We start from the raw sequence: 72089 nt of genomic DNA, 5'->3' as shown, positions 1-72089 counted from the left end.
CATCGTACCACGGGAGCGTCAGTTTAGCCAGAGCAATACGCGGCCTCCCGTCCCAGAACAGGCGCCGCTGAAGGCCCTCCACCTCACGAAAGTAGCGTGCCGGGACCATGTCCATAGTGTTCTGGAGGGCGTAGAGGAAGCGCGGCAAGGACATCATTTTAAACAAGGCCGCTCGACCGAGCGGCGAGAGCGGGAGACGCCGCCAGCGCACCACATCCTCCTTCAAACGCTGGAGAGGGGGCAGCAGATTCCGCTCATAGCGGGCCTCCGGGTCAAGAGTGATATATATACCCAAGTACCGGAAACCCTGGGAGGCAATCTGGATCGGGCAGTCCCGCGGCAGGACCGGAGCCTCCCCGGAAAGCACGTAGACACAGGATTTCGCCCAGTTAATGACTAGGCCTGAGTTGCGACCGAAGGAGCGCAAAACATCCACTAGGACGATCAGGGACTTGCGCGGGGAGGCGAGGTACAAAAGGATATCGTCCGCGTAGAGGGACACACGGTCCTCGTGCTCGGGGGTCCAGCGGAGACCACGGATGGAAGGGTGCCACCGCAGCCACTCCGCCAGGGGCTCCAGGGCCAGGGCGAACAGAAGAGGCGACAGGGGACAACCCTGTCGCGTGCCCCGCCCCAGCGCGAACGGGGTCGACACACGCCCGTTCACCACCACCTGCGCCATCGGGTCCGAATATAGTAATTTGACCCAGCTGATGAAACCCGGGCCGAACCCAAACTTCGCGAGCATCGCCCAGAGATATGGCCATTCGAGCGTATCAAACGCCATGGTGGCGTCCAAGGACGCCAAGATGGCTGGCTCCCGCACAAATGGGACACGCGCAAGCACGCCGTGCAAGCGCCGTAGATTAAGCGCCGTGTTGCGGTGTGGGATAAAGCCCGATTGGTCTTGGTGGACCAAATCGCCCACCACGCCAACCAACCGGTTAGCCAACACCTTGGCGAGGATTTTGGGCTCCGCGTTCAAAAGCGAAATCGGCCGATAGGATGTGACCCGTTCACGGGGCTTCCCCTCCTTGTGGATTACCACAATTGTGGCCAGACGCTGGTCCGGCGGGAGGGAGCCCCGCGAGTGGGCCGCGAGGAACATCGCACGCAGGTGGGGTGCCAGCACATCCGGGCGTAGCTTATATAGCTCAATGGGAATGCCATTGGGGCCCATGGCCTTGCCGGATGAAATCGAGCGAATAGCCGAGGCAATTTCGTCCGAGGTGGGAGGGACGTCCAGCGAATCCCTGTCTTCCGCCGTAAGGGAGGGGAGTGCAATATCCCGAAGCAGGGCACGGGAGTCCGTCTCCGAACTGGGAGAAACAGGGGAATAGACTCCGCGGAAATAATCCGCGAAACAGGAGACAATGGCTTCCGGCTCCGTGGCACACGCACCATCCACACTCTCAATCAAAGGCACCACTCGGCTCGCTCTCTCCCTCTTATCCAACCACGCAATCAATTTACCGGCCTTATCACCCACATCATACAAGCGCCCCTGCTGCTCTCTACCAAGGCCCCTGGCCGCCTCCGTGACGAGGGCCCGGTAGGCCGCCTGCTTTAACTGCAGCACATGTAACGTGGCGTCTGTTACCCCGTTCCCCAGGTCACCCTCCAATTCCGCAATCTCGGCCTCCACCCGGGTCACCTCCTCCCGCTCGCGCCGCCGGGCATTGGCAATAAAGGAGAGGGCCTCCCCTCTAAGAACCACTTTGAAAGCCTCCCATAGGGAGATGGCAGATGGGACCGACCCCACATTCTCCTCAAAATAGCGCTGCAAGGATGTGATCAAGTCGGCACGAATGGTGGGGTCGCGCAGATACCAGGCGTTAATCGGGGCCACCCTGCCATCCCCCCTCGGGAAGACATCGAAATGCAACAACAATGGGGAGTGGTCTGAAATACCCCGTGCCAGATGGCGCACCTCTCCCACCCTCCCCGCATGGGCCGCTGGGACAAGGATGTAATCAAGCCGCGAAAGACTACCATGGGCCCCCGAGTGGAAGGTGTATTGTTGCAATACGGGATGCTTTAGGCGCCAACAATCCACCAGGCCCAGTGTGTCTAAAAGGCCAGGCAGCCACGCCTGTGCCCGGGGGAGGTCCCTAGGGGGATGGCGATCCATAGATCCAGAAACAACCGCATTAAAGTCCCCTCCAACCACCAATAGGCCACTCGGAAGTTCCAGAAGGAGGCGCCCCAGGTCCGCAAATGTAGTGGCCTGTAGCCCAGGCGGGACGTACACCGACACAAAACTGAACACTCTACCCTCCATACGTCCCGCCAGAGCAGTGTAACGTCCCCTCTCATCGTGGTGCACCTCATCAATCTCCAACGGGAGCGAGTTCCTAACCATAATACCCACCCCCCGCGAGCCCGAGGTGAAGCCAGAGTGGGCCGCCAAACGATATCCCCTCCGATTCATTGCATGAAAGGTGTTACCTATAAGGTGCGTCTCTTGCAGAAAGACAACATCTGGGGAAATACGTTTTAAATACTGCAGGACCACACCACGCTTAATCCTATCCCCCAGGCCGTTAACATTCCATGACAACACAGTCAAGTCCCTACCCCCCATCATACGTCGAAACAATCGGTCGTCCCCCACCGAGCAGTCTAAAGAGAACAAAACAGTTGCAGGATTGCCTTGCGGTACGAACAAACAACACACCCCCCCCACCCCCCGGTCCCAACAAAACTCCCCCCTCCCTGCACCCCTGCATGAGCCCAGACAGCCCCCCCAAAGTGCAGTGTGCCTGTCGCCCCATAGCTAAATACTAACTAGTCCCCCAGAGGAGGAGGGAAGCCCCCAGCAGACCCCACATGACCTCCATGGGAGGGGAACCTACAGAAGCAGTATGTGGTGAAGGAACAATGTCTCGAGCAAGGCAATACAGTCACCCCTCAATTCTGATCCAGCGGGCCCTCCTCGCCAGCCGCGCTCCCCCCACCCCCCCGGCCCCGATCCCCAGGCAAGGTGTCCAACCAGTCCCCAGCCGCCTCGGGCCGGTCGAAGAAGTGCGTGCGACCATCCACCTCCACCCGCAGCTTAGCCGGGAAGAGCATTGAGTACTTAAGGTTTAGGTCCCTTAAACGACGTTTGATGCCAATAAAGCTCTGCCGCTGCTTCTGGACCGCCGGGGTAAAGTCTGGGTAGAAGTTTACGTCCATGTTGTCCAACCTGACCGGTCCCTGTTGCCTGGAGGTCTGGAGGATGGCATCTCGGTCCCGAAAATTAAAGATTCGGGCAATAAGGGGCCGCGGCGGGGCACCGGTCTTAGGGCGGCCCCCGGGGACCCGGTGGGCACGTTCCACCGCAAAAAACTTACTCAGCCCCCGGGGCTGGAGATGGGTCAGGATCAAGTCTTCCACGAAGAGATCCGCCGCCTCCGCCTCACGTCCCTCCGGTACACCAATAATGCGGATATTATTCCTCCGGGCGCGACCCTCGGAATCCTCCAGTCGCCGGTCCATCAGGGCGCCCGCCTGGCCAAGCCGGCGCACCTCCTGCTGGAGGGCCACCACGTCAGTCGTGAGGCTCGTTGTGGTGTGGGTCAGGGAGTCGACTCGGTCGTTCGTTTTTGACAAGTCCGCCCTCACAAGGCCCACATCCACCAGGACCGAGTCAATTTTCTGCGACAAGGTATCAAAACGCTGGTCCACTGAGGCCTTCAGTTCAGCGATGGCGCCCATGACGTCCCGGAGGGTTAGATCCACTGGATGGGCAGGTGCCTCCGTCGGGCCCACCGGGGACGACCGCGTCGTCTCCGGAGAACCCTTTTGGAGCGTGTAGCGGTCCATACTATTGGCCTGGTGCGCCGTGCCACGGCGGGTCGTCTTCACCTTCGCCCGGTCGCCATCTTGTTTGGTGGCCATGCTGGCCCTTCCACCGTCGTGCCAAGATCTCCAAACGGGCCGTCACGCCAGATCACGGGTGTCAAGGGGGCGACCACAGAGCCGCGGGTCGACCCACCGCCGGCGGGTCAGCTGGGCACCTGGACAAGGCCACACCACCGCACCCCGCTCCGCAGCCCGACCTCGCCAGAGAGCAAGGAGGGCGCAAAAGCGAAAGTGAAAGTGCGGGGTACGCGAGTCGCCCAGCCCCGCTCGCCGCTGTTATTCACCTTGTCCCCGGATCGCGCCACTACTCCAATCCGGGGGGCCGGCGAGGAGAAGGCCGCAACCTTCAGTCGATGTTCCCACCGGTGTTCGGGGTCCGATTCGAGCCCAAAAAACGGGTAGTGCCTCAGCTCGGGTTCCCCGACACAGTCCCCTTAACAAGGACAGGATATTTCCAGGATTTATTCAGGAGGTCGCGGAGGTCCTCGGGAGCCTCGCACCTACGCGGCCATCTTGGTTGCGCGCTAGGCTCCTCCTCCTCTCAATTTCGTTTTTATTTGTTACGGAACTCCTACGGAGGTCCACAAAAATACACCAACACAATAAAAAAACATACTTTAAATACATTTTTTTCCCTTTTTTTTCCCCAAATACTACAGTAAATCAAAAACGGAGGAAAGAGCGAAAAACATACCTTGTAAAGGATGCAAAATTCTACATTGTCCACCTAGCAAACATTACAGCACACAAACCAAACTCCCCAAGAATTTCCTAATAAATGGCCAGAAATGTTTTTAAAAATTCAAATATCTCATGGCAAACCATTTCATTTGGTGGGGACAGGACAAAAGATCGAGCCTCCTGAGCAGAGTGAATATTACATTTGATGAATGAAGGTCTTAAAAAATGCGCCTTGCCCTTTGAAGTTCCGGACACGCAAATAGCATGTGATTACGATCCTGAATTTGTAAAACTCACAATTCACAGATTCTCTCCCATTTAGGAATTTTTCCCCAGATGCCAGTCACTTCTCTCAGGGGCAACAGGATGGTTCTCAAAATTAGTATCAATCTTCTAATCGCATGTGGGAGATTCCATGAAAGAGAGGGCTGAGGTCTACTCCCCACGGCACTCACACGGATCCCCTAATTGCGGGCTTTAGATTGACTTAAGGCTGTGTCTCTTACCATACTAATTGTGCTTACGGACTTCTTTAGGAATAACTGCAGTACAGGCTGTGGCATGGGTGAATCACAATTTAAACTAAGTGCAAATGAGTCATTTGTGTAAGCAAATGATCTAAAGAAAGCTGATTTATCTTTTAGTTTAACAAAGATTTCCATTCTCAAAGTGGCCCTAAGGGTGCCCTCATGCCCCCAAAAGAGGGAGTTCCCCCACCTCAGGGCTGCTGCCAAGAATGAAGTATATGAAGGGAATAGATGGAATTCCAAGCGTAGAACATGTGGGACAGCCAAACAGTTTAAATTACAAATTTGGTGGAAAAACCGGCCATCAGCCTTATCAAAAGCGAGCCAATAATTCCTATCCAATACTTCTGCAGCGTATGTTAATGAAGGGGGAATTTTAGCCTTAAATACTGACAGAACATGATTAAAATGGCGTCTCCCACAGGTTTTGTAAAATCTATTTAAAGCTCTAGCCTGGGTGGCAGCCTTACCAACACACCGTTTGATATGCTCTAAGTCTTGCCTGTTTTTTGAGAAAACCTTCCCTAGATACAGATACGAGTCAACCGATTCAAGTTCTTCATGCCCCAACAACCACTTATGCCCTTTATTTATTCTGAGAACTTTCTTGCGGAAGACTAAAGTTTTGCTTTTAGCAATACTGATTTTCAGAAAATGGACCTCCGCATGTTTGGCCAGGGCATCCAGACAATGTTGCAAGCCAATAGGAGTTAAATCGTCAAAATTACAACGTCATCTGCATATAGTAGGGAACCAATGGACATTGAACCAATTCTAGGGGCATCCCCTCTCACTGAGTTTAATTTGCCGCGGAGGTCATATATATAGAGGGAAAACAAAAGAGGGGTCAACAGGCAACCCTGCTTAAGCTCGTTATAAGTCTTAATCCTACAGGATAACCCCTGCGAGCCTCCCATCATCACTTGACACCAAGAGGGTCATTAGGATGGCGGGCGGACAAAGTCCGCCCGCCATCCTGTCGTGGAATGGGACCGCCCGCCATTGGTGCGGGGGTCCCGTAGGTGAAATTAGGATGCGCCTGCCTCACTGGCGGGCGCATCCTGCATTCCTGACATTGCGGCGGGTGGTGCTCTCAGCACCGCCCGCCGCAATGCCAAGAAGGCATGTCGTGCACTTCCATGCACAACATGGCAGGCACCGCGCGGTGCCTGCCATGTTGTGCATGGAACTGCAGGGGTGTACCATAGGTACCCCCATGTGCACCCCCCCACCCCCAGAATACCTGGGGGCCCGCTACGGGCCCCCAATGTCAAAAACCGCCTGCTTTTCCGCCACCACGGAAAGGCAGGTCCCCGCCTGCATTGTAATATGGATGGCGGTGTCTACCAGACACCGCCACCATATAAAATGCTTTTCCGCCCGGTAGGCAATTGGGCGGATTGCCTACCGGCATGGTAATGTGGTGGGGGGAATTTGAAAGCGGGCGGTGATTTTTAGCGGGTGGATCGCAACCGCCATATGGGCGGTGGTGATCCGCCCACTATACTAATGACCCCCCAAGTTTCTGTATGTAATTCTATTATAAGGCCCAGGAGGTGGTGTGGCATACCAAGATGGGAGAGCTTTCTCCACAACATCTGACGATCCACTTTATCAAACGCTGTGGAGAAATCAATGAATGCTGTATAGACTGACATGCTTCGTGAGTAGACATATTTCTCTACGATGGTCTGGACAGCTGCAATGTTATCCAGCATTCCATGGTTCTTTCTGAAACCTGTCTGTTCTGGCGGTAAAATGTTCTGGTCATGTGCCCATTGCTGCAGATGATGAAGTATTGTTTTTGCAAATACTTTGCCCGAAGCGTCCAGCAGCGCTATCTGTCTGAAGCTAGTAGGTAAACTTTTGGGACCTTTTTAAACAATGGAACTATGATACTCCCCTTCCAATAGGAGGGAATACTAATCGTTCGAAAACAGAAACTAAACAGTGGCGCAACTGTAATTGGTATTTGTTGTTTTTCTTGTACAAAACATGCATCTGCTCCATACTTTGTAAATTCTATATGACATTAAGAACATATATGTATCAAAAACATATAGATAATTGCTCTGAATGTGGCCTCCATGGAATTGGCTGATTTAAGCAGGACTTCTTTACCTCTCTTAGCAGTCAAGACCATCTGAATAGTGTTATCACCCTGCCTCCTCCCAGTACCCTTCTTCTCTGTGATTGGATGGCATATTGGGCTTCTTTTGTCTACTTTCTCTTCCCTTGTCCCACTCTCGACCAAGTATGGAATTCCCAAGCACTCAATGAAACGCTGGCAAGAATCTTTCAATGAGGGGATGTGGCCTGAGGCCCATGGAGTTAGCAGCATGAGAGCAGAGTTCCGGTGCCCATGTATCCGGCTGACCCTGAGGGCCCCCAAGACCACAGACAAGAGTAGGCCACCGAATGGTCCAGGCGACTGAGGAAACAGCAGCAGCTGCAGCACCCGCAGCCCCACTTCTATTGAACTGCACAACAGACTCAGATCCGGAACTGTGACAGGTAAGATGGTGGCTGCTGCAAAATCCTCACAGCAATCAGACAGGTGGGGGCCTGGAAAATAGGCACACACTGGTGCGGGGACACAGAACTGGGCACTGCCTGGGACCAGCACCTAGGGCCCTCAGAAACCACCTAAAAAAACAACGACACAATAAAACATCCCCCTCCTCTCACAGACGTGGGGGCAGCCGGACCTGTAGTGCAATGCAGCTGTTGTGGTGGGAACCCATCCAACACCCATCTGCACCTTTGGAAAGAGTAAGTGGGGGAACCAAACCCACCCCATCCCCATTACGATGTAGGACCAAAGACCCAGCAGACTGCAGCCAGTGGAAAAGGGGGAAACGAACCACAATAGTGAGAACCAGAAGACCACGGTGGGCAAGTGAGGGGTGCTTGTGTCCAGGGTACAACAGCGGAGCCCATCTGTCAAGGATGCTGGGTCCACCAGAGTAGCTCCTGGTGCAGACGTACACAGCAACCAGGGGCTGCAACGATTCGCCTGAGGCTCGGCTCAAGACACTCATCGGCCCCCGGGAATGGTTCCAGACCAGATCACCCCATAGACATGGCAAGGTGGACAGCGACCACTAGACACTTGACCATGGGAGGGACCACCACTATAAAAATGCTGTGACCTAAAGTGACCTAACTCCCCCAGTTGATGTAGACACTCCAGCTGCAGAAAGACAAGTGCCCACCGGCAGTGGCACCTGGGATGAAGGTCCTTGAGACCCATACGGCGATCATATTGGAGGCCAAACAGGACACAAAAATGTCCATGAAACACAAAATTGAGACTGTGGTCTAGGACATAGCAGTGTTACGGGAGGACCAACAAAATTTGGTGTAGAGTGTAACTGAAAATGAAAAAGAAAACTAGAGGAGCACTCCTAATTTTGTTATCTAAATCTTGATAGCTATGGTGCGCAGTGGTCAAGTTTTCATAAACTTGCTATATTTTGTGGAATGTAACTGAAACAGAATCCATGCTGACACAGGCGCAGTCAGAACTCCTTGACCATGCCCTGGAAAAAGAGATAAGCATACTGTGGGACAAAATGGATGACATGGACTAAACAACCCGCCCCAACAACATTCAACTGGTGGGTCTGCTGGAGGGGACAGAAGGCCCCAGCATGGAGCTTTTCATGGAAGAATGGCTTGAGTGGGTGTTGCTAAAAGGGAAAACATCCTGTTAGTTCATGGTAGAACATGCCCATAGAATGCTGGGCAGCCTACCATGCCTCAGAGCGCCACCATGCGCCGCTGTGGAGAGACTCCTCAATATTCACGACAGAGATAGATACTACAGAGTTCAAGAGCAAGGGAGGCAAGATGGCTGCTGAGTGAGAGGTCTCTGAACTCACCTCCACCTTTACCCATCGCTTCACCAAGTTCGTCTTGCTCACGGTGTGGTTGCAAATGACGGATGTGGCCTAAGATGCGTCCTGGTTACGAAGACGGAGTAAGAAGCCTGCGTGGTCCAAGGGTGAAACGGGAGAGCGGTTCATCGTTAAGCCGTACCTGCCGTTGGGAAGCACTCGCACGGCTGCTCCTGTCAGCGCTATCGGGCTGGGATTCCGTAGGACGCCAGCTAGGGTTGCCTAGCAACGTAGTGCTCCGAAGAAGAGAGAGCAAAGGAATGGCGGCGGCGCGAGGAGCCCGTACCAAGACGCGCTCCTCAATCCCGGCTAGTGCTTTCGGGGGGCACCCGGCTGTCGAGACAAAACTAGATGGACCTAAGAAACCTGGCACGGGTAAGAGCCTCCATAGTAACAGATCTAAAAGCGGGAAAAGCCTTCTCACAGAAAATAACACTTCGGCCGGCGGACTAGCGAGAAATCAACCGGCAATTAGTAGCATGTTCACAAAGAAATCCGTTAGCAAAGAGGGTGAGCAAAGTAGTATGTTGCCCAAGGATGATACTGATATTATCGTCAGTAGCGCTGAGAGGGTAGAGGGGGCCCTGTTAGATGAAGATTCGTTGAAAGATAAAAGAGCCTCCTGGGATAACAATGAGAATACTTTGTTGGACATGGCTGTGGCCAACTCCCCTATAACGATTCAATCAGAGACAGTAGACTTTGTGGACTGTCCGGGAGATTCTACCCCTCTTGTTAGTACAGAAGTTAAAGCTAATCCTAGTCTGAACAAAAAACCTGTTACACATGATGCACACGACATTACTGAACCAGCTGTGGGGGGGGGCTCGCCTCGCGGAAGGCACAGACTGGGACCCCGCAGATCCCACGGAGAACTTTTTTTCTTTGAATGAGGAATCCGTCAATTCGGACTCTATCGAGTCTCAGAGCAGTAGTGGAGATGATGGTTGTGCGGATACCTCTACGAGTCATTGTAGTTAGCAGGAAAGCCGAAGAACACACAGGAAAACTAAGAGACTCTCTGAAGGCAAGAAAACTGCCCACATTCAAGACGAGATGGACGATGGGAAAGAACTCAAGTGGGACTATTAAGATGCTAATATTCATTCCATTGCACTAATACATGGGGCAACTCATGGGGGTGTGGAGGCTCCCAGAATTCCTGGGTCTGCCACCGAGCCTATTCTAACTACGATCCTTCAAAAACTAAATTCATTTCAAAATGAGGTAAAAACTGAAAACCGCCATGCTCGAATGGCTGGGAAAAAACTGCAGGGGTCAGTTCGCAAAATCGGGAAAACTTGTACCGAAATAGCCGAAAGAATGTCTATGGTGGAAAATCGGACCGAGGTCCTGGAATCTACCGTCGATTTGTTAAAAAAACAGGTAACATCGCAAGAGGAGGTGATAAAAGACATCATGTGGAAACTCGAGGAGGCGGAAAATCGCCAACGACGGAACAATCTTAGGATTTTAGGGATTCCAGAGAATTGCGAGGGAAGCGATATTCGTGCATTTGTTATCAACCTGTTTAAAAATGTGTTTCCGGAGTTAGCACACTGGGCCTGGGAAAAGGAGATTCAGAGGGTGCATAGATTCCCAATGTCTTTACCTAAACGCCCACAGAACAACCAGTCCTTTCCCAGAGTCATTCTAATCTATTTTGGAAATTTCTTGCTTCGTCAAGCAATATATGATCTGGCTAGACCCAATAAAAAACGGACTTGGGAGAATTTTTCGTTCTTTGTCAAGCCTGACTTTGCACATGCAACCGTAGAAAGACGCTGGCGACTCCGACAATTGATTACACCATTTCAAAAAGCTGGTGCCGCTGTTTTCCTTCAAAATCCTGCTAAATTAAAGGTTATTTCGCAAGGTCGGACCTGGTTTTTTACCTCGGAGATTCAAGCTGAACAATTACTTAAGGAGATAGCAACTGGCAAAGCAGGACTCACATAGTCTTTAGAATTTTAAGTTTCATTGAAAATATGTTTTTCCCAAGGTTTTCTCCCTCGAGGGTCATTTAAAATTGTCTCTGGTCTAATGCCCTTTCTAGATTTATAGACCTGTCGATGATTAATTTCTGTATATTTGTCCATCCTTCTATTTTTTTTTCTCTTCTTCTCTCTACTAGTGATATTGTGAGGGATGGGATGATGAGGATGGTGAGCAGGGAGAAAGAAGGGAAGTGGGGCAGCGGTGTAGGGAAGAGGTAAGAGATAGCTGTTGGTACAGATGGTTTGGTGATGGGGGTGTGAAAAGTGGGTGAGGTCTGCTCTGACGCTATCACACAGGCTCAGGATTGAGCCTGGTTGCCTAAATTTTGGGAGGAGGGTGGGGGGGGGGCTCGGGTGGGGTCAACAGTTCGGGGGGGGGGCGGAAAAAGAGGGGGGGTCCCAAACACAATGACTATGTGATGATTAGAGAGTGTAGGAGGCAAGATAAGGACAGACTTAAGATACTCATGGTAGTTTTTGTATTTGGCATGCATGTGGGGAGAGAAATGTTTTTTTTTTTTTGTGTGCAGATCACCTAATCAAATAATCATATGGCTAATTTGAAAATTGCCACTATAAATATTTGTGGCCTTAATGATATCAAGAAAAGGCAGAGAGTATCGATAGGGCTACAGGGGATTGGCGCTAATATTCTATGCCTCCAAGAGACACATGTCGAAGGATCACAACATTATTTGCTTAAAACTTTAGGGTACCAATTGATTGCAGCCTCGTCACAAGGGGCACGAACAAGGGGGGTGGCAATTTTGGCTAAAGGGGGGGGCCTTCAGTTCGTACGTTCATTAGCGGACAAATTTGGTCGGTGGGCTATCACAGAGTGTCATTACGACTCGGGGAGAAGTAAAATGACCCTGTGTACTATCTATGGAAGCGTTAGTGACGACCCTGATGTGTTGTTTCTGATGACCAATGAATTATCTCAGTGGCCCCTTCCCCTAATCGTCTGTGGTGATCTTAATATACATCTACCAGGAGAGTGGCTGTCAGATCCAGATTTTAGATATACTGGACAGAAACCAAAAGTTTACCAGGCATTAAAACATCTTTGTGTTTCACATGGCTTAGTTGATTGTTGGCCGAATGGTCATCCCGGGGAACCGGGATTTACATACTATTCATTTCCACACTCTCGACTTGTTCGGCTAGATTATATACTTATTTCTAGTACCTTGTGGTCTGGTTGTACAATAGTAAAAACACCTAGAATTTTATCTGATCACAATCCTCTTGTTCTAAGTTTGAATAAGGGATATGGACTTTTGAGAGAGCGTTCTTGGGGAATGAGAAATTTTATCAGCACATGACAGAATGGATAGCTGGTTTTCTCGAGGTGAATGTTGGCAGCACATCAATCGATGTGGTCTGGGATGCCCTAAAAGCTGGCATTAGAGGAGAGACAATGCAGTTTTCTTTCCGCTCCAATAAGGAGGCTAAAACAAAAATGGCAATACTTCAGGGAAAGTTGGCTAGAGCGGAAGAGGAGTTGACTAAGGCTATCCAAGATGGAAATCCACCCGAGAATGAATTAAATCAGGTTGTTGCTGCCAAAAATCAGATTATCGATGTCTTGACTGAAAAGGTAGTTGCTAAAGCCTCAGCCCATAAAGAGAAAATTTATGAGTGGAGTGAACAGGTTGGTCATCAGCTGGCGATACGTACTAGGGAAGAATATACTGCTAATCTTGTTAAAGAGATATTAGATCCAGAATCTGGCCGTCAAACTGAATCTTCCGAGATTAGAAAGGTATTCCAAAACTTTTATCAGAATCTATATGAAGCTACAGAGAGTCAAACAAACAGCTCGGAGATATATTTAAACTTAAATGCACCAACAGGTTTGGAAAAAGAGGATCAGAATAGCCTAGATAATATTCCATCTTGGGAGGAAATTCTCTTATCTATGACCAGCCTCACCGCAGGGAAAGCCGCTGGCATGGATGGTATTCCAACAGAATTTTACGTCAAATTCTCATTACAATTAAAAGATATTATGCAGGAACTCTTCATCCATATCTTCGAGGGTGGTAAACCACCAGCTTCATGGTCATCTGCTAAAATCATCGTTTTTCTAAAAAAAAAAAAAAATCCTTTAGAACCCGGGTCCTACCGTCCTATTACATTGATAAACGGCGATTCGAAAATTTATTCTAAACTTTTAGCTAACCGTCTTGCACCCATCATACATAAGATCGTATCGGTACGCCAACATGGGTTCATTCCCGGGAAATCCACAATCGACCACGTCCAAAGGGTAATATCTCTCTTTGACTTTACCCAGGCGACAGGAGACCCTATGGCGCTCATACTACTTGACGCTGAAAAAGCCTTCGATAGGGTCTCCTGGGAATATCTCTGGCGTACAATGTTACATTATGGGATTAGTCAACGATTCATTAAGGCAACACAAATGCTCTATGTTGAACCCATTGCTAGGGTAGCAATAAATGGGTTGTTATCAGACAAAGTTACCATCACACGGGGGACAAGGCAGGGGTGTCCATGCTCTCCCCTCCTTTTCGCGATATATATCGACCCGTTTATTCGGAGGCTAGAGCAAAATTTATTAATCCCCGCAATATGCGTACATGAATTTGAGACTAAAACTCTAGCCTTTGCAGACGACATCGCCATAGTTACTAGCAGTCCAATCAAAGCAATTGCTGAGATAGAGAAAGAGGCCCTATTTTTCGGATCTGTCTCTGGCTATAAATTAAATCAAACCAAAACACAGATTATTCTTAATGACAAGATAACGATGAATGATGTTAGAGTTACTAACAAAGCTATATATCTTGGCGTAAGCATATCGGCAGACATGGACAATATAGTTAAGGATAATGTAGAGCCTCTGATACAACGTACAAAAAAAGATCTGATACGTCTTAATAACCTTCATCTAACGTTAGGAGGAAGATCTAATGTGATCAAAATGTTATATCTCCCCAGATTTTTATATTTTTTCAGGGCCATTTGTCTAGAATTTCCACCACAACTGTTCCGATCTATTGATTCTCTATTCTCTAAATTCCTGTGGGGCTATAAAACCCCACGCCGGGCTTTAAAATATATCACTCTCTCAAAGGATAGAGGGGGGATGGCAATGCCTAATTTTAAATTCTATTATTGGGCTACGGTTTTGAGATATTGCTCTGCACTTATTTCCTTAGAGCCCATTGGCAATAGCATACCTACTCCACGAACACTCATTTTAGGTAGGGGCTCTGAAGGATGCTTGTGGCGTCATATGAATGACAATTACTTCAAGAAAATAAAATTCAAGAGTATCTATGGGATTTATAAAGTATGGGGCTGTTCACTCAAACTGTTAGGCTTAGTTCGATTCTCATATTATACCCCTATCTCCAAAAATAATGATCTTCCCGAAATATTTGATGACAGGTGCATGAATCAGTGGATACAAATAGGGATACAACAGCTTGGCTGTTTTTTTAATAAAGCAGGCTTGAAGACCTTTGAAGATCTACGCAGGGACTATGACCTCTGTCATAGAGATTTTTTCAAATACCTACAGGTTAGAGATTTTTTGTTAACCAAAGGCGGGGCTAGGGAGAAATTTCACCCTACGCAAATCATGGACCGGATTTGCAAAAGATCCTCTCTAACTATCGGGGAGATTTACGGATTTTTGAATTCTTTGGGCTCCGACGATATGGAGAAACAATTCGAGACATGGCAGACAAAACTAACTATATCACCCCAAATCCCTGCTCGATCCTTTGAAATGTCACAATCCAGCTTTATGTCAGCTAAACTACAAGCTCAGTATTATAAGACATTTTTTTCACTGTATTATACTCCTAAGAAAATTGCTAAGTGGGGGACCGGGAAAGGTACTTTTTGTCCTCGTTGTTCACTCTTTGAGGCTGATAGTGTTCATATGTTTGCTTCCTGTAATGTTTTGTCTAACCTAATAAGGGAGATTTCCGAGTTTTTTTCTGAAATATCTGGAACAGATATTTATATATCAACAGAGGAAATATTGTTGGGTATAACAGATTGTGCTCGTCCAAAAAGCATGTACGGTTTGATCTTTGTAGCTATGGCTATCCTTAGGCTTTGTATAGCCTCAGCCTGGCTGGATCCAAATCCTCCGACGTTCCAGCAATGGAGGGCTCGCTTTCTAGCAACATGTAATTTAGAGGTAGCCATATACAAAAAAAAAGGGCGTAATAAGCGCAAAAGAGGTATGTTGATATGGGATCCATTGATACGATGGATGTCCAACTTTATTTAGGTTTACAACAGAAATTTATTTTTCAAATGGAAGGCTCTAATAAAGTAGAGCTATTGATGTTCCTTCTTCTACTCCACTAATTGTGTGTATTAAGACCCTCCACAGATTTATTTGTTTCATGTGTTTTGGGAAACTCAGAATGTTATACTTTGTTCGAATTGGTGGGGAGGGGGGAGGGTGGAGGGGTAATGTTGTTATAAATTAGATATTAATAAAGATGCTTAAAAAAAAAAAAGAGATAGATACTACAGAGGGTGCGGAAACACGGTCCCTGGAGAGTGGAAGGGAACGAGGTACACATCCATCTAGACTACACCACAGCAGTCCAAAAACAGTGCAAAATGTTAATTTTAGTCACACAACACCTGCACAAGGTGGCCATACCATATGCCCTACTATTCCCAGCGAAACTGAGAATAATCATGAATGGCATTGCTCACTTCTTCGAGGCTGCAGCAGAAGTATGGAACTGGCTGAACAACATGGCTACCTTCTCCCTGCAGAGAGGAAGACATGACTGACCAAGCACTGGCAAATGTGCAAGAGACACCGCAGACCCCAGAAACACATCACCGGGGCACACACCAAAGATCAAACCAAAACAGAACGGGATAAAGTAGTGCTGGAGATACAGATGGACTGCTCTTTGGACACTAATAACTGATGGGAAGCCCTACCAGCAGAACAGGAGACCACCAACAAGGAACACACACAACCGGGGGACCAGAAAGATGGGCAAACACCACCTAGGGTCACACCCATGACAGCGAATGAAATACCATGAGTTGAGACTATACATCAGAGGATCAAACAAGCTTAAAACCAGACGGGCGCCTTGGGGACATCCAATGAATGAGGGAATATTAGGACACAGGTGAATGCCCCCAGTGCTCCAGCGAAAACCCACAGAGCATGACCTATCGATGAGGTTTAAATTTTGCAAGTTGGGGCAAAAGACATACCATGAATTGGGAAGGTGGACAGTTCAAAGACCACAACATGGTACGGTAGAGTAGAATGGGAGTTGTTGATCAGTGAACAAGTTCATACACAAGACACACAGCATAGGACTCAAATGGGAAATGCACGACCCGGGGGAGGATTGAGAGATGGAAAGCGCAACAGAGACAAAACATATGAAGCTCTGCATACTTAAACTACTAATATGAAATGTCAATGGCCTGAGCAGAAACATTAAGAGAGTATTGGTGATGAAAATCCTCAGTAGAAAGGCCACAGACATTGTCTTCCTCCGAGAAACAACCATGAAGGGTAACAAGTGTGAAACACTAGACGAAGGGAAGTATGTGCTAGTGAACCATGCAGGCTATACCACAGGTTCTAGAAGGGTAGCAATCCTGATAAGGAGAGTGACTCCATTCCATGTCGACCTAAGCTGCTACACAGCAACACTGGGAGAGTGGGAGGGGGAAAAGATTGCACTGGTAAATGTATCCACCCCTCCGGGACTACAAGTGGACACACTGGTAAAAATAGGCAGCCTGATTACAGAACTGCCCCATGCCATAACGATCCTGGATGGTACTTCAAACTGACATTGGACCCAGACATCGACAGCACCACGGCCAGATGCGCTGCTCCGTCTCTAGCCGGAAAACTACACTCCTTTGCACAGGAACTAGAAATGGGGGGAATCTAGGAGACACTGCAAGGACAGCAGTGGCAGTACTCATACTACTCTGGAGTGCACAACACCCTTTCCAGCATAGAGTATGTCTGCCCACAGGCAACGCATATACATTTACAGGGCGGAATACATGACACAGGTCTCAAACCACTCTCCCCTAAGCCATGCATCTAGACACCCAAAGACTTAAAGGAAAGGAGGAATGGAGAATGGCAGATTAGTGCCTCTTCAACCTGAAAGAGATAGAGCACTGGAGAGAGTCCACCTAACAAATACTTAAAAAAGAATACAAACACAGTGAGGGAGGCAGTCACGCTCTAGGAAGCCTATAAAACTACAATATGTGGAGTGGTAATATCAAGAAAGATGAGGAGAGGTGGAAAATAGTGACAAACTAGACAGAGATGATCTCCTACAGCCCTCAATGGCACGAAAGATCCTCTTAACACTGAAACAGGAGGAACTCCTAGCACCGGCAACAGAGACAGTCAAACACACCTACATAGCACAACAAAAATGCATTTATGAGTTAGGGGACAAGGTAGACAAGATCTTAGCCTGGCTTAGCGCCAGAGAGAGAGAGAAAGGAGCCATATACCATTACTAATAGCCCCAGATGATTTATAAAAGCATTCACCATGAACACTAATCATGCTGCCACCCAACACTATACAGGTGTGTCGTGTTTTAAGGACGCAACATACTCCTCACTGGTGTGTACACATATGTATTTTGACAAGGCATAAGGATGCAGACAATGGCACCTGATGATGGTATGTGAGGACTTATGTTTGTACAACAAGTCTTCATTTATTCAACACTGTATGCTCAGTGCGGTAGACATCCCAGAATGGTAAGCCCGCAAAGGTAGTTGCAAATTTGCGCAAACAGGACCCATGTCCCTTGCCTCATCTCAAGGAGAAGGATACAGACAGAGTGCAGGGTTAAAGGTCAATATTTATGGCCTGATGCAAAGCAATATTATGCAAGGCACAAAAGGCCAGGTTGATTTTACACAGGACTTCTAGATTACTATGGCACCCCCTGTGGGATCTAGATATCTGACATGCCCCTACAGCAGAGCAATAATGGCTTTGTGATGCATCGTATACTTCTGTTCTATTTTACCTGAATTGGAGCATTGTTGCAGGGATGCTGAAATGGATTGAAAACATGCAGATGCACCATCAAACATGCACAGGCACCATCATTCTTGTGCAGGAGAGAAAGCTAGATAAAGATACATCTCTATGAAAATAATGGAGGAGTAAATGACACATACATTTTAGTATTTTAGCCTAAATAGGGTGTATTTGTGAAAGTGCCCCATTCACCATGGTTGATTGCACTAAGTGAACACATTGTGGCACCTGGATTTGCGTGTCCATGGAATGCCAGAACTGATGCTGCTGTCTTCGGAAATGATCCAGTATTCACGAAATACAGTGCCACAAGAATCTTCAACTGGAAGGGTTGGCATGAGAGTGGGCTGTGGGTGACTACCTCTGGGATTGTGTGTAGATTGCTCTTATAGACTTTCTCGGTGTGAGGGTCCCCTGACAGACTCATAAGGGAGTCCTAGACTACAGGATGGATCACTGGGTTCATCTGGAAATCTTGGAGCCCAGCAACAGCCAAGAGCTATAGATAATCAGGGGCAGCCTGGCCTGGCTGGTGTACAGAACAGAGTCACTATTCAGCTACTGGACCTCAGGGGTTAACTCTTATTTTTTGTCAGACAAAGCAAAGACCATTAAAGCACAAGCAAGGTGGTAATACATTGTGGTCTGCCATTTCTTATGTCCATGAATAGTCAGAGGGGTCTCCTGTTGGAGAACAACTGTTGGGTATCCCAGTTGTTCTTGAGTTAGTCAGATAACAAACATGCTCTCCTTCAAACTTTATCGGTGTGACTGAAAATGATGTGTTATTTATTGTCATGTAAAAGAGAATCAGATGTGAGAGTTTTAAGTCTTTTTCCACAGAAGGAGCACTGTACGTCACTTCCATATTAAATAAAAGGACAACAAGAGCACTCATATAGCAGGGATTCCCATTTAAGCTGAAACTGTGTCATGAGAGGGCTCAAGAATATGAGAATAGCAGGTGAGATCCACTTTTAAGGGCAGCAACTCTTTTCTTGATGGTGGTTGGGAGACCAATGCGAGGTAGATAGGTAAGTTAAACATTCAGAAGGCAGGTATCACTGTTATTATCTTTACTGCACATTAAGCTGTGGCTTTCAAAGCCTTTTTGGCATGAAGAATATTGGAGGATATTTAAGAGAGCAACTGAATGGACTAGTCACAAAGGTAAACTTACATGAGAGTTAATCTACAGGTGTAAATTTACTCTTATACGATGTAGTCAATTTTACTGCTTTGGGCTACTCACCATGTACGAGTGAAAGTAGTCACAACTTATGAATGTACATTTACTACAAAGTGTAGACTTACATGTCTCCACCGCCCGAATTCAGGAGGTGGAGTCCAGCCCTTAAAGCATGGACCATGAAAAACATCAGCTAAACTGAGTATCTCGTGCACACAGCCATTGTAAGCCATGAGCAATGTGTACAAAGAAGTTGATAGGACTAGGGAGTGAAGTGGGCATCAGAATGGAGCAGATAGGAAGGAAAGCATGGGAATTAGAATGGGTGGTGAAGAAACAAAACAAGATATAGGGGAGAGAATGTGGCCTTACGTCTAGAGCACTCAACTTCGATAAGAGGGGACTGGGTTCACGTATCATCAGGGACACTCAACATCCTGTGATTCTGGGCAAATTACTTCATTTCCCTGTGCCTAACAAAATGAATATTCCATCTGTAACGCAACTGGTGCTCATGTAAAGAGCTCTGATGCCTTCAGATCGAGTTTGTCCTATATACATCCCCCACCCCCCCCAAAAAAAACAAGATGCAGTGAAAGAACGAGCAGGAAACTGACAAATGAGATGAGTTCATCAAAGAAGAGTGAGAAGAGCTGGGCGTTGAGTCACAGAACTGCATATCCCTCGCCACGGGAAGTCCTCATCCATCGATACTAGCGGGCAGGAAAGAGGCTTTATTTGCCTTGTGCATATGCTTACAAATAAAGCCTGGCTTCTTGTCATCATCTATCACTAATACAGAATCGGCAATATATAGCTGCCATTGAGGAAGCATACTCTGCCCAGAATGAGCTGAGCCTTTTGCTGGTCCGATTATTTTTTTGCAGTTTCGAATAGCGCGAACTCGACCTGGTCCGGTTCTAGCAGGCAGTGCCGGATGGGCCAAGCCCACCCAAACAAGACCTCTGGCCCACCCAGTCACAGCAGAGGAGGCCATGTAGAAGGCACCTGTTAAGTGCGTCCTCCATGTCAAGGTCGGAACATTGTGATGTTTTTTCACTGTTTTTGTGTAATTAATATTTTGAGTATGTACTGATAAGTGGAGAAAATACCTGCTTTTGTTAATTTTAATAATTTTTGTACTAGCTGAGACATTGAAATTCTGGTCATGTTGGTTAAGAAAACAAAGTCCAGGTGGGAATCCTAACTGGTCTCTCTCGGCAAACTGCAACGGGGCGGTGTGTGTTGGGGATAGAGGTGGGCGAGCCAACAAATTAACAGAGAGTGACAATCCAGAGCCCAGCTATGTGCCTGGCTTAGCTGTAGATCAAGGGCCTGGCTTGGATCTTAGAGCCTGTGCACAAGCCGAGCCCTGAAAATGTTTGTTATGTAAATCATACCACAAACATCATGTAAAATATGATGAAATCGCTTCCAAATTCGAAAAAGCGAATTTCCTTTACACATGAAGTTTTGGCATTAATAAATCACATTATAGAGCTACAGTGAAAAGTACTTATTAGAAGTGATAGTTTTTAAACATGAAAATACAGTCATTCCTGCTGAGGTCCTCACACTGGTGACAGTTCTATTTGTGAACCAAGAGGCAAGAGAGTTATCACGTGCCCCTGTTTGTGGCCCAGAATATTATAGAGCAACAATAGTCTATTAAATCACACACAATAGGTTATTATATATTTGATTTTCTGATTCACGTATTTAAATGTGCTTTCATGTGCAAATATGAAGATTAACGAGTGTTGGTGAAATAAAATATTTGCCGAAGGCCACACAATTTAAGTAGGGAATCTGCAATTTATCCAGGTTTAATGGTTTCACCTTGTACAAATCAGCCACTAAACAGTTATCTATTTGTCTCTCCTTTTTATGTCAATGCTTTGTTTTTACCTCTTTTTGCAGTTTTTATATAGTGCAAACTAAACCTGGAGGTATTGAAGTGCTTTACATGAACAGCAGTTACATTACACATATGCATTTATTTTACGCACCGGAGATTTGCCCAGAATCACAGGATGTGGAGCTGCCGCCGAGAACCTGGTTGGTTCACTGCCTAAGTTGAAAGCTCTGGCAGTAATGCCACATACTGGATAAATTAATGGAGGCAGGTAAAAGTTACATGAAAGCTCGGCTCGTTATGGGCTCAAAGTTCCAACAAGACCTGGAGCCAAGCCAGAGCCAGGCTTAAGGCTGAAGCCCGGATCGAGTTTTCAATGGGTCCCACATCTCTACTTGGGATAGTGGAGACAGAGGTCTACCTGTCAATGATGAAGCAGGCACCCTGACATCAGGGATCAGGCCTGTGAACAGCATTCTGCACCTCAATTATGGTCTGTGTTGGGGGTTCTGAGAGTGTTTATGTACTTTAGTTTGTTTAAAATGCACACAGTAATATAGTGTAGGATGAGGCATGCATTATACTCTTCAGATAGAAGCAGCCACGAGGGCGAGGGAATCAAAAATGTCCCCCCATTACCTAAGAATTAATGTGGAATTACAATGCCTAATAGAGTAAATGCATGATTCACAGGTTATCGATGGTGGCATGATATACCTACGGTGGCATTAATGCTAATTATTAAGACTTACCTCAGAACTAAATAACCCACACCAAGAACCTTCAGCTCGTCATCGACTGCAAACTCAACATAACAACACAAGTCAACGGCATCTTTGCCTTATGCTTTCACATACTGAAGATGCTGAGTAAGATGTTCCATTTGAAAATCATCACCCACACTCTTCCCACCAGAAAACTAGACTACAAGATTACCCTCTATGCAGGGATCAACAAGCATCTCATCAGAAGGCTGCAGGATATCCAGAACTCGGCAGCCAGAATCACTCTCAACCTCCCAAGACATTCATACATCTTACCTCACCTCAAGGAGCTACAATGGATACCCATACACAAATGATCACATTTCAAACTCCTCATCCAAACTTTCAAGGTACTCTGGCCTAGCATACATCAACATTAACAATCACATCTGCTTTCACAAACCTTCCGGACACCCCAGCTCAGCAGGACTCCTATTTGTACACATCCCACACATACAGTAAACGAGATCTGGTGGTTGAGTCTTCTCCTACATTACTCCTAAAGCGTAAAATGCGGTGCTGTTACACATTCGAGCCTCCTCCTCACTTTTTGAATTCCAGAAGAAGATGAAGACCTGCCTTTTTGAGTAGTCACATTAGGAACTAGACTTGGCCAAAATCACTCAGCACCAGGATACCCTCCTGAGTGAGAGTGTGCTTTAGAAACCAACATAACATAACATGACATGGCATGACCTGAGAGAAGTAAATACACTTTATGGCACATTTAGTTCAAACTGGTAGAAACCCAACCACGCTTAACCATGGCTGGAGTATTCTGTTAGTCTGGATGATGGCTTTTGTTTCCCATGATGTGTGCCTATTTGCCTCTGTGCCCGCATCCCTAATAGCGGGCAGGCTCAGAGGCATAATTCCCTCATTTTCTTGGGGTCATGCCCCATGCAAATGAGGGAACACCCCCTGAAGATAGCGTTGGCTATACATATGCGCCACTGCTATCAGTATTACAGAAGAGGCTGCACAAGCATCTGCGGCCCCTTCTATATCGGGCCACTCTTTGTAATACGGCCACAAAAGGTTATCTGTTTGACTGCAATTACCGGTTTGACAATTGTTAGGGATGAAAACCGCTCTTAGTTGTTAACAATACTGCTTTCTTTTTTCTAAATGTGCTGCTGTTTTTTTAAACTTTTTTATCAATGAAGTACACAGCAAAAAAATGACATAAAAATAAACATTTTCAAAGTTCACAGTGTGCAAAGAAATTAGTGTTGGGCAAATTGCAGGGAGTAAGTAGCCAGTCTTCCTAGTACGAAATGTTAAGGCTTAGCTTGCAATACTATTACAATCTGCTTGGAATCCTGGTGCTTGTGTTGAAGTCTGGCTTGCTGGAAATTATAAGAGTTGAAGCTGATGAGTATAGACATCAGATCTTACTCTCAAATAACTCTCTACATGCATTGTATGACTGTTTGGAAGAAGATATGATGTAAATCTAGGGCTTGTAGGCTACTCCAGAATTGGAAAAATTGGGCCCACATTGGCCCAACCGAATGTACCTTGGCCCATCCAGATTAGGATTCCTGGAACCGGGCCTGTATTCGACCGGAAGGAATTGGAGCCCTTTACACCAGCACCACTTACATTACACATCTGATTTTTTTTAGACCGATGTTGAGCTGACGCCTAACCTGAACCTGGTTCCACAGTTCCAAAGTCGGCAACTATGATCTCACCCTCTCCCTCTCCAGTTGTTGATAATGTATGCTACAGTCATTGGAAGACACCATATGACACCCCATGACATCCCTAAACCCTGGAGAGACATTTATACTCAGTGGTCAAAAGGGATACAGGAATCCCCGATTTGAGCCCTTTTCCCCAAACTCCTAGGTGGAGAGGCATTATTTAGGCAAAATCATCCAGCACAGGCCTTACAGGGGCTTAAAACATGCCCATGCAGGCCCTGCGGCGCAAGAGGATGGGGGGGGGGGTGGACCACTAGGGTCCCCAGACCTTTATGGGGGCCTCATTCAATCCAAGGCCAGTAAATATATGTGAGGCTACGGGCCCCTCTTCACATTTGACCGGTGCCCCACCATTTTGCGTAATGTCCCTGAGGCCTTATCAACTAGCGAAAACAGGTAACATGCATACCTGTGGTATAATTTGAAAAAATAGCAAATATGAGGGCGCCTGAATACGCTCGGAGTAGTCCATTAAATAAAGTAATTTCCTTGGCTTATTGCTTTACAAAATTACGCTTGCCACTGCAGATGTGTGTGCCAACCAAACTTTGACCAACCAAAGAGCTGCGTGGACCATAATTCTTGAATAATAAAGATATATCAAACGATGCAATCCAAAAGCAAACATAGGAGTCGCATACACAATTGGTTAGCCCAGTAGGTATATTTTTCCAAACTTAAAACCTGCAACAACATGCTCTACAATGAATGAAACAGATCAGGAAAATGTGTGATTTTTTTCCATCTTCCTTTCATAAAACGTCATTGACGAAAATGATTGGTAAGGCCTATAATAAAGGAAGTTTTTCTAATCATCTAAGGCACTCCATGCCCACTTTAGGCCATTACGTCTGCACCATCAACTTGAATCCAATGCATGTATTGCCCTTGACTGCACACGATGAACCAAAAGGCTTAATTTGGGCCTCAGCCCGTGACCTTAGAATAAGCCGATCAGGAACACTTACAAATTCGGCCCTTAAATTTCCCATGCAGCGCAGTTTCAAGCAAAACATGTCCCTTTTTATCTGTGTAGCAGACAACAGAGTGTACACGCATTAAAACACAACAGAAAGACGTGCAGCATACACAGACTTTAATATAGTTAGGGGAGCCCAGTTAAACAAATTACCGTTAAGGGGATACAACTGTCCAAAAAATAAATTCCCACTGACAAACCAACATTAACGAAGTAATGGTAGGTAGCTCTGTTAAATCAATTACTGCAAAGAAAAAAGGGTAGCACGAAAAAGAGCATTTTTGCACAATCTTATAGAAGGAAAATGATTTGACTATTTTAAATAAACCTCAAAATCGGTTACCTACATCCATCGTACCCGCCTATCACGATATAGACCTATAGCAAGTTAAGAAAAATTGTTCAGCGATTATTATTCATTTTGAATTAAATGTAATTTCCTATTCATTACGATTTAATTTTTACAATTTGTTCTTTCACTGATATAGACCACAAAAGAAATATCTGAATGTGCATTAAACCAGCAGAAAATCCTCTGATATAAAAAGTGTTCTAAGCATGAAAAATATTGCCTTACTGGAGTAAGTAATGGACAAACATACGGACGATATTTTTGTAAATTATATTTAGGGAAGGATGTTTATGTCAGACAATATTCCTGTATACAGTATTCTGACATGAAACCACAGCTAATATTTTTGTGCACGATTAAGCAATTTGTGAAAAACCTTGCCAAGGTGTTAAAACTGGAAACCTGGAGTCTGTTTCATAAACATTTTATTCTCAACTCCGTGAAGTTTAGAGAGGCAAACATTTATTTGGGATTCCAAATTCCACATATTTCAAGGATTCAAGAAGATTCCGTTTTGAGATACGCAGTAGAATACCAAACTTACCTTGGCCCTTAGTCTAGTCAAAGGAAATAGTTCCCACATTGATTTGTATTAGAAAGCCGTAAGTAGAGTCACATCCTTCCACGCTCGCGTCACTGCACCTGCTGCACCAATGACGGCTAAGCCCCATGGTTAGGGGCTGGAAAACGCTCTGTTAGGGTGGGAAGTAGTGACCATACAAAATCAGGAACATTCACAGAGTTAGTTGTAAACTTGTAGATACCCACCATCGTTTTACATGACATTCACAGTCTGCAAACCAGTGCTTAATTTGTGCCAGGGCTCTGGTCAGGAAGTCACTGCAGCTTGTACTACACATTGCCCCTGCCATGCTGCCAATGATAGTAACAACACAAGTACTGCCCATCACAATCCTACAAGTGTGACAATCGGGCTTTTTTAAGACATCCAAAGCAGTAAGAATGGCTTGGGTGGCTGGTAGTATTCATTTTTAATGCATATTGAATTAATATTTAACTGTAGTTGTGGTCATGTCTAAATTAGCTAGACAGTGCCACCTTGTGGCAGACTGTCACAAGCCCAGTGCTGACAACTAAGTACCGGTGTCATGCACCGGAAACCACCTGCTCATATTAAGCACTGCTGCAAAAACTAGTAAAGTTGCTCAGAAGAAAGGTTTAGACTAAATGGGGCATATTATCAAGAACGGTGTTAAAATTATCTCCACTTTAGCGGCAGGAAACTGCCGCTAAAGCGGCGATAATGGGCTTGATAATAGGCCCTTGAGAATTCCAATAGAAGCCCAGGTTTGATGTCCTTCCCACCACAACCTGGGCTTCTATTGGAATTCTCTAGGGCATATTATCAAGCCCATTATCGCCGCTTTAGCAGCAGTTTTCTGCCGCTAAAGCAGTGATAATTTTAACGCGGTTCTTCATAATATGCCCCAATGTGTTTTAGGGTGGGAATTGATACAGAACACCCACAACTTAATGAAGGGAAGAGAGCTGAGGAAAGTCAACGGAGAAATCAAATCATTACATGTGCAAATGCACATTTCTGCCTGATAAGCGCAGGCACATATGCTAATAAATAGAAAATCAGCAAGAATAAATATTGTCAAGTAGGATCCAGAAAATGTATGAAAGTCGTAAATTTCCAGAATAACTACAAGGGATCTTTGTTAATACTTTAAAGTTAGAAATCTAATAATCCTGATGAAGAGGCACCTATTTATTCAATTTTATATTTCCAGAAATCGCCAGACCTTCTGCTTCCGCTTGAGAGCAAGTAAGTTGCAAGATATAGTAATGGCAAGTAGAGTATGGCAGGGGTCAGTTCTAGGACCATCACAATTTACTATATTATTAATTAGCTTTGATGCAATTCTTTCTGATAACAATACTAGCCCAGAATGTAAACTTCAGAGAATGACAACTGTTAGATAAATGGTAACTAAAAAGCTAGACTGATATAGAGGAGATGGAAATCAACTCGAGCGCATTTAAATGTATACGTCCACAGCAAGCCACAGGAAATCATGCTGTAACAGGAAAAAAAGGCACAATATGGCTTGACTGTAGTAACTTTAATAGGGATGTGGGATTAACAAAGAACAACCACATAGGCAGTGCTTACACTGTAAAAATAAAAAAAGCACAAGGACCCACAGGTCTAGATTTATAAAAAAAATTCATGCAATGCAGCATAGCAACTAAAGTTGCTGTGCTGCGCTGCGTTGTGTGAAAGGGAGAGAGCAAATAGCGCCATATCTAGACAGATATGTGCTGTTTTCCTCTCTAACTGCTCTGGTGCACTTTAGGCTGCCATACGGCAACGCACAACACCCTGGTGCCATAGTAGAAGGATGAGTGTGTGTTCTGTAACGAATATAGGGGCATATCAGCAAGGCGAGGCGATAGAATTATCGCCGCTTTAGCGTCCGTTTCCGTACGAAAAGCGGCAATAATGTTATCACCCTATCAGCATGGACACGCTAACGTGTGAATCCATGCCTTAGCGCCTGTTTCCGGAACGCTCAGCTTCGCATCTCTAATGAGATGCAAAGTGGGCGTTCCTCCCCAAAATAACTGGAGAAATGTCGCTAATCGACATTTCTCCAATTATCAAGCTTCACGCTAACAAGCAGAGCGATAAGAAAAGTAGCGCTAACCGTGGTCATCGCTACTTTCCTTACGCCTGCTTTTCTTCTGACTTAGCCCTGTAATCCAATGGGAGGTGGATTACAATGCTAAATCCACCTTGCCCTCTCAGCAAGGTATCACCGGTCGCAGTGCGATTATCGCTGGATTTCCAGCGATAATCGCACTGTTTCCTAGCTAACGCATGGCTTTCTCACGCTTTGGAGATAAGCGTTGCTGATAGCACGCTATCTCCGCAATATAATCCAGCGATAGCCTACGATAATTATCCTAGCGCTAAGTGCGCTTAGCGATAATTATCACCTCACCTTGCTGATATGCCCCATAATTTGTACTTGAAGGGAACTCTTCCAGTAAAAACACAATGCTAAAACACTTTTCCTGCTTTAAATCAAATCCTCTGAAATATCAGGGACACAAGGGGGAAATATACCCCCTTGTGTCCCTGATATTTCAGAGGATTTGATTTATTCCAAATATAAGGGTGTTAGTTGTCTAATTCATCAATTTGTATGACAACTTTGTATTTCGGATTGTTTATATAATGATTGTTCTTTGTGACATTTCATTTGGTTGCTTTAATGTTTGATTATTATGAGTTTATTTGTAATTGTATGTCAAAACACATTTTTCACGTTGTTCATTTTCATTGTGTAAGTACTAATGTGGTATTTCGTGTAGTTCATTATGTGTTCTTTTTGTGATCAAAGATATTAATTAAAAAAATAAAATAAAAATAAAAGGCAGAAATTACTGCTTAGGTAAACGTATTAATTTTCGTTTATCTTACTTCATATGAATAAGTGTTGAAGTCACTAGAGGTATAGGTAATTTTTTTCTTATGTAGGATAGTAAATCCCAGCATAACACTTTGCATCAGGTGTGGGTTACATAAGCAACGCAACTCTGGGCGAAAGTGTTTATAAACCCACCACCAGTGCTTCCAACTCCCAGGATGGTCTACTACCAATGATACCTAGTTTTTATTCCACTGTATATCTCTTTCTTTCAGCACCCGACACTTCCTGTCTTTATTTTACTCTTGCAGGTTCTTTTTCACTGCTGCGTTCTCTCATTGTCTCCACTTTCCTATTATCCTCTTTGTCTTTTTTCTCACCTTTCTGCCTTTGCAGTGCTGAGTCAAAGTCAGACGATGAAGAATAAGTCCTGGTCGCCAGAAATGAGTACTGTTGCCTACCACTTGCCACCACCAGCACAAATTAAGCACTGCAAGGTATGAGCAGGAAATGTTTATTAAAAGCAATATAAGATATTTTCCAACAGCTGTAACAGTTAGTATTAACTGAATAATTGTTACAGAGAGCGTATATTGAGCACTATATTAAAGTCTGTTCATAAAAATCTTTAAAAACTGTGACAAAATGGAAAAAATGCAGGCAAGTCCAATAAGCATTGCAAGAGGACTGGAGGAAAATGTACAAAAAGCATGGGGCGGGCTCTCTGGGTAGATGGGGGGCGGTGGAGGAAGACGCCCTCTGTTATGAACAAGTGTGAGGCTTGCGCAAAAGACCCATCTCCCCTAGGAATGACGGCCTCCCCCCATAGTGACCCACTGACAGCTGCTGCATAGAGTTCTATTCTACCCCCCCCACACACAAAGCATCATTCCCTGCACAGCTTCCTCCAGCAGTTTAAATGGTAAAAAATAAGTGCAGGTAATAATTAAAATAGAGGTCTGGCAAGTGGGCGGAGCTAGGGGCGGGGCGGAGGGAAAGATATGATCATACTAATGTCTTCTGTACCAGCTGAAGCACATGTCAAAACACATGAGAAATGCGTTTATGGCAATAAAACAGATTAACCCATTACACGACATGCTCCTCGGAAGCAGAGCGGTATCTGCCCTGCACTGGAGGAGAAACCTAACCTGCGCTTGCCGTCCTCTGGATCAGGGTACCGGTACTCTCCCTGGCTACAGAGAAGTGCCGGTACTGAAGGCAAAAAAAATCGGAAGTGCTGGTACTCAGTACCGGTGAGTACCGGCCCATTTAAAGCACTGGCTTCCTCCTAACTTAGTAGATCCCGCCCATGTTGCCCTCACCTTTCTCCTACCACGGATATTACGTATATAATGAATCCTGCTGTGTCCCCCCTGGAAAAGTCCCCCCCTTCCCACTCCCCCCCTTCCCACTCCCCTCTCTCTCCCCAGTTCTTAGTTCCAACGGTCTAGCAGCGGTATACATGACTATGACAGTACTTACCATACATATGATTATTCACTTTGTATATGCATGCCAGACTTCCATATTATGTACATGTGTCACATCGACCCTGTTTGGAAAAGTGTATATGTGTCATATCATACTGTTGAATGTACCTATTTTTATTGTGTGTCTTTAAAATCAATTAAACAGATTTTTTTTTAAAAGCATGGGGCTGGCTCTCAAATAATGCAAAACTGTGCATCTGTCTGTTGCAATTTTGATGCAAAATGCATTCTGAGCCAAATGTTGAGGCCGGCGCAGTGGCAAAAACATTATGCAAAATGTTGGGTAATGCATGCAAAATAGGCTTTGTGGGGGAGAAAAAGCCCTAATGCCCTTTATAACCATGCATACCACTACCAACTGAAGCTGTGTGAGACTGCATGAACAAACACAAGTGCAAATTGCGTGAATAAATAGTATACAGGGAACCAGGAGCAAAACTGAATAACTTTCCAGCCAGAAGAAGAGAAGCTACCTGGGAAAGAGAATTTGGACAGCGTCATCAGCAGAAAAAGGCAGCAGATCCTGCAACAGTCCAACATGTCTAACACAGGAGAAGATAGAGTAAAGAGACGATCTTTAAAACTAGGGTGATGCTGTTTGGTAAACACCAGGATGATATAAAACAGAAATAACGTTTAAGCAGTCATGAAGAGAGTCGCCAACTGGATGAAGAACTGATTAAGCTCAACAGGGACACAATAGAAGTGCTGATTTTCAGGAACAGCATCTCTTCTTGGAGCGACTCCTGGTGTATCTGCAAACTTAGACCCACACCGACTGACCATATCCACAACCTTGCATCATCCTGGGCAGCAAAATCATTACGAAAAGACAGATCAATGCAGTCTCTTCTGCCTGCTTCCTCACTCTCCGCATGCTCTAGAAAATCTTTAGATGGCTGTCCGTTAACACCAGGAAACTGTCATGCAAGCCCTAGTCACCAGCCGCCTGGACTATGGCAAAGCACTCTACATAGGAATCACCACCCAACTTCTGAAGAGACTCCAGATGATACAGAACTCTGCCGCCAGACTCATCCTTGTCCTCCCTAAATGACCCCACATCAATCCCCACCTCAAGAAGCTCCACTGGCTCCCCGTCCAGAAGAGATACCACTTCAAGATGCTGATACATGCCTACAAAGCCCTCCATGACCAAGGAACAGCATACATCAACCTCTGGCTGCACTTCCACCGACCCTCCAGACACCTGTGATCCTCCTCCTTCGGCCATACCCCAGCATACGCCGAAGCTACAGTGGAGGATGCATCTTCTCCTACCTTGCCGCCAAGTGCTAGACAGACCTTGCCATTCACCTCCAAACTTCTCCCACCATCCTGGAATTCAGAAACAGACTCATGACATGGCTCTTTGACTAAAACCACCCTCAGCAGCTAGATCCTAGAGCCTGGATGCCGTCGTAGGTGATTGACCATGCTCTACAAATCTGGTATGATTGATTGATTTAGCAGTCTAGTCATTTTACACATGCTTGAACAAATGGCCCAAGATATCCAGGCCACATGCTATGCCTTGACATGCAAAGTTCCTCGTAATACTTAACCCTCTCTCATCTGACACTTTCCAGACAACATGTGCCATAGTTATAGGGGTGTGCCTTGGAACAGTCTGCCTTCCTGCAACTTGTCTTAAAGTACAGGACCTCTGATTCCCCAAACATGGAATAAGACTCAGGAAGTGAAATCAGTGTTCTATGTTATATCCAACTTTCCTCATGTTCTGGATGCCGCAGGGTGAACCCAGGTCACCATGATTCCTTCTTCTGGTGTGTAACACTTGTACCCGAACCAGGGGAGCACCTATTTTATCAACTTGCAAGTCAGTTCAGTTCATGAAGCTTTATTCGGTTCATACATATAATGACCATAAAAGCACACGGCAAAATGCAAGAATACAGACGACAAAGTCATGCTTCACCTATAATAAATAGATTTACAGATAAAACTAGCAGTATAAAAACATATATCTGGTGAATTCATATTAAAAAGCAACCTCATTGCATCTTCCACATTAGAAATCCCATATTTTAAAAACAAGGGTTTTAAAAAAGTAATCCTTACATTCAAAAAGAGTGTGCAAATAAGCATAAAATGCATACTGCTTAGTTTTGAATGACCATCGCACGGGCAAGGGCCAACAGGGTACCTTTTTTGTTGGGGGAAGGCCACCAAGACATGTGCCATTCCTAACCTTAATCTGGTTAGGACAAATCTATGGGCTGGTCGGGTTACCACGTTCAAATACTGCTGGAAACCTTTGCTTACAATATATTTGTTATAAAGTTGAACAGTAGTAAGAGGACCAGTCCCAGCTAAACGTTTTTTGGTTCTAAACAGCATAAAAGATTTTTTCATATCATGTTTAACAAGAACTCGGGGGGACATGAATCTAACAACAAGTTCAACCCAAAAATAGCCAGGTAATTCTCAACGACATACTTGAGCCATGGGATTGTCATACAATTATCTAATTTGAGGCAATCTTTAATAACAAGTTGGTTTAACTCGGTCTCTTCCTTGCGCCAAATTGCTTGATAAAGCGACAAAGGCCTAAATGAAGCAAGATCACTCAAATAGGCAACCCCAACCTCTTTATGAATAAAATCTGTTGGGGCAGAAGCAGGTAGACACATTAATTTCTTGATGAAGATGTTTTCTTCCCTCTGTAGACAACCAACATTAGAGTAACCCCACAAACCTGCCCCATATAGGACAATGGAGACACTTTTAGCCTTGTATATCTCCATCATGTCTCTGATTCGCCCGTCCCCTATCTTTGCGGCGAATTTAAATATGCCATAAGAACTTTTAGCCATTTTCGTCCTAACACTTATTAAGTCCTGGGCCCAACTGCCATCACTTGAGAAAGTGACACCCAAATAGCAAAAGTTATTTACTTGCTGCACTTTCACACCTTCAATAAAAAAAGCATGATTTTTGCTAGTCTTGGCCCCGCAAATCATGGTGTGGGTTTTGCTTTTGTTTATCAACAACTTCCTCTCCCCTATGAATTCAGAAAACCGGTCCATCAGGCGCTGCAAACCAATAGGTGTCCGGGATAGGAGCACAGCGTCATCCGCATAAAGCAGAACTGGCACACTTATCCCGGCAACCTGAGGTGCAGCAGCCTTAACTGTTTTCAGGACGGTTTCCACCCCATTGATAAATAAAGTAAACAACAAAGGGGCGAAGACACAGCCCTGTCTTATTCCGCGTTTCACATTGAAATTCGAGGTACACTCCCCATTAACCCCGTATCGGACACACGCTTGCATCTTATTGTATAGTCAAGCGAGGAAAAAGATGATTTTCTTAGGGGCGCCTAATTCTAACAAAACTGACCAAAGGAGCGAATGGTTAACTAGGTCAAAAGCACTACTTAAATCGGCAAAGCAAAGATACAGGTTACCATGCATGGCCTTAGTAAACTTGCCGATTAATAGTTCTAAATTCAGGCACTGATCTAGGGTCCCACGGCCCTTTCTAAAGCCATATTGGGAGTTGGCAAGAATCCCATTCTCCTCGGCCCACGTTTCCAATCTAGACAACAGCACCCTGCTCATAATTTTCACTGATGAGTCCAACAGACTAATCGACCGATAGTTACAGGCTGATGCCTTGTCCCACTTTTTGTAAATAGGGACAATAATAGAGTCTCCCCATGTGGGTGGAATCAAAGTGGTTGCAGCTGCATTGAGAACCAAAGTAAGTATCGGTCCCCAAATCAGTGGTTGGGCCTTATAAACATCGATGGGGACTCCATCGGGCCCCTGTGCCTTTCCCCCCTTGCTAGCTTTTATACTACATTCCACCTCCCCTAAGGAGATGTCTAATGAAACAATGGGCCATTGCCTTTGCTCGTTGTCAGTCAGGGCATTATCATGGAAAATGGCTGAGAAATGGGTCACCCAAGCCTCACTCCCCACATTTGATGAAAGTTGGGGGGTTTTATCATCTTGTAGGAAGGGGGAATTAAAGGTAGACCAGAATAAGCGGCTGTCCGAGGTTTCTGCCGCCTGTGTTAAATTATCTCAAGCTTCCTGCTGTAGTTCCTTCTTCCTTCTAATTAGTGCCGTTTTATAGTCGTATCGTAAAAGTGCGACTTGATTCTTATCCCTAGGTATAAGGGCTAAAGCTTGTTTGAGTTGGGAAAGAAGGGCTGTGCAAGCATGGTCAAACCAGCCCTTGCCCATTCCTCTTGTACCCGGCTTTTTTCCAGTAAATATTGGGGTTATCTCCGTCACCACATACTTCAGACGCAGTCACACCCGGAGTCTCGACTACATAGTTAATCACTTCCTGGTTCTTCTCGATAACATTTACTACCGTTGACCCCCTATTATTAGTTTCCAGGTTATCATTCACCTGAGGACCCGCAATGGCCAACCCTGTCGCACTAGATTGATTATACAGGTCACTCAGGGTAATGGCCAACTGGGGTTCAGATACCCTCTGATGTCAATCATTCTGATCTAGGGAACTCAGGGATTGATATCTGTTCTGGACAGGGATTTCAATAAATGATCCATGATTGGGTAGAAATGGACGATCTCTAGTGATATCATGATTAGGAGGAAAGGCTCTGCCTCTGTTAATAGCATGTGTTGTCCTACTAAGATGATTGTAAAAGTATCCCAAAGGTCGTACAATTACATCAGTCTCGTTTTGTGTTAGGGAGGCTGCTCTTAACAGGATCGTCGCAACATGCTGGGGGTGTTGGAAGTTAAAAATGACACAGTCACCCCTGCATGACTTTCTTGTATTATCGATCCAACTAACCCTTCTGGTTGAAATAATTTGATCAGAAAACTTAACCGGGAACCCACAGTGCCTGTTTAGCCAGAAAATCGTTTTATTTTTTAATGAATCCTGCGACTCTGGAGTGGTTCTGGTCTGGTTAAGATCTAGGGAGGGGACATTGGTTAGAACAACAACATAAGGTACACACTCAGGTGGAAGGTCTATGGATCGATTATTGTTGGGTGCAGCTTCCCTTACCGGTCTTGCAGTCACTACAGGCACCTGCACGTTTCTACTAATCTTACATGCAGATGCTCCACTCAAAGTTGCTGGTACTGCTTGGGCCTGCGTCGCTCGACTACCTGCTTGTGAGCCTAATGTAGCTGCTTTCACAGAGCAGGTGCTTCCATTAACTAGGTTTGGGGCAGATTCAACTCCTGAACCATCCCTCACTGGGGGCCTAGGATTAGCCATCTTAAACATGTGCCCGTCTAAGACACTCCCTAATTAATGGTTTAACAATCAGCTCAAGTTTACTTTCTAAAATACCAACTAGCAGATCAAATTGCTCGGTGTTAATAGTAACTGTATTGTCCTTGGTCAGGGTCCCCTTGTCACAGACAGAATTCTTTGGTGCAGGTTCTGCTTTTCTTCGGGTAATATTTCCTCCCCGTTTAGTAGTCTTTTTTCTGCATGCCCTCACTGAACGTGGGACCGACGTGCATTGCTGTGGGATGTCCTCCGGGGCTACTAGTGGTTCTTCAATGGGGGCACAGACATCTAAAACTACTGAGGATAAAGCTTCAGAATTACAGCCGGTGACCACGGACTCAGTAATGTCAATAGTATCCTCTTTAGAAAGTCCCAGGGGCGGATCAATTACATTATCTCGCCCTAAGGGTTTTCTCCTGTCGCTGTTAATCTTACTTACGACTTTAACCAGGTAATTGTCCATGATTGACTTTTGTTTAGTTATCATGGGGTTAACAGATGCCACATCTACTTATTGATGTAAGGGCTGTAGGTCTCTGGGGGTACAGATCCGAGGTGCTCAATGTCTCAAATGCACAGGAAACCCACTGGCTCCCAAAGTCTTCCAACACAGTCACAGAACACTTACTGGTATTTGGGTGCAGCAGCCAAGGGGTGTGGCCCGGCCCGGCCACAATCGGCCCTCGGAGGGCCACAGAGGGCCCGCCCTTTGCCCGGGCTTAGCCCGGCGTCGCCCGTGCGCGTCCGCGACGCGGAGGTGGCAGCCGGTCTTTATGCGCCTCCGGGCGCGCTCAGGCGGGAAGTGGGCGGAAGCAGGAAGTCGCAATACAGCTGGGAGCTGTAGTCTCCCCCCACGGCGGCTGTGTGAATCAGCAGGCAACGGCAGCGGGGGAGAACAGACAGCGTTAGGGCCCCAGCGATGACGGTAACAGCCCCAAAGGTGAGTGCAGCAATGCCCCCAACTTGCAAGTCATGTGCGATGCAAACTCTCTGTTTTTGGTATGTCCATGCCCTGATTTAGAGGCGTCTGACACAGATTATCATCTGGTGTATGCTTGAACAGTGGCAAAAGTAGTATGGGTGTGGATAACATTCAGAGTATATGTTTTGTGTAGTATGGTGTGTGTGAAATTTCAGTTTGTGTAATTTGAAGGATTGACATGAGCATTGCCTAGTTTGAGGTATGTGTGAGATTTAACTCAGACTAAGGTGTTCATCACCAAGGTCGATGCTGTTGTGAGTTAGTGGATAAATACATGGGGTATCAGAGGTGTTTCATATGTGTGTGCAAAGTTCAGTCCAATGTTTTCTGTTTGATGTTGTTTCTCATGTACTGCAGCTGACATGTGCACCATGAAGCTTCAGTACTAGCTGCATCTGCAAAGTTCAGCACATGAAAGTACAGCTCCGGGAAGTGTGAATAGTCATGTGTGTAGCGTCTTCCCAGCCTGGGTACCCGTAAACTGCGAACTCCACATTCTAAAGCAACCTTCACTACAATACACTCTATCCATTACGCCATAGCACTACGCAGTTCATCAGGAGTCGAAAGGTATCCGTCATTGCTAACTCACAAGACACTACATTTACTCCCCTGTTAAATGAAAACGTACTAACTTTACAAACTATACACATATATACATTTAAATCTCCTCAATTAGTCTCCTTGGGCTTTAATTGTTCGACCTGAATGTGTCGTGTGAAGTGGAGACCAGCCACCATCATTATCCAACATCAGCTGTGATGGTGAAAAGATATCAGCAGTCACTGGTGCTTCAGAACTGTCCCTCCTTGGGGACCTTTCTGCATATATTGTGGGAATGCCCGGAGGTGGAGCGATTCTGGCGTGGTGTGCATGAGGTCCTGCGTGTGGTTACGCATGTTGTGCTGCTACCCGAAGCGAGGAGATGCCTGTTGAATGTGTGGGAACCTACCGACTACTCGGCGCCACAGACGTGGTGGGTGACTCTGGGATATATGGTGGCCAAGCGTGATATTGCTCAACTGTGGGGATCTCAGAGGTCCCCGACTGTCTCGGCCTGGAAGGAACATATGGATTGGTGCATGTTTCGGGAAAAGGTGGTGTATGTTGCGAGAGGTAAGCCTGGGACATGGGTGAAAGTCTGGGGCCCCTGGAACGCCTACCGCGGGGGAATCTGTACTCCACCGTTATTGCCTGATCCGTCGCCTGCCCCATCCCCGTAGCCGACCCATCTTCCCTGTTCCGGGCATTGAGTTTTACCCAGCCCTAATCCTGATCTCTTCCCCTTCTTGATACTCCTATGGATTGGTAGGGCCCCCCTCTCAGGGGAGCACATGCTGCTATTTCTGATTGTAGATTGCCTTGTGGTTTTTGTTTTTTCTGGTTGTTATTTCAGTTTAAAATGAAACCGTACAGTGGGGTCCGGATGGTGTGGCTATCAACGCTGCTAACTCCTGTGCATCTTCCTTAGCCGCAGCGCGCGCTCTACAATGTGTATCATATGCTCCTTTTGTTTACTAGCGGCCGGCCGGAAGGTTGTAGGCCCATCTTTGTATATTTTTTGAGTTTTGTAATAAACGGTTTCAAAAAAAAAAAAAAAAAAAAAAAAAGAACTGTCCCTCCTTCGTCATGGAGAGCTGGTGTACAATGAATCAGATGCCAGAAGCAAGAAGAGTCTATGATAAAAGACGTCCCAGGGCAATGGGCAGTCACCATGTGTCCTTTGGTAGACACCACTTGTAAAGGTTCTGCATCAAAGGGAGCATCAGAGTTTCTTTTCTGCATTTGACGGACAAGCACTCTATCCTTTCTGGAAGACTATGTCTTTCGCATGTCCTCTTTGATCAGCATATGTCATCATCTTTTGTTTCTGAACCAAGTCCCAAGTAGGAGTTGCATTCTCATCTATTTCTCTCTGATTGGTCCACTGAGGTGTCTTGGTTGTCATTGCTCGCCCGAACATTAATGTTGCCAGGCTTTCACCAGTGGTCGAGTGAGGTTTTTAATGCTAAGCTGCCATTGTAGAGTTTAACACAGTTTGCAAATTGAGCTTCTCAAAGGTAGCATGCTTCACTGCTTTCTTTAGCGTGCCCTTTAATCTTTCAACCAGTCCGTTAGCCTACTGCCACAGAGCAGTGCTCTTTTGATGCTTTATATTCAGATGCTCTAAGAAGTCTTTGACCCCCTGACTATTAAAAAGAGGGCCATTGTCAGATTTTAGTAGGGCTGGAACACCCCATGTCACAAAGATATAATCCAGTCTCTCAATAACTCAGTCTTGAGTGGTGGATGAGAGATCCTTAATGGAAATCACGAGTATCCATCCACAATCACCATCAGGTGATGTCTATTGTCGAGTGTATCCAAAAAGTCAATTGCTATTCTCTCCCAGGCATGCGTTGGGAGTTCTTTTTTTTTTTAAAATTCTTTTTATTTGCAGTTTTCAAAAACAAACTTAAAACAACATCACACACTGTTGTGTACATATGACAAGCGATGACGATACGCCTCCACACCAAGCAGATCATCACAATGTGGGTACCATCACACGAACTCAGTGCTACACTATCAGGTGCGTGGCATTCAGCAGCCGAGCGTCCCATCCCGCCCGCATGCGTCACCTCAATCCGATTCATCACCCAAAAAGTCCCCCTGAGAAATACAGTCACCGCCATCTTACGTCCGCCTTAGGGAATAGTATCGAGTAGCGCCTGCAGTGTAGCTTGCTCCAACCATTGTGTGAAAGGCCCCCAAATGTCCTTAGGTCGTGAACGCAGCGGCATAAGCTCCCAGTACAGGGCAAGTTGTGTCTGGCAGTAGACTGCGCTCGTGACCCACGCTCGAATGCTAGGTGACGTAGCAACTCCCCAGTGCATCGCAACTTGTCTTCTAGCTAGTAACAATAGCATCGCTGGTAGCTTACGGTGTTTGGGCTTAACCATGTGCAAAATACCAAGCAGCGCAGCCTGTGGGGTGCACGGGATCTGTAGGCCAGTGATTTCGCATATAATCTCTACTACCCTTGCCCAGAATGACGACAATGTAGGACAGTTCCATGCCATATGCAGAAAGGTGGCGCCCTGAGTGTAGCAGCGCCAACATTCATCCGTGTCTCTTAAACCCATCCGGTGCAATCGGCTAGGGGTACGGTACGTCATGTGTATATATTTGAAGTGGATCAGGCGCAGCCTATAGTTGGGGGACAAAATCTCAAGATTCTTGCAGCACAAGTCCCAATGTTGATCCGAAATATCCGTACCCAGTTCTGCCGCCCACATGCCCCGCGCCGCCGGCAGAACCACGGGGTGGCAAGTCTGCATTTGCACATACAAGCGGGATATAAGTTTGCGCCCGGACTCCACAGCTAGTACATTTTCCAAGGCAAGCAGGACCGGCGGCGGCGCCGGGAACGCGGGAGACAACCTCCGGCACGAGTGACGGAGCTGATAGTAAAGAAGCGTGTCCAGCACCGTCGGAGCCTCTGCATTACACATCTGCTCCGGAGTTAGGAAGGTGTCTCCCGGAAACAAATCTCCCCCAGTGCGGAGGCCCAGCTCTTCAGCTCGCTCCCCGGTCTGCATGCTGCGCAGCGGCGGCCACATCGGGTTCCCGCGCAGGGGCACAGAATGTGAATAAAGAAGGTCAAGTCCGGCCCTCCGCCGCAGCCCATCCCATGCCCACCTGAGTGCGTGCACCGGGTCTATGTCCGTGCATCTCCGGGTGTGTGGCACGTAAAGTGCTACATTTAGCGGTAGCGGGGCTACTCTGTCCGTCTCTATCGCCACATGTGGTTGAAACGGTGTAGGATGTGCCCAGTAATGCAGGAATTGTGCCTGTGCACAGTAAGCATATAAGGAGAAGTCCGGCGCCGCCAGGCCTCCCTGTCGCTGTGGGAGAGTCAGAGTCTCCCATGCCACCCTCGGTTGTTTACCCCCCCAGGCCAGCTCCACCATCTTCGAGCGTAGCCGCCGCAAAAAATGTGCATTCAGGGGTAGTGGGATATTCCCAAACAGGTAGAGGAGTTTGGGCAGGATCACCATTTTGGCCACCGCAATTCTTCCAGCCAGCGAAAGGGGCAAGTGCTTCCAGCGGTCGACCCTCTCCTCCACCCAACTCATCACCCGTCCATAATTCTCCGTTTTTGCTGTTTATCCGTGCTTATCCAAATCCCCAAGTATCGCACCGGGCCAGTGGCCCATTTCAGCGGGCAATCCGGAGTAAAGCGGGGAGTCCCGGACGTCAGGGGCATAATTACCGACTTTTCCCAATTTATATTCACCCCCGATAATTGACCATAATGCGTCAGTTCTCCCGTCAGAGGGGAGAGGTTCGTCTGAGGATCAGTGACATATAACGTGATATCATCAGCATACAGTGATACCGTCAAGGCCCTCGACGAGAACCCAATGCCTCTAGCCGCGTGATGCTGCCTGATGCGAGCAGCCAAAGGCTCCGTGGCGATAGCAAAGAGCAGGGGCGACAGGGGACATCCCTGCCTGGTACCCCTCTGAATTGCAAAGGGCGCCGAGACGAGCCCGTTAACTCTCACCCTAGCCGTGATGCCGGTATAGAGCAGTCTAATGTAGCCAATGAAGGCTTCACTCACACCCATGCGCTGCAGCAGCGGAAACAGGAACCCCCATTCCAGGGAGTCGAACGCTTTGGTGGCGTCCAGTAGCACCGCCGCAGCCTTAACATGTGGGGCCAAATAGTGTAGTACTCCAAAGAGGGTACGGAGGTTGTGAGAGGTCGATCTGCCCGGTACAAATCCCGACTGATCCGGACGGATCATGAGGGGCAACACCGGCTGTAGCCGAGTGGCCAGCATTTTCGCAAAAATCTTCGCATCAGTGTTAATTAATGACAGTGGCCGGTAGGAGTCGCATTGTTGGCTATCCTTGTCCGGTTTCAGGAGGGTGATGATGACAGCCTCTCTAAGCGACCCTGGGAGCATACCCGACTCGACCGCCTCAGCATACATTGCCAACAGCCGGGGGACCAGAAGATCTGCGTATTCCTTGTAGAACTGCGCCGGCAGTCCATCCGGACCCGGCGCCTTTCCGGCCGCCAAGGAGCCTATGGCCTCCCGCACATCATCCGCCTCAAAAGGCCGATCGAAGTAGCCTTTTTGGTGCGCATTGAACCAGATAAGCTGTACAGTATCCAAATATTCAGCAAGCTCCACCGGCGTGTGGGCCTCCCGCGACCTGTAGAGGTCTCTGTAGAAGGTCCGAAACGTATCTAGGATTTCAGGGGGAGTGCATACGTTATCCCCTCCCTGTGTCATCACTGAGGATATGAAGGGAGATGGTCTTTGTGCGCGCAGGAGCAGGGCGAGTGTTCTACCCGGGCGGTCCCCTTCTCCATATCTACGGGCCACAGCATGCTTAGTCAGGAACTTAAGTTCCCTGTCAGCCTCCTCCTGATATGCAGTTAGCGTGGTGCGAGTTTCGGCCAACGTGGCCGCCGAGGGGTCCGAACAGTATTGCACCTCTAAGGAATGCAGGCGATCCTCTAATTTGCCTAGCGAACACCTGATAGTCTTTAGGACCCTTGCCTGCCCCGCAATGCAGTGGCCTCTTACCACCACTTTAAATGCGTCCCACAGCGTGCCTAGCGAAGCCACAGATCCCTCATTCAGCTCAAAGTAGTCAAGTATTTGCTGATGAATCTCTTCCCGAAACACCTGATCTGTCAGGGCATGTGGTGGTAGCCGCCACGTGAAGGGTGTGATATATGGCTTGGGGACATTCAGAGTTAGTTCGACAGGAGAGTGATCGGAGAGGGAACGCGCCCTGTGAGTGACTGCAGAGACCCATACATGTACCTGCGGGGTTAAGAGCCAGTAGTCCAAGCGGGACCAGGCACCCCTGTGCGGGGTGAAGCAGGTGCCTTCCCTAACCGCGGGATGCAGTACGCGCCACGTGTCTAGTAGAGTGTAATCTGCCATTAGGCCACGGATGAGGCCAGCCGCTAGCGGATGATGCGTGCGGGCCACCCCCTCCCTATCTAGCTCCAGTGATAGTACAGCATTGAAATCTCCACCCCACAAGCAAGCCCCCCCACCCAGGGATTGCGCAAGGTGCCAGACATTCCGGAAAAAGCCAGGGTCATCCGAGTTGGGGCCATATACATTAATCAACTTGATCGGCATATGAAAGAGCTGCCCAAGTAGTATGATGTAGCGCCCATCCGAATCAGCTTGTACCTTGAACGTCTGCCAGGGAAGGCCTTTACGGATAAGAATGGCCACTCCACGGGAGTAGTTGGAGCAACCCGATGTGTGTACCTCTCCCCACCGTGCATTTCTAAGCTTGTCCCCGGCGGCGCGAGTCAAGTGGGTTTCCTGTAGGAAACATATATCTATTTGGTGTCGCGTCAGATGTGCATGGGTCAAGCGTATTTTTCGGTGATCGTTAAGACCACGGATATTCCAGGTAAGGCAGCGCAACGCGGTCAGGGCGGCTTGTGTGTGCCTTTCTCATGTAGACGTGTGGTCACCGAGGGACCCAGTAGAAGGGCCCACTCGCAGGTATCTCGCCCTCCCGTCCTATGAATCAGCAACCACAGTAAGTCTGCCCGTGTCTGGACCGCATCGCCATGTAGTGGTGTAGCCAGAAAGTGTAGTGATGTAGAACCAACCAACAATAACCCCAACCCCCCCCCCACCCACTCCAACCCCCCAATCAGGTTGAGATATCATCCCCACCCACTACCCCCCCCAACTGAAACTGTCTTGCAATAGTATCTCGGGAATCATCCCACAGGGGCGTGGGGTTACCGGCTCACTCCCCAGTCTATAAACGACCGGGTGGCCGGACATTTCTGCCTAGCATTTAAAGCAGTATCTCAAGGTACAGCTTGGAAGTCCCTGCATGCTTCTCATCACAGTTCTCCGCAGGATACTAGTAGTGTTAATAATGCATGAACAGACCAGTCTCTCAGCTCAGGGACGGACCTATCTCCCTCTGCAGGTCTCAGGGACACTCAGTGTTGGACATAGGGCGCGCGCCCTACATTAATGTAGTATAGCGACCCAGCATGGGCACGCGTGTCTTTGTGTCATGTCATTCAATGTCACTTAGCTGTCCCATCGGCGGATTCTCTTGGTCATCTCGCCTCTCACGTTGCGAACGTTCTGCCTGTCTCGCAAACTTGATTGCGTCTGCCGCCGTAGTAAATACCATGGGCTTTCCTTTATGATGGATCCGCAGCTTGGCCGGGTACAGCATCGCATACTTAGTCCCCACCTTCTGGAAGATTTTTTTGGCCGGTGTGAATTCGCGCCTGGCGGCCTGCACCGCCTGCGTAAAATCCGGAAACAAGGAGATAACCATATTTTGAAAAGTTAGTTCCCCCTTTTCACGTGCCAACCGCAGGATGGTATCCCTGTCCCGGTAGTTAAGAACCCGGGCCAGGATTGGCCGCGGCGGAGCCCCCAGCACGGGTCGCGGCCCCAACGTGCGATGTGCGCGTTCAATCAAGAACATGGCCGACAGTCCCTCTCCAAACAGTTCACGGAACATTCCTTCCACAAATAGTTCCATATTTCCAATGTTAGTGGATTCGGCAACCCCAATAATTCGTACATTATTTCGGCGGGAGCGAGCTTCCAAATCTTCGTTGCGCCCACGTATCACCTCCAGGACCCTGTCCATTCGGAGTAACTTCTCCTGGGTGTCTCCTGGCCCTCCTCGCAGTCCGCAATTCTCGCTTCCATCGCCGTGATACGCTCCTCATGCTTGTCGACCCTGTGCGATATGCCATCCAGTCGCTGGGCCATGGAGTCGAGTTTTCCGTCAATTTCCTTTAGGCAGCCCTTAAGGTCACGGAACATACTTTTGACATCATCGTCCGGTGTTGGGTCCAACTGTGTTTCAGGGACCACCGTCTGCGACTCCGGCACCGCTTCTGCGCCACGGAAGGTCTGCTTCTCGAAGGGGACCTTCCTCTGTTTGGCGTCCGATTTCCCCATGGTTCCCCCGAGGGCCCGCCACCTACCAACAATGGCGGTGAGGGGTATCAAGCAACAAGCAGGCCACCAAGCGCAAGGAACGCGTAGGTGGAGTGGTCACCACACAGTCACCCCCTCCACACGAGGAACACCGCCAAGTAGGGAAGACCAGGCCAGCTCTCGTCACATTCAGGGCGCGGGTCTGCGTTAGTCGGGTAACAATGGCGGCCTCACCGTCCTCTCGCAGTGGCCCGGGAGGCAGCCCGGCCGACCTCCCTCTCAGTAAGCCTCTCAATCGCCGTGTCTCCCCGGCCCGCCGGCACACAAGGGTTAGAGCAGGTCGTCGGCAGGTTCCGGCAGCCGGATATCACCTTCTGCGGGCAGGGATCGGGCCCACCAGCGGGCGCCACAGCTTCCTTCTCCCGTCTCCTCACTCCAGCAGGCCCATCGGCCCAGGCATCAGACCAGGGCGCAGACACGCCGGATAGGCCTAGGCAGCCAGTCCGCCAGCTCAGCCTCCCCCCGGTACCAGTTCCCCAGCAGGGGCCGGCCTCAGCACGTCAGGAAGCCACCGCAGCCACTCGGGCGCCAGTCGCAGGGCTCACCACGTCTCAGCTGGGCCCACGAGAGCCGCCTCGTATCCGCCAGATCGCGGCCCTCGACCAGGGTCTCGCGTAGGAGAGGTCTCCACCCAGCACGGTGCCCAAAAGCCGCTCGGCCAGTCCGGCCGTGTAGCTCCGGATCTCCGAGGCCGATTTCAACCGCAGTGGCACCGCTAGGATCCCCTTCACCTGGGCACTTCCCGCCGTGTATTTTAATGGTCAAAAAGCAAGGCAAAGGTCGGATTGTCTGACGGATTAGGTGTCCGGCCGGCAGAGCCCCGTTACACGGCGGCCATCTTGCAGCTCGGCTCGGCCACGCCATGCGTTGGGAGTTCTGACATGTTTAGGGTGTGTTGAGTAACTTTTGTAGATAGGCAGTTGTATAAATGGCAGGCTTTTAATTCATTCTCAACCCGCTCGTCTAAATATGGAAACCAGACTCGTTCTTGGAGCGCTTGTTTTTTGGCATTGATTCTCCTATGTCCTTCATGGGCCATTTCAATCAATTTCTGCCACATACTCTTCAGAATTAGGATTCTCGGCCCTCACAATATAACTCCCTCTTGTGTTAGGGACAGTTTATCTTTGACATTTTTGTATTTTTGATATTCACCCTCACTGGTGAGAGGTCAAAGTCAAGTCAAAGTCAAAAATTTGCTTTATTCGGTTAAAATTTAAAACCATCAAAGCACAATCCAATAATTCATGGTACGGGTAGATACAAAGAATTCACAAAAAGTATAATACAATGCATTGGCATATAAACACAATAAAAGTATGTCAGTATAAAAGTGCTGATCAATTACTCATCCATAAAACCATTACTATTTCAACATTTCCATGCTTCACTGCTTAAAAGATTAAATACATAATGGCTGGGGGATTGCTAATGATAATATTAAACCTTATTTCTACGCCTAATAGCCCCAGTGATGAAACTTGCCACCCCAAAGCATACCAATGGCGTCTCAAGCATTTGCAGGTAGACCAGTGCAGGCCTCACTTGCACAAAATTATGCGGCTTGACAATAGGCACAATATATTTTCTCCGAAGCAAAGAATAAAATTTACAAAAGAAAACCATGTGCAACATATCTTGTTCGGAAGTGTTATCGCATGGGCATGGCCCCAGGGTTCCCTCTTTGAAGAATCCCAGAAGCCAGGGCAGCATGCCGTGTTTAAACCTTATCAACAAAAACAAATGAAATGGTTTGTTTATAAGGGTCAGGTAAAACTGAATCCCGCTGCCTGTGCTTAACATGACAAACCTCCTGACTGCCGGTTTATTCAATTCTACTTCTTCCCTCAGTGACATGGCTTTACTCAAAAATTGATTTTTAAAGGCCTTTATTTTTGTTTTACTTAGAGCACAAGGTCTATCAAACATTTCAGAACAGCCAAGTGACTTCAAGTTATTTTTAATATAACGAAGCCATGGGATAGACAAAGCTTCGTCAAGAGACAAGCAGTCCTGTGCAATAAACTGGCTCAGGTTCGGAGGTTGCTGAGCCCACAGTCTAAGCCAGCCCAATAGAGGCGCCACAGTAATTTCGTCAATAAGGTAACCTGCCCCCAGATCTTCATGCATGTTAAAAGTTGGAGCAGATGGGGGAAGAGACAGCAATTTGCGAAAAAAGGTATTTTCCACCGTTTGAATTTCTAACGAGTCCTTATAACCCCAAACCTCACTGCCATAAAGAGCCATAGGTATACATTTAGCTCTATAAATTTTCATAAGTGCAGGTAGAGGTTTACTCCCCAGACGTTTTGCAAAACCTAACAGAGCTCCTGTGGCTCTGGCAAGTATGTTCGTTTTCTGGGCACGTTGCATAACCCAAGAACGTCTGTCATCAAATAAAACCCCCAAATATGGGAAGGACTGTACTTTTGGGAGTTCCTGTTCATTACAGTAGAATTTGACCCGTTTCGCTCTCCCAGCCCCTATTGACATGGAATGTGATTTTTTAAAATTTATTAATAAATCTAAGGAAGTCATAAAATCATTAAAACCGTTTAGAAGTGCTTGCAAACCTCTCGCGGTTCTTGCCAATAACACAGTGTCGTCGGCATATAGTAAAGCGGGAATCAATTTTGAGCCGGCTCTGGGGAGATCATTAGAGATCGAACTTAAAACCTCTCCCAGGTTGTTGATGTAAAGCGAGAAAAGCAGGGGGGCTAAGATGCAACCCTGTCTTACCCCACGCTTTACCTGCCAAGGATCAGATAAACTCCCGTCTTCACTATAGCGGACGACTGCAGTAGTATCCTCATGAATAATGGCCAGGAAGGATATCAATACTGGGTCAAGCCCAAGAGCAACTAGTGAAGCCCATAATTTTTGGCGGTTAACAAGGTCGAAAGCGGTGGACAGATCCATAAATGCTAAGTGAAGGTCCCCCCGCTTCGCGACCGTGTACTTCCCGATAATGAGATGCAAGTTTAGGCATTGACCCACTGTGCCCTTTCCCTGTCTGAACCCATATTGTAGGTCACAGATTATGCATTTATTTTCCAACCAAGTTGTTAATCGCGTTAAAACAACTTTACCCATTACTTTCATGGCAGAATCCAAAAGAGAAATGGTCCGGTAGCAAGCCGGATCTTCTCTAGACCCTTTTTTAAATAAAGGGACGATAACAGCTTTGCCCCAAGATTCAGGGGCGCCAGCCTTGGAGGCAGCATTAAAAACGGCCGTTAAAAGTTTTGCCCAAAGCCCTGGGTCAGCCTTATAAAGGTCCGCAGGAACACCATCCGGCCCAGGAGCTTTGCCTTTTGCCATTGTATTGATGGCTTTTAAAACTTCTTCCTCATTAAAGAGAATTTTTGAGGCTAAGTTGCTATCCGCATAGTTCACTGGATTAGGGTCATACATTTCAGAATAAAGACCACTGAAATGGCCCACCCATCTCTCTGGAGGGATAAAACACTCACTATTAGTGTTCTCCAGCTCATTAAAAAGTGGACTGTTAATTACCCTCCAGAACTGGGTACTATTTGTCAAAACGCTAACATCTGACAATTCATCCCAAGCCAGATTTCTCAGCTGAATTTTCCTGTCTTAGTTGCTTTTTTGTACGCCCTTCTTGCCTCTGCAATCTTATTTGGATCTTTGTCTCTATCTTTTAGTGCCAGCATAAGAACAGAGTGAGCACTTGAACAAGCATTATCAAACCAGCTTTTAAATCTCTTGGGCCTTGGTCTCCCGTGAGTTGTAAGAATGCCCGAAACTTGTTTAGTAATCCTGTCAAAGGGGCTGAGAACTTCCATAGGAAGCGCCTCTGACGACAAACATAAGCTAAAATCCACATTATTATTTTTATATAAGTTCTCCAAAAAATCAGCTGGAGTAATGACATCCCATCGTAGGCATCTGCCCTGATTAGTAGAGACTAAATTTGTATTAGAGATCACAGGCAATGCGGAATCGTTTGCTAAGGCATTCATTTTAATTTCCATCATAAGCGGATTATGATCGCTTAGAGGATTTTGGGTAACACTAAACAAACCTATTAAGTCCCTCAAAGGACAGGATATAAAAATATAATCAATAGTACTATTATGGCCTTGACCAGTGAACGTGGGGACACAACACAAAGAATTTTGAACTGGGGAATATAAATGAAGTGCAGAAACAATGCTCTCCAGATATTTCCCGCCCTTAGAGTGTTCGAAATGTAAATCCTCTTTCTCGCAGAAACCATAATTATCAGAACCATAACAATTAAGATGACATACGTGAATGTTAAAATCGCCAAAAAGTAAAAGAAAATAAGGGGTGCCATTCTTAGCATCATAATCGTCCAGGAATGTGAACAGTGCTTTCAAATGTTCCAATTCATCGGACCTAGCAAATGAATTGTAGAAATTTACAACTAAAAGCGATGGCAGATTAGGACCTTCAAGTTTCACTGCCAAAAAGTGTAGAGAATTGGTCACTAGCAATTCAGTGTTATAGGATAACTTCAAACTAATTAATAACAAGAGACCTCCTCGGGCTCTCCCCATGGCAGAAGGGACGGCATATTTAATAAAAGACTGAAATCCATCCAGGTAATACGGCTCGTTCGCCTCCCAAGTTTCTTGAAGTGCGATAATGTGGTGGATGGAAAGGTAATCCCTCCAGCTTTTGTCCTCTCTTTTGGTACGTAATCCCGCTATGTTCCATGAGAGTGTAATAATTTTGTTCATAACTGGAGTACCCCCCACACAACCTGGCTCTTGTGTATGGTTATTTTCTACATTAGGAGGACAAGAATAAAGTGCATCCTCCACACTATGCCCGGGTACTGCGTTGCTCATTTTCCCCGTTATAATGTTAGAAATAGTAGAGCTCCCAACCAACGGAGCAACGCCAGGGTTCTCTTGAATGATTCCTAACTCATTAACTGCCTGAAGAGTTATATCCATCGCATCACTACAATTGACCCTATAGTCAAAAAGAGGCTCTCTCGAGAGTAAAGGGGCAGGGTGATTAGCTGAAACAGCACAAGTTACATAGTTAGAAGTGTGAATACTAACCGGGGTAAGTCAGTCATTAACGTCTAAGGAACTAAGGGCCTCAAATCTATTTCGTAAAGACAATGGTTTACTGGCAGGGATAAACTGAGTGAAACAATCGCCAGAACTAGCGGGTCCTTGGGTATGAGGAGGGTAGAAGAAGCCCAATGGGAGAACATTAATATGGTCGTGGTGTAATCTATTCGTCCCTGCCTGCCTTAAAATAAGGTCTACTATGTCTGGGGAACTAAAATTCACTACAACACAGTCACCATTTAACGATTTGTTAGACTTCCCCGCCCAAGAAACCCTTCTGACCATTTTAAAACAGTCAAAAAGATGGCTACCCAAAACAGTTTTACCCGCCAAAAAATGAAGAGCTTTATTTTTTAATGAGGACCAATGCTCTGCCCTGCCATCAGATGTTTTCGGGACGTTCGCTAAAATAACAGTATATGGGCAGGCTTCCGGGGGCAAATGCAAAGGATAATCCTTCTGTCTGCACTCCAGCCGAACCCTAGCATTTTCAATCTGTCCCCTTGACCCTGCATTAATACCACGATTTGATCCCAAAACCGGTGGTAATGGATTTAAGTTACCGACAACCGGGGCCGTAATAGACTCAACTAACTCCGAAACTCTAGAAGTAGCTGCGTTCAAAGAGTGCAAGTCGGGTGTATTTTTCCTAAGTGACAGTACATTCTGGTCCGCTAAGTGACGTTCAATCAATACAAGTCTGTCATTTATCTTATTAAGACTATCCATAACTGGTAAAAATATATATATTTTTTTTTTTGAAAACCTTTATTTCGAAATTCAGGACACAGCTATTCAGCCGACAGCCCGAAGGTTCGGCAGCATTGCAAGTTAGATACAGTAATGTGTCCCGGATACAGTACGATGAGTAATGCAAAGGTCCAATTTTAAATAAACACAGAAAAAACACACAACAAACCCCAGCAAGGCAGAACATTGAAATCCCATGGCGAAAGCCCCCAGGGGAGGCAGGACCCCACTCATCTACTAAGTATAAGACTGTGTGCGGAGGAAGAAGGGGAACAGCAGAGGCCCAGAACGGGTACCAAAACCAAACTGTGCTGGAAGGTAGGTCAGGGGGAAAGCTGTTCCTCGGGAGGTTCCAGGTCCGGGGCAAGACATATTCCCCCCCTGTATTGGTTCCACCGCCCCCAGATGGCATGCCACTTCCGGGGGCGACCTCTAGAGCAGTAGACCGTCTTCTCCCTAAACATGCTCCAATCCATGTTCTCCTTCCACGCGGTCAGTGTAGGGGGTCCCGAGGAGCCCCATAATCGCGCGATATCCCTTTTAGCTACCATGTTACCCAGAGTCACCCATTGGGTCTGCGCCTCATCGAGATCAGTGGGCCCCCAGACGTTCAGGAGGCAACACCGCGCCTCCGGCTGTACCACAATGCCCGTCACCTCCCCCATAACTGCATGGACTCTCCTCCAGAACTCCACAATGACACCACATTCCCAAATGATGTGCAGGAAAGTACCCACCATACCACATCCCCTTCTGCACAGGCCATCCTCCGAGAATCCCATGTGGACCAGCCTTGGCCCCGTAACATACACCCGGTGCAGTATTTTAAGCTGCACCAGCCTCAGACGCGACGGGATCGCAACCTCCTTAGGCGAAGAAACCGCTGACTGCCAGTCCTCATTATCCAACTCGAGGCCATCCCTGGTCCACTGTTCTCTCAGCCCCAATAGCAAGTCTGCCCGGACGTTTATCAACTTCTTATATATGAGCGAAATCGTGCTCTCGGGCATATGACCATCAAGGACTCGGTCCTCAAGGGGAGAGGACTCCGGCACCTTCTCACCCTCCACGAGGACTGATCGGAGGGCGTGACGCAGCTGGATATACCTAAAATACTCTGAAGGCCCTAGCTCAAACTCAGTCTGCAACTCCTCGAAAGACTTCACCCTCCCCTTATGCAGCACATCCCCCACCTTGGATATACCTATCAGATCCCACTTATCAAAGCCCTTTGTATGCCAGAGTCTTCCCAACCTTTCCGATTCAAACAATGGGGTAGCGAGGGTTAGCCTATCCTTCCAGCCCAGCGAGTAGGTCGCCATCTTCCATACGCGCACCGCCACACCTGTGGGCCCCGTGAGGGACGAGTCTAGGGACCGCGAATACAACGCCCTGTAGTAGTTGCCGCCGCGCAGCAGCCACCTATCCATGGCATACCCAGGGCTGAGGGCAGGGCCGTAAAACCCATGGTTGATCGCGCTCAGCTGCGTGGCCCGATAGTACCGTCGGATGTCTGGGAGCGCAATGCCCCCATCGTACCATGGGAGCGTCAACTTTGAAATAGCTATTCGCGGCCGCCCATCCCACAGCAACGTCCTTTGGAGGCCTTCGACCTCCCGAAAGTATTTGGCCGGTACCCAGTCCAAGGTGTTCTGGAGGGCGTAGAGGAAGCGGGGAAGAGACATCATTTTGAACGGGGCCGCACGCCCAACAAGGGAGAGCGGCAGCCTCCGCCAACCTTCAACATCTCGCCTCAAGCGTGCCAAGGGGGGGAGCAGGTTCCTCTCATAGCGCACAACAGGATCCATGGATATAAAAATCCCCAAATACACAAAACCTTGCTGGGCAACCTGTATCGAACATGTTCTAGGGATCGGCGGGACCTCGCCACTAAGAACGTACAAGTACGATTTAACCCAATTAATCACAAGCCCCGAGTTCCTACCGAACGATGCGAGTACGTCACAGACCACTATAAGTGACTTCTTTGGTGAGGCAAGATACAGCAGGATATCATCGGCATAAAGCGAAATACGGTCCTCGTGATCAGGCGACCACCGAAGGCCCCGTATATCCGGGTGCCAACGTATCCACGCAGCCAACGGTTCAAGGGCGAGGGCGAACAACAGAGGCGACAGGGGGCAGCCCTGCCGAGTACCCCTACCAAGCTGAAACGGAGTAGATGCCCGACCATTCACCACAACATTCGCTAGTGGCCCCTCGTACAGCAACCGGACCCAACTCACAAACCCGCGACCGAAACCAAACTTGGCCAGCACGGCCCATAAATATGCCCACTCCACCGTGTCAAAGGCCATCGTGGCATCAAGAGATGCCACAACAGCCGGTTCACGCAGCGTGCCCGCCCTGGCGATGACGCCATGAAGACGCCTAAGGTTCAATGCTGTGTTTCGGTGCGGGATAAAGCCAGATTGATCCGGGTGGACCAGATCGCCAAGTACCCTAATCAGACGGGTAGCCAGGAGTTTGGCCAGAATATTCGGCTCAGCGTTGAGGAGTGAAATGGGCCGATAGGAGGCGCATCTATCTCGGGGTTTACCCTCTTTGTGTATGACCACGATCGACGCCAGCCGCTGATCTAACGGAAGGATCCCATCTCCCCGCGCCTCCAAAAACATGGCGCGCAGGTGAGGGGCGACCCTATCCGGGAACAGTTTGTACAGATCGATCGGCAGTCCGTTCGGTCCAGAGGCCTTACCCGAATTCAACGCGCGAATCGCCCCCGCCACCTCGTCAACCGTGATGTCGCCATCCAAATCGTCCCTATCTATGTCAGAGAGGCAGGGCAACTCGATATCACGGAGGAGCTCAGACGAGTCTTCGGGCGGCCTGTCCGACACAGAGGAATAAACCCTATGAAAATACTCCGCGAAACACTCCACAATCCCTTCAGGTTCCACAATCGCCTCTCCCCCCTCTCCAATCAACTCTGGCACCACTCTATTGACCCGTTCCTTCCTGTCCAGCCACGCCAGGAGTTTCCCTGCCTTATCTCCAACATCATACAGACGGCCCTGTTGTTCCCTGCTGAGGGTCTTGGCGGCGTCCGTCACCAGGTCCCTATACTCCGCCTGCTTCAAGCAAAGCTCATGCAATGAGGACTCTGTGACCTCCTCCTCCATATCCCCCTCAAGGGCCGCAATCTCCTCCTCCACTTGCCGCACTTCGCAATCCCTCCGATTCTTGGCAGTCACCACCAGGGAGAGGGCCTCCCCCCGAAGCACGGTCTTAAAAGCTTCCCACAGCGAGATCGCCGAGTCCACGGTTCCCAGATTGTCCTTAAAGTAATTATCTACCTTCTTTACCAGGGCGCTGCGCATCTTGGGGTCTCGGAAATACCAAGGGTTAATGGGGGCCACCCTCCCTCCTCCCTCCCGACCGAGATCCAGCCGGATCCACACTGGCGAGTGATCAGAGATACCACGTGCCATGTGCCTCGCCTCGGATATCAACGAGGCATGTGCGGCCAGAGTGAGCAGGTAGTCAATCCTGGAGAGGCTACCATGCGCCCCGGAGTGAAACGTGTATTGACTCTGTGTGGGGTGCCGGAGCCTCCAGCAGTCTATCAGGCCAAACGTGTCTAGGAGGTCTGGAAGCCATTTCTGAGCCCCCCCTGTGTCCCTGGGCGGGTATCTATCCAGCAGTCCGGAACCCACAGCGTTGAAATCCCCTCCCACTACCAGCATGCCCCCCGGGAGAGTCAGCAAAGCCCTGCCCAATTCAGCAAATGTGGCGGCCTGCAGGGCCGGCGGGACATAAACCGAAACCAAAACCAAAGTCCTTCCTTCCCACCGCCCCGCCACCGCCACAAACCTCCCCCTATCGTCAACAATGGTGGAGTCCACCTCAAAAGGCAGCGATGCTCTAACGAGGATGCCCACACCCCTGGACCCAGAAGAGAATCCCGAGTGTGCAATGAATTTATACCCCTTCCTATTCAGGGCATAGCACGTATTGCCTATGAGATGCGTCTCCTGCAGCAGTACAACGTCTGGCATTGAGCGTTTCAGAAATTGCAAAACAATCCCCCTCTTAATGCGATCCCCCAAACCATTAACATTCCAGCTTATAACACTTAGGCCTCTACCCCCCATCCTCAAACGGAAAGAGGCCCACCCCACACCCGAGGCGCCACCATGGAACAGCCCTGAGGATAATCATCATGCCTTGCAGAAATAAACCCCCCAACAACAAACTCAAACTCCCCATAACTCCCCCCACCCTGCACCCCTGCTGCAGCTTAAAAAGCCCCCCCAACTTGCAGTGTGCCTGTCGCCCTACAAAAACAAAAATCTACAAAAAGTACCCTAAGGGAGGAAAAGAGCACCCCTCGTCCTCCCGCAACCCTCCACAGTTACTGCACTCTGTTCAAATCTTCAAATATGGTCAAATCAAGTCAGGCCGGCTTTGAGTTATCAGCCCTGTCCATCCCGGCCACTGTCTCCATGCTCAGCTGTGTCGTCCCCGGTCCGTCGCCGGGGCAAAGCGTCCAGCCATTCGTCGGCCATAACAGGAGAGTCAAAAAAGAATGTCCGATCTTCATGCACCACCCGTAGTCTGGCGGGGAAAAGCATGGCATACTTTAGGTCCCGCTCCCGAAGTCTTCGCTTCACCCCCAGGAAGCTCTGTCGCTGTCTCTGCACCTGCTGGGTAAAGTCCGGATAAAAATTCACCGACGCATTCTGGAAGGGGACTGGGCCCGTCACCCTCGAAGCTTGCAGGATAGCGTCCCGATCTCGAAAATGAAAGAGCCGGGCGACAATCGGCCGCGGCGGGGCACCCGCCTTAGGCCGTCCGCCCGGCACCCTATGGGCCCTTTCCACCGCAAAAAACTTTCCAAGGCCCTTAGGCTTCAGATGATTGAGGACCAAATCTTCCACAAGCAGGTCCGCCGAAGCCTCATCCGAGGACTCCGGGACCCCGATTACGCGCACGTTGTTGCGCCTGGACCGGCTCTCGAAGTCCTCCAGCCGGCGGGCGGCGAGGTCACTCTCGGCCCTCAGCTTCCGGACCTCGTTCTGCAGATCCGCAACCTCATCAGTGAGGCCCGTGGTCTTGTGGTCCAGGTCCTTAACGCGTTCGTTTGTCTTGCCCAGGTCCGAGCGGATCAAGTTGACATCCACCAGGATGGCGTCCACCTTATGCGCCAGGGCCTCGAATTGCCTCCCCATCGAGGTCTGCATCCCATCAAGCGCGCCCATGACATCCTGCAGGGAGAGCTCCGGGGTCCCAGGCGAGTCCTCCTTCTGGGCATCCGGCGCCTGGCTCGATCCACTCGGCGATGTCTTCAGGAGGGCGTAGCGGTCCATACTGTTGACTTGGGAATACGTTCCCCGCCTGGTGGACTTAGTCTTCAGCCGATCTCCTTCTGCCTTGCCCGACATAATGGACTCCAGGCAGTCCAATGCAGTGAAGACCGTCCCCTCTCAGAGAGAGGTATAAAGAGTGAGCAGGTCCGCCTTGTTCTGCCAAAGTAGCCCACCGAGCGTCCCTGGGGTTATAAAGCCACCCAGAGCACTACAGTGTCCGGGCAGACAAAGGGAACGAAATCGAAAGTGAAAGAGCGAGGGCCTCCGTCCGACAGTTCACACCTCACCAGGTCGTTGTTGATCAACTAGGAGTCGGGCATCCTGCCAACTCTAGCCCCTGGCATCTCCGGGAGTTAGGCCGCAATCTTTCGCCAGTCATAAGTCCGGTTCCCGATGGGCGATCCGACCGCAGGTAGCATCAATCGCCTCCCTGACAACTCAGCAACACGGTGCCATGCATACCATCAGGATTAGAGACAGGATAGTCGACGGAGGGCGCGAGGGTCTCGGGAGCTCTAAGCTCACGCGGCCATCTTGGTCAAGCGCTAGGCTCCTCCCCTCCCATAACTGGTAAAATTAACGCTCTCAATTGCTCTTCCATAAGTTTAATCAAGTCGACGGGTTTTACCCCCTTTGTAACAGCTTGCCCTTGATCAAAAAACTCATGACATCCATTCCCATTATTCAGTATATGCTTTCCCACAACGTTATTTCCCTGACAGTCCAACCCAGATACGGGCTCTTTAAGTCTCGCTGACTTGGCTTGTTGACGACTTCCTTTAGGTGCATTGTTTGCTTTTCTTTTTCCTTTGGAAGATATAGTATTAATTACCGGGGGAATTTTTGACTGCCTGGTACGTGTAACTGGGGGGGAAAATGCAGGAGTAGATACAATAGAGGGAAGGGGAAGGCCGACAGGGCTGGGTTGAGGGGCACAGCCCGGTGAGGGAGGATGAAGAGTTTGCCCAGCACCTGTACTTAAAGTATGATCGCCGGGTTGTAATTCCACAGAGAGCTGGGTAAAGGGTTCTAAGGACAACCTCCTTTCCACCATTTGTATTTCCCTCGAGATGGCGTTTTCGGCTATTTTTAAATAGGCATCTAATGTCCCAGGTCCTCCAATAGCCAAGCCCTTACTGTTGTGTTTTGCCATAATACACACAAGACAATATCCGGAAGTCACTTCTTGAAACGATTGTCAATATCCCAAATGTAAGCAGAAACAGTACCTCAATACTCGAAGGCAAACATCACACCATGGGACGTGTTACAATCACCGGTGTAAGGGAGGCGGCCCTGCCCGGCCTTATCCGGCCCCGGACGGCCACAGACGGTCCCGCCCTTGTCCCGGGCTTCTCCCGGCGCTGCCCGCGCGCAGAGACCGCGATGCGGAGGTCGGGGGTTATTTTTAAAGCGCTGTCGGGTGCGAAATGCTGCTTCTGGTGTCAAAGGCTCAGGGCAAAGGAGCCTGGGGGATGTAGTCGTGCTGTAGCCCTCTTGCTGGAATCGCCGCACACACCAGCACAGCGGCGAGGGGGAGAGGGGTCACTCCACAGCAAGAACCCGCAAGCCCTCACAGCCAGCCAACAGGTAAGAACTGCGCCACCAGTAATAGCCAGTCCGTCGGTACTCCAGGACAGTGAGAGGTATAGTATGCTGGTTCCACTGAAAGTTGGTGGTAAATGACGAATGTCTCAGTTAAGGCATTATTTGGCCCTTAGATGTGTGCAATGTGTGCAATGTGGCAGACACACATGCCCTCAGGGCATGTATGTGTGCCACATGTGCACACATGCAGGAATCAGGGGTGCAACAGGGTGTCAATGTGACACCCTGCCACCCTTGATTGAGCTCCCCCCATTACCGATTCGGTATTTACCGATTCGGTAATGATAACTGGCTTCCCATTGATTCCTATGGGCCTCCTGGCCCATAGGAATCAATGAGATACAGGTTACCATTACCGAATCGGTAAATACGATTCTAAAATACCGACACTTACCGAATCGGTATTTTTTTACCTACATTACATTTACCGATTCATAAATGCTGAATCGGTAAAATTCGGTATTTAAGAATCGGTAAATGTAATTTACCTACATAAGGCCCTAAGTGTCGTAGAGGCATGCATGTGGTTATTGTATGCGTAGGCAGGAATGTGGGATACATTTCAGGACAGTGCTTCTCAGAAAGTAAACTATAAGATATGGGAAAATAAGTAATAGTGCAAGTGGGCGAAGTATAGAATCATGATGCCAATATTACTGCCACGGTAGATGATCGGTGGCTCATGTATTATTTTACTTTCATCATCAGTTCTTGCGTTGATCATAGAACTTCCCAATTTGTGCGAGCTCCATCAGCGCTGTGGTGGTGTAGATGAACATTAGAGCCTCCTTGCATGATCTTACACCATTTTGAAGGAACATGGTTCTTAAATATAGGCGCCTCGGGCCAAACAGTACTGGACAACAACAGATGATGTGCTCAGCAGATTCTATGTGATATTGGCACAAGCGACATCCTCTGCTTCTTGGCGGTGTGTTTTTCCAGTGAGCCCTGTAGTCCTGTATTGGTAATGTTAGGAGCCTAGTTCTCAGAATATTCTGTAGGGCTTGCCTTCCCAATCCTGCCTTCAGGTATAGTTGACTTGAGGTGGCTTCATGTGAGTAGACAAGGCCCTCTGCGCCAGGGATATATCTAATCCGTTCGAGATCCTGTTGCCTTGAGGTGTTCTCGCTCTGCTGTTTTAGCAGGCATTTTAGGCCAGCCATTGTTAGGGGTATGTCCATTAGGAGATCAGCTGGCAGACCCAATGTCTTGTTGGCCATCAGGAGATACCTTGCCCTGTGACTAGGGTTATCAGTGAAAACTATTTGTAATGCTTCCCTGATTGTGCCAGGACCTGCCTTGTTCACGCGATGATAACATTTAACTATATCTTTTTTACATTCAATATCCATTGCTGGAATATTGAACTCCAGGCGGATCAGTGTGCGCCTTGTTGAGTATGGAAGCTTAAAAACCTTTCTAAAAGCCATGATGTGCAGGTGCTCCAATTTACTGGTAAGCAGGCCAGGAAAGGTGAGATGGCCATAGCTCATAGTTGGAATTAGCTTTGCTTGCATTACTCGACGAATGCCCTCCGTTTAGTGGCTTAGAAGCTTATGATTTGATTTGCATAAGGCATGTGTAACCTTAGCCGTTTTAGCCTCAAGTACTTTGGCCTGCAATGTTGGTCTGAAGGTGTATGAGAATTGTACTTCCAGATAAGTATACTTGTGAGCAGTTGTGTTAGACTTGGCATCTTTTGGCGTGTTTCCCCTGACTTTTTGCTTTCTGACCTCCCATTTTTGACTCTGTTTTTGCTGGTGTAATGATTCTGCGCACTTTCCTCACTGCTGTCCAGTGGTAAAGTGCAGGTGATCCTGTATAAACTGTGATAAGGATTGGTGTTTCCATGATTGGCTTATTTGATTTATGTGTCAGTCCCTAGTAAAGTGAACTGCGAGTGCCAGGGCCTACAAATCAAATGCTGTTGGTGGGCTGCAACACTGAATTGTGCCACCCACGCAAACAGCCGGTAAAGTGTAACTCTGGCCTGCCAATGCAGAGCCTGTGCGCAGCCTGGGGCTGCCATGTCGATTTGGCAAGTGCACACACTTGCAAGTCCCTAAACCTTTCCTTGTCTGCATGTGAGTCGCCCCTCTGGTAGGCTCAAGGTACCCCCATGGACAGGGTGCATTGTATGTGAAAGGTAGGACATGCCCAGGTATGTGTGGCATGTCCGGATAGTGAATTATAGCCTACTTCGTTTTTCACTATTGCAAGGCTACCTGTTCCCCATAGGCCAGAATGGGCAATTTGATTAGTACATCCTATAATCCTAACTGTCCCAGGGAACATAGTAGAAATTCAAGTTTAGTATGCCTGAACTCAGAATGATAAAATGCATCTTTTAGTGAAGTTGGTTTTAACATTCTGTGTTTGAAAATACCACTTTTAGAAAGTAGGTATTTTCTTGTCTAACCATCCAAGCCTGCCTCTGCTAGGTTGTGTATTCCGTGTCTGGAGTTTGAGTGACAGGGGCTGGGGGATTCCAGGAGACAGGGTGAGTCAGCACAGGGCTGAATAGCAAGATCTACATGTAGATGGGTGGGAGGAGTTGCACCTGAGACCTGAATAGGTCTGTGCCTTCCCTCTACAATGCTGGCTCCACCTCCTGTGGTGAGTCTGATGTCCCTGGCCTACACTGTGAAAGGAAAGAAGGAGTCTTGTCAACAAAGTGCTCCAGGACTGACCAGAACTGGTTTGGACTAGGCAAAGGCCTCTCTGCTTTCAGAGAACAAAGAGAAATTGAAGATAAAAAGGGGGACCCAGACCCCAGAACTTTAGAACTCTTTTGGATCAAGAAGACTGCCAAGAAGAATAGCTGGAGAAGCTGTGAGGAGGAACTACAACTTTGCTGTGTGCTTTGCTGTGTTGGCCTGCAGTGGCTGCTTCTGTCTCGGGCAGTGAAAGGACTGGACTGAACTTTCTGCAATCTACTTTTGTGAGTTTCTCCAAGGGCTTGAGGTAGAGCTTGCCCCCTGTTCAAGAAGTCTCAGGAACAGCAAAGACTTCAAGCCTTACTCCGTCTATGACGCCGGTGCCGACTCTGTGTCCTGAAGGCACCGCAGAGGGCACTGCCGCATCGCCGCACCGCTACCTTGGTCTCACCGATGATGCCTGTTGATGCTGCCACTGAGCCGCAGCTTGCACCGTGACCTGTGGGCACCGCACTCCGCACCACCTCACTTCACGCTGTAGCTTTGGCACCGCAGAGAACACCGCGGCAACGCCGCACCGCAACCCTGGTCTCACCGACGACACCTGCTGACGCGGCCATCGAGCCGCTGCTCGCACCGCGACCTGTGTGCACCGCACTCAGCACTGCCTCACTTCACGACGACGCCTTGGTATCCCCGACGACGCCGCTCCACGCTGGACTCGACGCTGCTGCTTGCACCGTGGGTCGAGGGCACCGCTCGTAAAGTTACACGACGCACGTCCTCATATCGCACTGCAGCCTTGGCCTACCGACGCCGGTGCCATTGACTCCAGTTCGTCAGCGGACGACAGCTCTTCAGCAACGCCGCCGCCGCTGCTGCACCGTGACCTGCCAGCACCGTGACGAGCACCGCCTTCATCGCACACCGTGACCCTGGTCTCACCGACAACGCCATCTGATGCCGCCACCGAGCCGCTGCTCACACCGCGACCTGAGGGCACCGCACCGCTGAACTTCGCACCACAGCACCAAACGCCTGCCGACGCCAGTGCGCCTGACTCCATCAGAGAGGAGATCGACCTGCAAAGCGTGGGACAATGAGAGGTCATCGACGACCTGCATTTCTGAAAAGTATTGTTTGCGGGTCTTCCCGACACCGTAGCTGACCAGCGACGCCGCGGTCAGCCAGAACTGTTTGGATTTGTTTGTTCACGACGCTGTGATAGCTCCGGATGGAGCTATCGACATCCAGGAACTGTTTTTCAAGGATACTGTGATAACTGAATTATTTTAAAGTACGGTATTGTGGATTTTTATCGTTTTGGTCTTGTCTTAAGTATATAAAAATATTGGATATTTTTCTAAACTGGTATGGTGTCCACTGTATTACTGTTGGATTTGTGCAAATGCTTTATGCACTGCCTCTAAGATAAGCCTGACTGCTCGTGCCAAGCTACCAAGGGGGTGAGCAGGGGTTATTTTAGGAGTGTAACTCCCTTATCCTGACTAGGAAGAAGGGTCCCTACGTGGACAAAGGTGCAAGCCCATGCCAACTAGAGACCCCCATTTCTAACAAGTAGCAATCTATAATGGGCCGAGATGCCAACCCAATAGTGATTTTTTTGGTTTGTGGCCCAAAACCAGCACCTTCGTTTTTGTTGCGTTGGCCTGAAGTTGGTTTTCCATATTATAAAGGTGTAATGTTTCCAATGCCCTTTTCATGCCTATTCTTGTTTGATCCAGCGGAACAAGGTCATCCACATACTGCATGATCAGGAGTCTGAGATGGCCTAGTTTGGGTGGAAAGATGTTGGCTTTAAGGAGCTCCTCTCCCAGATCCGCAGTGTATAAATTGAACAGTGTGGGTGCGATGACACAGCCCTGGTTTAGCCTTTTGTTCGTATAGCTCTTAGCTGTTGCACATGTCTGTGCGAGCTTAGTGCGCACCCAAGTGCTGATGTGCTGGTGTGAAGTGACATGATGGCCGTCAGAAGTTTCCTCGGAATACCCTACTTTGCGAGTTTTTCCACAGTATGTTACGGTCAATGCCGTCAAAGGCGGCACTGTAGTCGACAAAGCATGCATATAGTGGAGGAGTGGCGACCCATGTGGCCTTGGTTGCCAGGTATGAAAGCGCAATGGCATTGTCCATTGTAGATGAGTTTGGCCGAAATCCTGTCTGGTATTGCAGTATGATTGGATTTTTTGTTATCCATACCTCTAACTCTTACAAGAGTACTTTCGCAAATGCCTTCACACCAACGTCCAACAATGCGATCAGTCTGTAGTTCTCCGGCTGTGAAGATGGGATGCAAGATGGAACCTTTCCATGAGTCCGGTACTACTGAGGTATTGTAGCATTGGTTAAATAGGCTACGCATGTAAGGGGCCCAAAGGTCTCAAGCTTCATTGAAGATGCTGCCTGGTAACCCATTCTCCCCGGGAGCCCCATCCTTCCTAATTCCCTTGAGGGTAGTTAGGATTTCTTTTTCTGTTGGGGCAAGGTGCTCTGCCTCATTATTGTCAGGGTAATTGCCTTATAACTCCATGGTTTTAAAAGTCTACTTCCTTTTAAGCTTCAGAGACCTGGAACCCACAGGGTGTTTTAAAAGAACCCTCACTCACCTATCTACTAGGTGACATGTTTCATCACTGGGTTCCCACCCTGGTTGCCGAATGCTCCCAGGGTGTGCTGCGATGCCTGATTACTGCAGAGCTGGTTGTTTTGGGTGATCCAGTGACTGTGTATGTGTCTATGTAAAGTGATGATTCAAATTAGCTCAGGAATCCCTCTTTTTAATAGTACTTTTATTCGGGGGACTCTTGGTCAATATTAAAAAAGAGTGGTGGATATATGTGGGTTCGGTATCTTGTTCTTATTTACCCTGAGTGTGGTCATCCTGGGTATGGTCTACATGTTTCAGCTACCTTCATTAGCCCATCTAGGTCAACGTGGCTCAGAAGGGACTGAAGCTGAGGAGAGATGGCAGTTGGCACTGCTTCCAACTCTGGCGGTTCATCAGGGCTCAGAAGCAGGGATATCATATCAAGAACCCTACATTTACATACTTTTGTCCTAACCACCGCTAATGTATCTTATTGTTATTTTATTCATGCAGAGCACCACACTGACATTTTATTCCCCTGGCACTATGCAAGGTTTGCAAATACATTATTTATTGGCTACACTGTGATTGAGGTGATGATTGGAAGTATGCCCAGTGATAGGGACTGTATGTGTGAAAAGCGGGTGTGCGCTTTTTGGGGTTTGTATAGCATCTCTCCCGCGCACCTCCACTTTCAATGTAACGCACGGATCCTTAGTATTGCCATCATGACAGCTGTTGTGTACACATGGTTTATATCTGATTATTTGTTGAGGCACATATATATATGTTGAAGGCTTAATTCTTATGCTTTCCAAGAGGTGCTGGCCCTGACATGTCTGTGACCACCAAATTCTCAATAGTTTTCACCAGTACTTCCTTCCGGTGCTCTAGCTTCCACTTGCCCCCCCCACCCCCCTCCATCCTTGTTAACCATGGCCACAAAGCACACACCGTGTGCCGTTCTTGCGTGCGCGTTGTATACGCAATGTTGAACGATGCTTACACTGACCACTGGCGTAACGAAACTCGAGGGGGCCTCCCTGCAAGGCACATGGAGGTGCCCCTTCCGGGCTCAATCAGGTGCTCTGCAGCCAGAGTGCTGTGCTGAGAGGGCCGAGCTTTGGGGCCCGCTTGCACCACGGGGGCTGTGGGGGCCTGTGTTACGCCCCTGACACTGACTTGCGCAATCTTTTTTTACACCCATAGTGGAAAGACGCTGTCCATGTTACAATTATAGAGCAGTCGTTTTTTTCTCAGCCACTCTGCTTTTTCGCGCTATATTGTATAAACTTCAGCAAATTTCCTCTCACGTATTTAAATATATGAACAAAATACTGAAAGAGTCTTATGTATTTAATCTACAAAAAAGGAGATTAAAAGTGAACAGCAAGATGTGGACAATTTATGGAAAATCATTAAGAGGGAATGGAGTATTACGGATGGAAAATACTATTACAATAAATCATAATTCAAAACATGTACACATTACGATTAGATATTAGGGAAACATGTCACTATCTCAGAAGTTAACTAATGTACTGGGATCCCTTGCGAGAGGTTTGAAGGCTCATTATTGCAAGGCTTGATACAGAACTCGGTACAATAATGAACTCATTAATATGGCGTTTGTCTTGGAATGCTAAAGTGGAGTCGGACATCGTGATTCAAGGCAGCCTACCAGCGCCATATATCTAGCCTCTACGCTTGTAACTTACTCATTGCGTGCGGGATCTCGTGCAATACGCTCTGCAGCACGCTTTTTGATTCTGTATGTTATACACAGAAGGTTACAGATCATTGTACGTTTTTGCAAAGCCCATTTGCCGAAGGTTTCTTATTTTCCTGTGTCACAGGGTTTTTGACAGCATTGGTGGAGATTCCTTGTGTCAAGTAATCCCAAAAACATGTGGTGAAACCGTACCACTAATGTATGTGGTGCAAAGGCACAGACTATGTTGTGTTTTGCTAAACATGAATCTATACTTGTATTCGCCAATCTCTACTCCTGTTGGTGCTGTTAGGAGCCATGAGGTGTACATTGTCAATTGCAGGGTATGGGCATCACCAACGAGGAGACTTTAGGGAGTCAGACACATCATTTAGTTCCAGCTTTATATGTAGGAGTGAGCAGCCAGTCTGTAGGTGGTTGGCAATCCCAAGGTGTTCTGAGTGTGTAGCAGGACTTGTGATCGCTGAACTCCTGCATGCGAAAAGTACCCGGAGAGGTCAGTCGCCCTTTTTAAATACATGGACGTGGTCCGGAGGTCACAGGTCACCTATGGGGGTTACGTGAGGTCGCACTATGACGAGGAGTTTAGAGCGCTTTTGGCCTGGGATCTGGAGGCGAAATGGGGGGAAATCGACTCGGACTTGTACCAGCGGATCATAGGAGGGGCGAAGTTTGGCAAAATGATCTACATGGCCAGCGGGCTGCAACTCGCGCCCCGCCCCTTTCCCAGCTGCCCCACCCTTGGAGGGGTGAGGCAGGGAGACAATACCGTCGGGACCACGGTGGGAGCGTGTTGGGACTTCAACAAAGGCCTTTGTGCTCGACAATACTGCAAATTCCAGCATGAATGCTCCAAATGCGGGAAGCGTCACCCGGTGGTGCAATGCTGGGGAATGGGAGGCAATCAAGGTCAGCAGTCTGTGCCTATGGGGCAGCAGTCAGAAAGCAGATGAGGTAGGGGGGGACAAGGGACTTTGGGCAAGGGCTCTTACGCCAGTTAAGCAGGTTCGGCTGGAACTCCTCTTGGCGTCTTATTCACGGACCGAAGACCCGGGGCTGATATGGCGGGGTTTTCCTGAAATCTGCCACTACGTATGCGACGGTGGTTCGGGAGAAATTGGGCAGGGAGGTACGGGAGGGGCAGATGGCAGGCCCTTTTAGGGAGGCACCTATTCGGGATCTGATAATCTCTCCCATCAGAGTGGTGCCGAAGAAGGAGCCGGGACAGTTTTGCCTGATTCAGCATCTGTCATGGCCGGAAGGGGCGTCGGTCAATGATCACATAGCGGCGGACTTGTCGTCGGTATGTTACTCCTCAGTGGACGTGGCACGGCGGTTGGTGACGGCAGTGGGGGCGGGCGCGCTCATGGCGAAATGTGACATCATGTCGGCGTTCCGGTTGTTATCGGTGCACCCGGAAGACTACCAACTGTTGGGTACACAGTTTGACGGCACCATTTTTGTGGACAAAGCGTTGCCCATGGGGTGTTCAATCTTGTGCGCTTTGTTTGAGCACTTTAGTACTTTCTTGCAGTGGGCATTTTCCTGGTGCACAGGCAAAGAGACGGTGACGCACTACCTGGATGACTTTTTCCTGGTGGTACTGCCCGGTTCGGCGGACTGCCAGCAACAGCTGGACAATTTTACAGAGCTCATGGGATACCTGGGTGTGCCCCTGGCGCCAGAGAAGACACAAGGTCCCAGCACGGTGCTGTCATTTCTGGGCATAGAGCTAGACTCGGTGGCCATGGAGGCCCATTTGCCGGGGGATAAAAAGGTGCACATGCTGGGCTTGGTGGACGACATGCTGGTGAAACAGAAAGTGATGGTGCGGGAGGTGCAGGTTCTTTTGGGACATTTGAATTTTGCCTGCCGGGTGGTGCGGGCGGGGTGCACTTTTTGCAGACGGCTGGGTCAGGCCCTGTTGGTTGGGACACTACTGCACCATCATATGCGTTTGTCGGCGGGAACAAAGGAGGATCTGCGCATGTGGCGGGCTTTTTTAGTGCACTTTAATGGTATCCCAATGGCTCCCCCGGAAGACTGGGAATGGGATGTGACCATCTCCTCGGATGCGGCGGGAGTGGGCGGTTTTGGTTTGTACTGGCAGGGGAGGTGGTGTGCGGAAGTCTGGCCGCCACACTGGCAGGGCGGTGGGAGGAGCATTGCTTTTTTGGAACTGTTCCCGTTGGTGGCAGCAGTGACGGCGTGAGCGCGGGACTAAGCACATAAACGAGTGATTTTCAAGGTGGACAACATGTCAGTGGTCCATGTCATCAATCGGCTGTCAGCTAGGGACCCACTGGTGCTTAAGTTGTTGAGGGTGTTTGTGCTGCGCTGTTTGGAGCATGACATCTTGTTTCAAGCCCGGCATGTGCCGGGGGTGGACAATGACATTGCGGATGCTTTTTCTCGTTCACAGTGGCAGAGGTTCCATGGGCTAGCCACGGCGGCGGACGAACACAAGACGCCAGTGCCAGCGGGACTGTGGTCGGTAGGAGAGAAAGGGTCGTACAACTGGTAAGAGGGTTGGTGGCCGGCTCCACATGGAAGGCATACAAGCAGGCATGGCGGGAGTTTTTGGACAGTGGGGCGGGGTTACAGGATGATCGTGGGGTGAGGAGCGAGCAGGTAGTGCAGTTTATCCTGCCGATGATGGACAAGCGGATGTCAAAGGCAATGATCGCGGGCAAGTTGTCGGCCATAGCGTTTATGGGGAAATTGTGGTGGGGCCATGCACCGTCGGCGGGGGAATTGGGCACACGTTTATTGGAGGGATGCGAGAAAGGGGTGCCACGGCCCGTCAGCGTCGTCCCATCACAGCGAATATCCTCCTCGGTTTGATACAGCGCTTGCCCAGCGTTTGCCGCAACCGGGAGGAGACCATTTTGTTTTCCACCCTCATGTCGTGGATGTATTTTGGGGCCTTTCGGGTGTCCGAACTGGTGGGGCAGAGGGGAAAGCCAGGGGTACGATGGGGGGACGTGGATTAGCGGCCCAGGTAGGTGGCGGTTCTGTTGCAGCGCTCGAAGACTGATCAGCGGGGTGCGGGGTGCGGGGAAATGGGTGGTTCTGGGTCCCGTGGCGGAGCGGGCGGTGTGTCCAGCGGAGTGGGGGGAGCTTTTGGTGTCGAGGTTGACGGCGGCGGCGGGGGAGGTTTTTCGCCGGGTCGACGGGGGACGGGTGACAGCAGCCCAGCTGCTCTGGGTTCTTCGGCACGCCCTGCACATCATGGATGAGGACCCCAGATTTTTCGGGACGCATTCTTTCCGCATAGGTGCGGCAACGGACGCAGCCAGACAGGGGTAGGGGAGGGAGGACCTTATGTGCTTGGGGAGGTGGAAGTCGGACTGTTACAAGACATACGTAAGGTTGGAGGGTGCCGGGATGGAGGAGCGGGCAGGCAGTGTATTTTCCTTGTTTTGACATGTGTCTCTTTTCAGGTGCGGTGGCGGGGCCGGACATGGCCGGTTTGTACGTTCTCATCATAGGACACTCTTTCGTGAAGTGAGCGTAGCGTTACGAATGGGACAAGAACAGGAATCTTAACTTAGAGTTGGATCCTAGGCTTTTTCGTTGTCAGTGGCAGGGACAGGGGGGTATGAGGTGGCATGAGCTATTTTCAGCTTTGAACAAAGTGGTCAGGGGGGGAGTTAGTCCCGACATTTTAGTCATACACTTAGGGGGAAATGACTTGGTGCAATGCAAGGGCCTGGCTTTGTTGAAGCAAATGAAGCAGGATTTGCTGTTGATTCGGACACAGTGGTCCGGTTGCTATATCATATGGTCTGATTTTATTCCAAGGAGAATTTGGAGAGAGGCTGAGCAGCAGGCGGCCATAGATAGGGTGCGCAGGAAGATCAATAGAGACATGAGGATTTTTTGCGATAGGGAAGGGATAGGTAGGATGGAATACCCGGAGCTCGCTATGCGGCAGTGTATTTCTTTAGAGAGGATAGGGTCCATCTGTCTCGGTATGGCATGGAATTATATATAATACAGCTGAAGGAGGCTTTGGACAGGGCCATAGGTGTGTGCAGATACCCGAAGCATCAGGAGGCCTAAGAGTGGCATTTTTTACCTAGGTCATTGGGGATATGATGAGCTATGGTTACAGTGTGATAGAACATAAGAAGTTACCTAGTTAGGTAGGTGTAGGAAAGTTAGGAATTGTAAGTTGTGTTATAATTGTTGCAGGGGGGAAACATGTTTAGAGGAGGGGGTGGAGGGTAAGATAGGAAGGCTATATTTAGTGAGGATTAGTTTTGTACGGCACAGGTCAAGGGATGTTGTTTGTAAGGTGCACCTGTTTCCAATAAAGCGGCCTTTTTCACACCAACAAGCTAGTCTGTGGTCTGTGCTGCCCCCTGTTTGGCCCAATGGGTGAGTGTGTGGATGGGAGTGTATGGTGTAGTTGGGGAATGGGAGTGTGTGGGTGGAGGGATAAATGTGAGTTTATGAGAAATGGTGCGAAGCATAGGCTGGTAATACTGGTGAAGGTTTGAAGGGAATCTAGTCAGTCACAGCCTCTTGCTACTTAGCTGAGTCTGAAGGGTCACTTGACTAATGCAGCCACTAAGCCTTCCGACAGGGCTGCCGATTTGTATTTCACCCCATGGTTTGAACATCAGCTCCCCACTCAGTCTGTCAACCTCTTAAGGTCGATAAAAAAAGACTATTGAGTTGGGCACAAATTAATATCTGTGTTTACCTTCCCGCCCACCACTTTTTGAAATCAACAGCTGCCACTGGTGCATACTCCTCGCCACATCTTCATAGCTACACTGTTTATCACCTGCATGGCGAGGGAAGGGCAGCAGTTTCAGTGCTGAACCAGATTGCCCCTCAATCATGGAGAGCTGTGAAGCGGCACAGCATGGGGTTAGACTCACTCATTGCCAATGTAAAGTCGTGGGCTCTAGGCCAACATACTTTGTAAAATAAGTGACACACACATACTTAGGTATTGTACTTAGAACTGGCGACGAGCACGTGCACTCGGGCTCTTAGTGGCGCCTGTGTTGGATGGGTGTGGGGTGGGTGTATGGGCCAGCCCTCATGGGAGGGGCTGGTAAAACACTAGACTGTGTCCAGCAAAACACCACTCTCACCACATTCTGCCAGGTCGCCTCATCATTCATGTTACTCCCTGCCACGCAGAAGACACAACCCCTAAAAAGACTGCCTCTTGTGGGTTTGACTGGAGGGAAAGTGCACCCATGTGATGCCATTTCCAATGGGTTGCAAGCATGTTCTGAGCACCCTATTATTTCATGATAAAGCGCTATTTCAGGTACATTTGCACGCCATGAGTCGGTGGCACTTCTCTCTCTTATTCCCATTGCCTTAAAATGCGCACTGCTGCAAGTTTAGAGCAAAAAATTGTCTGATTGACTGTTTGGCTTGTCAGCGGCAATTTTCAAATTATCCAAGTAGGATTTTATTTTTTTCTCAGTCCATGTGTCACAGATAATTAAAATATACTTTACAGCACGAAATACGCGTATTAAAAACACAAAGATGCTTTGGCTGAATGTTTAATTCAATTTAGCATTACCTCAGGTTATTCCAGAGTCTCTATCGACGCAGAAACGTGGCAAAGGCATCAAAGGATTAATATTCCGGGACGTAGGGTACATCCTTTTTGCATGACTTCAGCTCTCTTTATGCCTTGAACTGTGTTCCAACAGACTTGTGGTAATGGATCAGTTTCACTTTACACTCCGATGAGCATAATAAATGTAATTGTGATGGATGTACTCTGGTAAGAGAGAGTGATAAGGACGTCTGATTTATGTTTTCAGAAAACAAAGACTTTTTTGGCAATTTGTTTTCGAATGCCGCTTTAATTAATCTTCAGCAACTGTTTAGCAGAGAGATCCTATTTTGTCTGCAAGCATTACAGCTCAATCAGAGGGTTAAGTGCCTGTCTAAAACGGACACCCGTTCAAAGGTTCAATTTATGTTTAGAAAATGGAAGATGTTCTTTTTTTTGCTAATGATGGGAGGCGAGAGGAGCTTACTTTGCCTGACCTTCCACCATTATTTTTTTTGTCAGAAAGTCTCCAGCGCCTCATAGTCTTTCTAGTTATCCGCTCTAAAGAGCCTTTTAAAACAATCAAAACCGGTGATGTGAGATACCCGATAGATAGCAGGACGTCCCATTGAGCAACATCAAAATAAGTGACAGTTCTCTTTCCATGGGATACAAAAAACAGAGAGAATGGACCGCGTGGAGGCGACAATGAGTTGCCCTACTTTCTCTAAACGGACACACTTCCTTGATTAAACTCTGGCCTTTGGTAATTAGTGGATTAAACAATTTCCATTCCCGACCATATTGTTTCGGACGTTAAAAATAATGACATGGACATGGTGTATACATTAAGCCTAGTTAAATTGTAATAGTTTATGTTGTTAGACTAAACACTTCCTTTCCCAACATATTATTTCGGACTGGGATGTCTATCTTCAATGGGGCTTGTTAAAATAATTTTTCTAATGGATAGATATATTTTCTTAAATAAATTCTGGCTATGCTGGGCGAATAGTGAAAGAAATGCCAACCATGTTCGACTTTTTTTATTTCGAGACATTGGAAGATAGTAAATTGAGATATGTAGTGCTATGGCCTTTTCTACTTGGATACGAGTGTTAGACGATGTCGGCTCTAGTGTTAGGAGATATTAGTAACAAAGCTCAGGTCTGGGACTGGTGATATCTTCCTTAGGGGATTAGTAGTCATTCCAAGATGGCGCAACTTAGAACGCAGCAGGACACATCCTGAGATGGATACTGTAACAAGTCTACATCAGTGGCGGCTCCTCCGCTAAGCATCGGCCCACTGCTCAAAATGAAAAATAAAATGATAATAATGTAACGTTATAATCATTTTATTTTTCCTATTGTAGCCAGTGATGGGGCGGGGCTGGCCAGAGCAGGGGGAGGAGTGGTTTACACTCCCTAAGCGGGCATGACTGTTTGGCTGGCCCTCTTGGGCCGGCAAAACAGCCATGCGCACTTTGCATGTTCCCCACCAGGCTGCATTACACATGCACAGGCTCATAGTCCCCGTATGGGCACCGAACCACGGCGCTCACACCAATCACAACGCTGCAAAGATTGGCTCTGGGAAGCCTGTGTGCCCGGGCGCTTCCTGCTGCCGGCCAGGACTGGAGACAGAAAGAGGATGAGGACGAAGGAGAGGCAGCGGCCGGCCATTCCAGGTACGTTTTTTCTTTTTTTTTTATTCCCTCCCTGCCGCCCCATTAACCCCACCCGGAAGCCAAAGTCATTTATTTCAATAAATTGAAACCATAATATTTTACATAGCTACACCAATAAAAAAATGTACAAATACATTAGATGTAAGCAACCTCTTTCTGGCATAAGATTACAATTCTGAACAATTTTCGGTTAAAGATACCATGGCTAAAAATATAAAAAGCTGATGCTTAAAGTTTAAAGAACATTCATTTTTCTGCCATTATCCATATTAAAGTGCAAGCGTGTTCGTGCAAAATCACCTTGAGACTAAAAAGTAATTAAATTACTTAACGCAGTACCCCTCCTATTTCGCCTTTTTCAAATTTGTCTACGGATATGATCATGTAAGGTCTCTTATAGTGCATTTGTAATAGCATTAAACCAGAGTACATCTAAAAGTGCAGACGTCACGTTTCAATAGTTACTAGACTACATAATATCAATTAGTCACTTTAATGTCAATAACTGATCCGCTTTTAGGATTTTTTAAAATAAAAGTTGCTATTATTTGAGGCGTCTCCCCTTTCATGCAAAAGACCAAGGCATGTCGACATGTTCTGATGCCATGTAAATTAAAAAGTATTTTCAGTAAAATCGTGTGTTCAGTTAATAATTTGAGACAGATCGATAAAATATGTGTTAGGCTTTCTTCATGTCTTTGACTTAGTCTGCACTTGGTATCTTGTGATTTCAATTGCCATTTAAGAATATATTCTAATGTATGACATATGCCAACCGTAGGCGAAGTAGCTTATTTTTGTAAAACGATCTTAATAATGTTGTTAAATATTTCTGTGGGCGAGGTTGCTTATAAGAATCAATTATTGTCCAGGCATGTCTTCTTCAGCTATGTAATTTTTTTATAAAACTTTTTATTGGCATTTGTAGTAAACACATAGCAAATATATGCACTTATGGACTTACAGTAAACATATACCCTTGGATCATCGTATACAGATGTGACTAGTGTAGTCCGCGGATCGCACAGGCTTAGAGGGTCCAGGGCCCTGCCCTATCCTGTATCTGGACCCACCCCCGCTGACACGCACTGTG

This window comes from Triturus cristatus, chromosome 6 (genome assembly GCF_964204655.1).
Source record: "Triturus cristatus chromosome 6, aTriCri1.1, whole genome shotgun sequence".
Taxonomy (NCBI): Eukaryota; Metazoa; Chordata; class Amphibia; order Caudata; family Salamandridae; genus Triturus; species Triturus cristatus.
The sequence above is the reverse complement of the archived record's forward strand: the minus strand, read 5'-3'. Positions refer to the sequence as shown.